The 72,089-nt window shown below is 39.9% G+C and overlaps 1 long non-coding RNA gene and 1 pseudogene across 1 annotated transcript; one reads left to right on the top strand and one right to left on the bottom strand.

Annotated features, from left to right (window-relative positions):
• The first annotated feature begins 46,042 nt into the window (after window positions 1-46,042).
• On the top strand, window positions 46,043-49,983 carry LOC120291473. The gene is made up of 3 exons (XR_005549511.1): window positions 46,043-46,383; window positions 48,248-49,165; window positions 49,266-49,983. It is a non-coding gene; the product is annotated as an uncharacterized LOC120291473 (long non-coding RNA).
• Window positions 49,984-54,266: 4,283 nt separating this feature from the next.
• Window positions 54,267-56,102, bottom strand: LOC120286047 (annotated as a pseudogene).
• Window positions 56,103-72,089: the final 15,987 nt, after the last annotated feature.

Raw genomic sequence — 72,089 nt, 5'->3', positions numbered from 1 at the left:
AAGTGAAAGTAAGAAAATTTCCTTTCACTTTCCTCATCTCATGATGCCATCTTACCTCCAATTTGCCCCGATGTGGGATGGTTCTTGACAGGGGTAATTTGAAAAGAATCTTCATAAGTGTATGGGACTCACATGGGTTAAGCAATGGATCACCTGTAGTATTTGTGATAGAGAAATGAATTGCCCCTCATCATTTCGGTCATCGTACCTTTTTGCGAGAGAACTTTTTACCTTGCGGATATGGAACTTTTTACACTCATCTCACAAGTGTATAGATAGGGGACTGTGTATAGGATAAGGCTTGCCTTTCATTATCCTGGCACATCTCATTTCACATTTCTTAAGCATTGATGTCACTCCAATGAATTGTCCATCTTGACAAGTCTCCACATGAAATTGGTGAGTTGAATAGGTAAAACCACTATGGAAATTCTCTTTTCAAAAGAGTCTAGCAACTTTAAGCATGAAAAGCTTTTGTGACTTCAAACAAACGATTTACTACACTAGAAAATGCTCTCATAAGTATGAAAAAGCATGATTTCAAGTGTTCATTCAAGGAATTGTCCCACAAAGGGACTGTCTCAGTAATGGGTGCCATTGGATTGCCCCTATCGAAAGGGAACAAACACACAAATTGATCAATCGAGGTTGAAAATCCGATCTTTGATTTAATGAATTTTTGCTTTTACCCCTGCACAAAACAACGTGCATAAATATGATACTATGCAACATCAAAGTAAATGCACATGGAATATCCATTTTGGTTTGGGTGGAGATTTTGTCTCAATCGGGTCACTACCAAAATCTATCATGCCCCTAATTTGTCATCTGCAAGGAAAAGAACAGAGTGTCATTTTCCAAAATTAGTTATGTTCAAGGAAGAGATGTACCTCTTCCACCAGAGAATGATGGTCCTCTTTTACTTGCCCCTCATTTTCTTATTAATGTGCTAGAATGAAAATTCTGTCAAGCATGGAAATGTAAAACACTTTGCTTGGCTCTTCAAGATGGATATTTCAAATGGTATCGAGATGTGACCCATATTAATTCTTTAGAACTGTGTTCTCAATCTTGTTGAGCAACAGTTTAGCCAATTGATCTATCATTGCAACCTGATGTGCCCTTTTCAGATGCTATCTCATCAGGCTAAGAAAATAATGCTCATGAATCATGTGTGCTTGAGTTCTTCACCCTCCTTGGTCTTGTGATGCGAACCCTCCAGGTCAGATATTCTTCATTCTAGATATGTCACTAGTCTTTTCATGGTGGCATCAAATTCCACTACCTTAGGAAAATGAGATGGTTCAAAAGTCTCTTGGCTTTCTTCTTTAGGTCGCAATTTCTCACTCATTTTGATCCGCTCTTTTAACTCTCGACCATATACGATGGGTGAGCGGGATCGCTCCATAATCACCTAATTCAAATGAACGGGAACATGTAAGCATGAGGTGTAAATAGAGAGTCAATCCATGACAATGATCTAATCGATTTTTTTTTTTCATTTTTTTCCCTCTATTCATGAAAAGTTCATACAAGAAGGGAATAAAAATAGACACCCTAGCAAGGACCAAATTTCTTAAAGATGAATTAGGAAAGGCCAAAATTTGAAACTTTTTAATAAGAATAATAAAGACATGAATTGAAAATAAATTCTCCAAAGTTTTTTCAAATGATTCATTGCATGGCAAATTTCTCATTTCATTTCGATTGACAAAAAATTAGATCAAAGATTGACCTAGATTGTCATGGACTGACCAAAAGTATGACAAAGTAAGTAAATTGCATAGTTTAGGGGTAGAAGACTTACTTCACCAAGGAAAATCAATGGCAATCACATAGACATGCACATGAGACGTGAGGCTCGATTTCTACTCTAGATAGGCTTAGCAAAGTGAAGCCACAAGGATGATCGGACTAGTCACGGGTGTGCGGACTAAGTCGGGTCCTCATGACTCCGACTTGGTCAAAGAGCCGACTTGGGTTGCGGGCATGCGAACCGAGGTGGGTACTCTTGACACCAAAAAAGAAACTTTGGGATTGAGATGAGCGACTTGTACCGCAAGTATGCGGTCGGAGTGATATCTATCTCTATCCTAGAGAATGAAATTAATTTATTCTAAGACAAATTTTTTTGTATTTTCCATGAAATTCAAAATAAAGAAAAATGTAAAAATTATCTAACTAGATTAAGATTCTATCAAACTTATATTAAGAATTGGGTTAGGCCAAATCTTTAATTTAAATTAAGATATTATCTTAACTTGGTAATCTCTAACCTAAAATGCAATCTATCTAAAAGATTTATCTAAACTTAAAATTAAATGTGCAATCTTATTTAATATGCAATGCCATGCAAAAAATGCCCTAATTTTAGTTTTTTTTTTCCTTTTTCTTTTTATATTAAATTCGAAATTAAAATTTCCAAATAATTGAACGTGCAATCTAAATTTAAAAAAAAAACTAATATCCTAAATGAATGCATTTTTTTTGGATTTTTATTTTTTTCAAAAATTCGAAATTAATAAATTTCCTATCCTAAATATTAAAGATTACCCTAAAACAAGCAAAGAACCTAATCTAACTCCGTTTATTTATTTATTTATTTATTTTTTACGAAAACAAAATCGACTAAAACGACACGATAGCACATCCAACAAGATAAGATCGATATCCATAAATTGATGAATCATATCCTGCACATGGGATCGGATTGGTCCATTTTAAATAAAATCGCGAATCGAATCTCGAGCGTGAGATCGGATTGGCGATTTTCCATGCGATTGCGAGTCGGATTTTGGGCGTGAAAATTGGACTGTTAATCCCTAATTTAAAAGGCTACTTCATGTCGGGATTTCAATCTTACATCAATGAATATTTCAAGTAAAGAAACAAAAAATAAAATAAAGTAATAAAAATAAAAATAAAAAAACTACCTAATTTGAATTTTCTCCAAATATGAGTTTATCAAACGGGCTCGTGAATCGCGATGGACTTGGCGTGGCTCAACAAAGGGGCTGTTGTTCGGCTTTCAAGGGGCTAATTGCAGTTGGTTCGGAGCTTTGGTGAGGGGATCAACGATGGGCGGAGGGCTTAAGCAACAGGGGACGTTGGGGTAAGAGCAGCGACGTTGAGCTAGCGTTGCAGTAGGAGCGGGTGAGGCGAAGCTTCTGGTTGTAAGGTCGATGGTAGCAACGGTGGCGAGCAGAGGTGGCAAACAACAGCAGCTCGTCGAGGCTGGTGAACAACGCTGGTGGTCATCGTAGGTCGGTTGGCGGGCACAAAGCGATGGTAGCCGGGAGCAGCAACGGCGGGCGTTACAAATCTCGCGATGGAAGGTGGGTGGTGCTCGGCGCGGGGTTGGCAGAGGCGAGTCGCGGTAGAAGCAGCGTCTAGAGTTATAATCGGGGCTAGTCGCAGGAGCTGCGGTGGCCGACGCAGGGGGACAGTCAGTGGCGGAGACGTGGTGGAGGCTCGGTGAGAGGGCTCGCAGGTTGCTGTAGGTTCTTTGTGGCGGCATTGGGTTGCGAGGTGGAGCGACAAGTGACCGGCAGAAGGAGACATTGGCGTTCAAAGGCGAGGGAGTTTAGCCAAGAAGAAGAACAGTGGTCCTCCTATTTTTCCTCTTTTTTTTTTTTCTCTTTTTCCCCTCTCTCTCTCCTCGTCTCCCTCACTTCTCTCTCTCTCTCTCTCTCTCTCTCTCTCTCTCTCTCTCTGCTTCTTTGCTTCGCTGTCCCTTTTGCAAAAGCCAAATCTCCTTTGTTAACTTTTGCTTCCCCTCAAAAGCTTTTCCCTTTTCCTTTTGCATTTCTTTTCCCAAACAAAGCCCCAAAAACCGAAGGAAAAAGAAAAGAACCCCTCAAGAAAAGCTTTTTCCTTTTGTTCTAATTTTTTTAAGCTCACAACCAAGAGAAAAGCCCCAAAAACCTTACGCGAACAACCCTTTTATAGGCCAAAGATTAGGGTTTTATTTTCTTCTTCAAATCAATATCCACGAAGATTTCTTTTTGGCACACAATGTTACTTTTTATTTTCCACATCTCTTCTAGATTTCCTTTACAAAAATGAATATTCTTCACCGATTTTTTCAAAATTGCAATAGGATTTTTCTCAAATTTGAAATCTCGCAAAGATGAATCCTTAAAAATCTCCTCGAGGATACAGGCTTGGGACAATTTGCTTCCTTTGTGGGCTTAGTCCGACTTGCCAAATTAAGGTTCAGAACCATCAAATCAAACCCATCTGTCACCAGCCCAATGCAAATGCAATAATAATAAATAAATGCACCTAAAATTATATGCTATGCAATTAATTAATTTTTTTTAGGAGTTAAAAATTAATCCCTAATTTTTATGCAATAACTAAATGACTAGATCGCCAAAATTTAGGTGTCAACAATAGGTAAGAACTTTCTCAAGATAAGATCATTGATCTTGAAATGTCTTGGCTTAACCTTACATTGAATGACCTAGCTACTCTTTTCTGATAGCTTTGTCCATGGCATAAGGCTTTTATCCTCTTTTCATCAATCATATTAAGTTGTTCAAATCTTTGTTAAACCTATTCAGCTTCAGAGAGCTTGACTTGAGAAAGTACCCTCAGTGAAGGGATTTCCACTTCCACAGGTAATATAGCATCCATCCCACAAACCAATGAGAATGGCGTTTCCCTAGTTGAAGTGCGAATTGAAGTTTGGTAGGCAAGCAAAGCATATGGTAACTGATCATGCCAATCACGATAATTTTCTACTGCTTTGGCTAAAATCTTCTTGATGTTTTTATTTGCCGCTTCCACAGCTCCATTCATTTGTGGCTGGTAAGGAGAAGAATTCAAATGGCGAATGTAGAATTCTCCATTTAATTCATCCACCACCTTGTTGTTCAAGTTTGATCCATTATTTGTGATGATCTCTTCAGGAACTTCATATCGAGCGATGATATCATGACGGATGAACTTTGCCACGCTCTTTGTAGTAACATGGACATAAGAACTAGCTTCAATCCATTTGGTGAAGTAATCAATGGCTACTAAGATAAAACGTTGTTCATTTAATGCTTTAAGATTAATTGATCCGATGATGTCGATGCCCCACATTGAAAAAGGCCAGGATTCAGACATTTGATGTTGTTCGTTAGGAGGAGTGTTGATTTTGTCTCCATAGACTTGGTATTTGTGACAACGCCTCACATATTGAATACAATCGGCTTCCATGGTCAACCAATAGTAACCGAGCCTCATGATTTTTCTAGCCAGGAGATGACCATTCATATGAGGGCCACACTCTTATTCATGTATTTCTTTCATCAGAAGTTTAGCTTCGTGTGCATCCACACACTTCAGTAAAACTGAATCGAAAGACCTTTTATAAAGGGCTTCTCCACTGAGGAAGAATTTGGATGCCAACTTCATCAAGTATTTTCGATCATTGGCTTGACTCCCTTGGGGAAATTTGCCTTCTCGAAGGTAATTCATGATGTCATAATATCAGGGTTGACCATCAGGTTCTTCTTCAATCATCAGGCAATAAACAGGCCTTTTCAAGACGTCAATTTGCAAAGGATCAACGCTTAAACCATCAGTTACTTGTAACATTGAAGATAAAGTTGCCAAGGCATCAGCAAACTGATTTTGTGATCTCGGAAGATAATCAAAAGAGATTTTGTCAATTTCCTTGACCAAGTCTTCAAGATATTCGTGGTAAGGAATCAATTTTACGTCCCGCGTTTGCCATTCACCTCCCGTCTAGAGGATGATGAGTGCATAATCACCATAAACTTGAAGTTTTTTTACTTTCATATCGATGGCTAATTGCAAACCAAGGGTGCAAGCTTCATATTCAGAAATATTGTTGGTATAAGGGAATACCAACTTTGCAGCTACTGGATAATGTTGACCCTCTGAGGATATTAAAACTGCCCCAGTGCTAGAACCAGAAAGGTTAACTACACCATCAAAATACATGGTCCACTTGTCAGGTGAGACCAAAATGAATCCGTTCATCAATTTCATCCTAGTCATCAAACTTCCCAGGATTTTCAGCTAACATATTGGCTATGGCTTGCCCTTTAACGGACTTTTGTGCCATGCTTTGAATATCAAACTTAGAGAGATATTTGCCATTTAGCGAGCCTTCCAACCAATGCAGGCTTCTCCAAAAGATATTTGATTGGGTCATTCTCAATCACTAGAAGGATGTGGTGGTGAAGAGTATATTGCCTCAATTGGTGTAAAACCCAAATCAAGGCTACACAGGTCTTTTCCACTTTAGGATATCATATCTCGAAGGTAGTAAACTTCTTACTGAGGTAGTTTATGGCATGTTCTATTCCATCCTTAGGTTCTTTTTATGCTAACATGGCTCCTAAAGACTCTTCATGAATAGTGAGATACAAGATCAAAGGCGCGCCTTGGATAGGCGGTACGAGTATAGGAGATTGCGAAAGATATCGCTTAAGTTCATCAAATGATTTTTGACATTCTTCATCCCAATTGACCTTGGCATTCTTTAACAACTTGAAGAACGGTTTAGCGGGATCTGACAATTGAGAGATAAATCTCACAACATAATTCAATCTTCATAGTAAGCTTCGAACTTCCTTAACAGTGAAAGGAGGTTTTAGATCACATATGACTTTCACCTTAGGGGGATCTATCTCGATACCCTTGTTACTAACCATAAATTCAAGAAGTTTCCTAGACTTTGCCCCAACTATGCATTTTGTGGGGTTAAGCCTCAGTTTGAATTTCCTCAATCGGTCAAATAGTTTTCTTAATATTTCAACATGATCTTCACATTGTCTTGACTTTGCAATCATGTTATCAACATAAACTTCAATCTCCTTATGCATCATGTCATGGAATAGTGTTACCATAGCTTTTTGATATGTTGCCCCTGCGTTCTTCAAGCCAAAGAGCATAACCTTGTAGCAAAATGTTCCCCATGGGGTGATGAAGGAAGTTTTAGTCTTGTCTTCCTCTTTCATCCAGATTTGGTTATAATCGAAAAATCCGTCCATGAATGAGAACAGTTCGAATCCAGCAATACTGTCAACTAATAATTCAATGTATGGCAAAGGAAAATCATCATTGGGGCTTGCCTTATTAAGGTCACGGTAATCAACATAGTCTCGTACTCGTCCATCCTTCTTCATAATTGGGACTATATTAGCAATCCAATCAGCATAATGGGTGATTTCAATGAAACCAACATTTAAGAGCTTCATGATTTCTTTTTCAATCTTTTTCAACAACTCAGGTTTCGTCCTTCTGAGCTTTTGCTTCTTTGGTGGAATACTAAGATCAAGTGGTAACGCATGTTCCACTATCTCAGGGTCTAAACCCGGCATATCGGCATACAACCAAGCAAAAACATCTTGGTACTCTTTCAAAAGTCCAATTAATCTATTGGCATCCGCTTGAGAGAGACCTGCCCAAATCTTGATTGTTTTAGGGTTATCTGAATCTCCTAAATTCACAATGATTGGTTGTTCAATGGTAGGAGGTTCGGACTCTTCATGTATAAGCCATTCTTTTTCAATAACTGGAGGATCATTCTCATTCTCTGAGTCGGAATAATTGGGTTTGTCAAAATCTTTTGAATGTGAATCCGAGCCATACAAATGACTATCATGATGTGAAATGTCATGCCTGAGATGCAATCAAAAAATGGTTAGTATATATACATATAAATGAATTCAATGTATGTAAATGTCATGAAAAATTTGTTTTCAAATTCGAGTTTTCAAAAGAATTTATTGGGAACTAGCCCTCATATCATTGAATGTCCTCGTTCCACTAAAACATTTTGAAACTATAGATCGTGTGGAGGCTCAGACCTCAAAGCATCATCATAGGACTGATTTGGGAAACCTCACACGTTTATTAACAAAATGTGAATTTTATTGATATACGAACATTACATTACAACGTATACCATCTTTGATCCATAGAGTTTATGATCCGGATGATTACAAGTGCAAATGAATGAAATGAATGGAATTCCCTCATAGGGGAGAAATGAATGGAATTCCCTCACAGAGGATAAATGAATGGAATACGACTAAAAATGAAATGCAAGAACTAGAAACATCCCTTACACAGCGGGAACTATAGGCTCTTCATCTTCACCAATAGTGCCAACCAAACCATCTTTAAACAATTGAGCAAAGTGGTAGACATTGGTCTCTTCTTCTTGCAAGAACCTTGGTGGACCAGGAAAGAAATCCTTCAAAGGTGGAGGCAAGAGACGTTGGTAGCTCTTACCTTTAATGTTTAGGCCTTTATGATTACCTTGACCCTTACGGTCGCCTTGATAACCAAAGCCTTGACGCTTGTTGATCTTGGCCACCTTAATGGGATTTGGCATGCCTTGGGCAAGCTTACCCAAACCTTTCCCAATAGCAAAACCGTTCTTAAGCAGTTCTTTACTTGACATTAAGAATTCCTTTGAGAATTGAGGCTTCCTAATGGTTGACCCAACAGGCACATGAGTGACAAACACCATCTCAAACGAGTGGTAGCTCAACTCTCCCTTGACCTCAGGCTCGATGAGAGGTATGTCAGTGCTATGGAAAGTCTCCACATTTCTTTCACATCGGATAGTCACAATCTTTCCATCAATAGGAAGTTTCATCATCTAATGAAGATTGGAAGGAATGATCCCTGCAGCTTGGATCCAAGGTCGTCCCGTGATAATCTGATTTTCCACTTCTATTCTCAATTGAATAAATCGAACTTTTCATCGACGTGCCTATAGTGCTATTCTCTGAGCCGATCACTCATGAGATAACTCAACTAGTTGGGGAAATCATTAAGAGATTTTAATGCAACAGACTTGAGGATTCAACCAAGAATTGACTGCTTGACCGTGTTAGTCTGCAAGGGTCATTACGGCGCAGTTGAAAATCTACCAGAGACCGGAGATAGGTCAATTCGATTGAGGTATGTAATTAGGCAGGGGTGATTCCACCTAATTACAAAATTCTCGTCGATCGGCACTAAACCGATTTTTCTATCATTTTGGTATCCTGTGCTCATAATTGAAATCTCAAGATTTTCACGATAATCGAGAGTCGCCAATGAGTCGAAGATGTACATTATGGCTCGAAAACAATCGACCATAGGTTAATTGCAAAAAAAAAGAAGAAAAATTACCAAAAACTACCCGATAGTTTAAGTCATGCTAAAATCACGTCAGATTGAAATTAGCCGCGAAATTTAATCCGATTTTAGAAATTGAGAATTCTACTATGTCACAATTAATTTTAGGAACGTTGAGACATGCTCTCAAGACCTTTTGACGACTTTGAAATTTTGGTGGAAAATTCAAATTGCAACAAGTTAAGTGAATGTGGTAAAGGCCATAATTTAAATGGATTTTTGGTCTTTATTGTAGAACCTTTGGAGATGGAAATAATAAGGATTTAAATGAGGCTTTATCATTATTAACTAAGGTTATGAAGTGGTAAAATAAAAGGGAAAAGCTAATGGAAAGGATGCAAAATTCAGATGTATGCACACCAAAAGGAAATCCACCACCATTCAAATTTCGTTTGAAGAGGATAGGTTTGCTTTGGAATGGTGGGCCATATGAAAGTGAAATGGCTTAAATTCCATGGAATAAGGACCCAAGGGTTGTGGAAATTGGGGAGGGGGACCCTCCATGGTCCTCTTTTCTCTCTTTTCTCTCCCCATCCTTGCGCATCCCTCCCTCTTTGTGTTGTGCGACCATTCCTCTCTCTCTCTCCCTTTCTCTTTCTTTCATTTTCCTTTCCTCAGTCGTAAATTCCTTTGTCTTCTTCCTTAAGCTGTTTGGCCTCTTCTGTTTCTCCTTTGCTGACAACATAGCAGCCAAAAACAGAGGAGAGCTCTGTTTTGGCGCTGCCGGTTCCTGGATCAGCAAAAGCATCGATCCAGCTGCCCTCATGTTCCATTTCTCTTTTATGTGGCTGTTAATCATCTCTCAACCACCCTCACCAGTAGTCCGGCAGTCCACAAAAATCGGCGGGATTTCTGCATCCCTCCGTCGGAAGCCTAGCACGGGTGCTGCAAAGTTTCCACCGCCTTTCCCTCTTCAATTTCAGCTCACTACCTTTACCGGAAATAGCCATCCCTTCGCCGTTGTTGCTGCCCTATCGCCAGGACCCCTGCTGCATCGATGCAGCCCATCAATCGACCAAACCACTCCACGGTGCCATTGCCTCACCTCCAAGGAGCTCGTGCCATCGCTGCTTGGCCTGGTACGGCCGAGAAGACTACTTCTCAATAGTAGGCCGAGGGCCTTGCTGGCCTGAGTAAGGTCACTCGGAGTTACTCCGGCGTTCCTCAAAGGTCGAAGCTTAATTGCCGTCGCTCCGCCTCTGCCGAAAGCCTTTAATCTTTAGTTTAGGTGAGTCCTATTTTTAATTGTTGATTAGGGATTCATTAGGTGTAGGATTAAATTAAATAGGATTAGCAATTAGTTTAGTTAGGGTAGAGACTAGTTATATAAGTTAGTTGGTATGGGACTAAGTAGTTAGACTAGTTAGTTAGGTTGGTTAGATTATTTAGTTAGGAATTTGAGTATTTAATTAAATGATTAGTCTAGAAGATTATGGCAAAGCATTAGTCTAGTTAGGCATTTTAATAATGGGTTCAAGTTATGATCAATTTTAATTGATAGTGAAAAGTTATAAATAGTAGTTATTTAAATAATTAATTTAAATGATTTAATTATAATTTAATTAATTATTTAATATTTTCTTAAAATTATACCGGGATAGCCAGTGACCGGAATTTCGTGCTAATTGCAGTAATATATTCCATTTATGCCATGGATTGTTGTGCAATTGAGTTATGATTTTTAATTGTGAATATTTAATTCAAAATGACAGAATTTTGGTATTTAATTAGAAAATATCCAGTGTCAAGTTTTGGACACTGAAATTATTTTTTAAGTACTATATCAAAGCGTGGGATTTTAAAAAAGATGATACAAATTTTCTAGTTCGATCCGACCGTGTTCCCACACATGATTATTTTACCATGCATTTCTAATATGAAGAAAAGAGGGCAGGATCACTATTTTAGTTGAGGCATTTGAGTGCAATACACGGTATCCTGAGCCAAAATTGAATGAATGCATGAATGATATGAGATGCCATCATGAGCCTTTGGGGCCGAACGATGGTCCTTCGGGAATGTCCCAAGTCAACGGATGCCGATCGCAGTGGAGGCTAGACTGATGCTCCCTTGAGAAATACCGTCTAGATGTAGACGTTACCATGCTCGATGGTGCGAGACGAAGCCCGGTTAAGCCGGAAGATTGCTGACTGTTGAGTCGACTGTGACCGATGTGTCATAACTAATTGGAACACATGAATGATTGAGATTGAGGGGCTTGATTAGGAGACGGAATTGTGTGGTGTGGTATGGGACGTACCATAACGGTTTGGTCTGTTAATCGGGGCTCGTGAATCGGTGATGATATATATTTGTATGTGTATACATGTCGAGATGTTCTAATGATGCCTGATTTCAATATAATTACATGTAAATTGAATAGTACTGACATATAGGACAGACACTGGTGTTAAATGAGTTTTGAGGAGACTGCATGTGGGTGTACTTTTCTCCTAATCAGGATTTAGGGAGTGGACTCACTGAGACATTGTCTCACTAGTTATTGTATAACCATTTTAAGTCCCTAAATGGAGGATTGTCAAGCAAGGTGCAGGGGTTCGCAAGAAGTGAAGTCTAGGTTTTTCTTTAGTCTCTGCCAGATTTCGATGGGTCTTCTGTCTAATTGGGATAGTGGGTGACAGTTCACCCTTTTTGTTATCAAGAAGTCTGACAAGATCAGAAATGACTCTGGTCCAATGGACGAGGAGCTCAGAGCATAGATAGCCTAGTAGCTCTTCTTTTTGAAATAGATCCATGTGGTGTTAGACTTTTCTGTACATATATGTTGTTGTATTATTAGTGTGTTTTATGAAAATATCATCCTACGTTTCCATCCCACTTTTATGTTGTTTGGAGATTGTGATTACGTTTCCTCATGTGCCATAAACTGAATGGGTTGGCGACACTTCCTGGGATGTCGCAAAATTTGTTGACCACTGAGAGATGTGCATACGCTCGAGGTTCGGGTCGTGACATCCCCGTTTAAATGGTATCAGAGTAAGTTAGAGTTTGGAGTGATAAGGTGCGATGAGTCATGGGATAGTTAGTATAAAAGGTTTTTAATATGCTGATGCATGTGACTGATACCTGATTGATAGCTGATTAGCTTGTTTGTGAAATCACTCAAATTCTAATATGGTGTTGGAATGGGAAGTAGGTGTCTATAAAGAATATGTACTATAAGTGAGCAAGATTAGAGAACACCTAGGAAAAAGGCGATTAGACTCGTTACTCAGGCTAGGACGCCAACCAAAGTTGGGGCCCTAGGCAATAAAGGTAAAGCGCCGGCTCAAGCTGGCGCTAGTGGAGTAGCACCGCAGTCGGTTCCGTCGGTACAGCAGCACTTGATGATCCGGAAACTGTTGGGATCATGTAGGCGCTAGAAGCAATGAGAGACTTGATGGGACAGCAAGTCCAGAATCAAGCTGTCGCCATTACCGCCGCCGCTACAGCTGCCACTACTGCTGCTGCCAATGTTGTTATTGCTACTACACCTGTTGCCGCACCTATTGAGATTCCACCAGGGAACGTGGTTGTGGAGAGACCTATACATAAGCTGGTGGAACAATTTTTGAAGTTGAGTCCGCTAAGATTCACTGGCACCAGAGATCCAAAGGCTGCCTCTTGTTGGATTCAAGATTTAGAGAAGGCGTTTGCACTTTTGAGATGCAGTGAGGAGGAGAAAGTAACCCTGGCAGTCTATCAACTGTAGGGTAATGCCAATACCTGGTGGAGAGCCGTCCGAGAGACCGTGTTTCCGGGAGGAGTAGTCCCATTATGGGACGCCTTCCTATCGGCATTCAACGAGCAGTATTTCTCGAAGAGCACCGGAGAGCAGAAAATGGAAGAGTTCCAGCATCTCCACCAGGGATCAATGACTGTTGACCAGTATGAGGTCAAGTTTGCGAAGCGTTCACAATATGCCCTAAGGTTGGTAGAGGACCCTCAAGAAAAGGCTCAAAGGTTCAAGAATGGCCTTCGATTAGAGCTGAAGCAACCACTGGTGCCTTTTGACCTGAATGACTATCGGGAAATTTATCGTCGAGCTCAACTGATAGAAAGGGATATGAACAAGCAAGCTGCTGTGTCAGGGTCGAGGTTTAACACGAACAGGAACAGTATCAGGTTCGGGAAGAAACCCATGGTCGGAAGAAGATATTTTGTCCCACCTAATAGAAAAGGTGGGGTGGGTAAGGCAAAGCCAAGCAATAATGGAGTATGTTGCTTCTGTGGGAGGCGACATGGATCTGCACCGTGCCATGCTAGAACAGGAGCCTGTTATGGATGTGGCCAACAGGGCCACTAGGTCAGAGATTGTCCCAGTCAACCAATGGGATCACAATTACTGCCTCCACCACCAATGGGTCAGAACCAGGGGTACGCACCCCCGAATGCATAGCAGGGCGAACCAGTTAGGCCTCTAGCACGAGAAAAGACATATGCTATCACCAGAGGTCAGGTAGAAAATGCACCAAATGTGATCATAGGTACTGTTTCCCTGAATGATCATTCAGCATACGCTTTATTTGACCATGGTACAACTCATTCATTTATAGCTGAGCAATTTATTAAGTTAATAGGATTGAGTCCTGAGTTGTTGGAGTTAGTGTTAGTATATCGACGCCATTAAAGGACAAGGTATTGTCTACGATGGGCTGTCCTAGTTGCAAGTTGGTGATTGGTGAGCAAGAGGGGAGAATAGACCTGATAGTTCTAGCCATGTATGATTTCGATGTAATAATTGGCATTGACTGGCTTACCAAGCAACGAGCTATGATGAATTGCTATCGTAAAGCGATTCAGTTCAACCCAGTAGAGAGTGAAAGTTTCGAGTTTAGTGGAAGTCGAGGAGGACCCTCGATTACCCTAATCTCATCACTTGAGGCAACCCAGTTGTTAGACGAGGATTGTCAAGGTTACTTGGCGACTGTCGTGGACACGACAGTTGAAGAGCTGAAGATTGAAGATATTGCAGTGGCACAAGAATTCCGAATGTGTTTCCAAAAGAATTGCTAGGTCTACCGCCAGAAAAGGAGATAGAATTGTGATTGAGTTAGCCTCCGAGACGGAACCAATCTCTAAGGCTCCTTACTAGATGGCGTTATCAGAATTAAAATAACTGAAGGTACAGATGCATGAATTGTTAGATAAGGGATTTATACGTCCCAGTGCATCGCCTTGGGGAGCACCAATTTTGTTTGTGAAAAAGAAAGACGGTTCGTTGCGTCTGTGCATCGACTATCAACAACTCAATCAGGTGACTACTAAGAATGCATACCCGTTGCCAATGATAAACGACCTATTTGACTAGTTACAAGGAGCGTCGATATTCTCTAAAATCGACCTGAGGATGAGATATCATCAGCTAAGGATCATAAACGAGGACATTCCAAAGTCAGCATTTCGTACCCGATACGACCATTATGAATTCACGGTAATGCTGTTCGGATTGACGAACGCCCCAGCTGCTTTTATAGATCTAATGAACCGAGTGTTCAAGGAATACCTGGATCAGTACGTGATCGTGTTCATCGATGATATCTTGGTGTACTCTAGGAGTCCAAGGGAGCATGAAGGACATTTGAGAACGGTACTCCAGACTCTGAGGATTCATGAGTTGTATGCTAAGTTTAGCAAATACGAGTTCTGGTTGACTAGTGTTGCTTTCTTAGGTCATGTGATTTTAGGAGAAGGAATCTATGTGGATCCATCTAAGATTGAAGCAATAATCAACTGGCCAAGGCCGACATCAGTGACGGAGATCAGAAGTTTTCTGGGGTTGGGAGGATACTACAGACGGTTTGTGGAAGGATTTTTAGCATTAGCTTCGCCATTGACTCGCCTACTGAAGAAGGAAGAGAAGTTCGTGTGCACAGACAAGTGCGAAAGTAGTTTCCAGGAACTTAAGCAGAAGCTGACTACTGTACTTGTGCTGACCATTCCTTCTGGTCCTAGAGGATACAAGATCTACAGTGATGCGTCGTTTAGAGGATTGGGTTACGTGTTAATGCAACATGGCAAAGTTGTTGCATACGCGTCCCGTCGATTAAGACCTCATGAGCTGAATTATCTGACGCATGACTTGGAATTCACAGCGATTATCTTTGCTCTGAAGATTGTTGGAGAAAGCTTCCTTATTGTTTTAAAGTTGACAAAACGTTTCCATCAATTTAGTCGAAAACTTGCGAGACTCTTTCGTTAAAGTCCGAAGACCTCTAGACTCAAGATTTAAAGTCTACCCTCACTGATAGTTTCCAGACCGACGAAAAGAAGACTTATCCAAATGCAAGTTTATCTTTAAGGATTTGGTTCGTACGGTTGAAGATCTCACGGCTGGAGATAGCATCCCATGATCAATTATTCTTATTGAAATCAATTCAAATAATTAGATCTGTTGATTGGCGAAGTATACTTGCAAGGTTCTACTTATGGAAACCTAGATACTGATTGTATGGGTGAGCAGGATTGGTGGGCTATCATCACATTCCTTAAATAACTCGAAGATCTCCTTAATTGATTCTGTCCAACAAGTAGATTGGAAGAACTCCTTTGGAAAGCGCTAACGGTTATAAAGGCATGGAGGAGTATATAAGGAAGACGATTAAGTTATTCGAGTGTGTGCGTGAAAGAAAAATTCCAAAGTCTAAAGCTCCCAGTTCTTTGTTATTTCAATCGTTGAGCTTAAGTTGTACTCAAAAGAGAGATTAAATACTTGTGAAACCTTGAGGAAGTGTGGTAGAGTTTTTACACTGTGGAATCAAAGACGTGAGACTGTAAAATCTCTTTTGATCCTTAGTGAAATCCAGCTAGTGGGCTATCAGTGCGGAAGAGTAGACGTAGGCTTGGTCTAAGCCGAACCACTATAAACCTTGTGTTTCAATTCTCTTTCCCTAAACTCTTTACTTTAATTCGTAGCCTTATATAACTATTTATAGTCTTTTACATCTTCAGTCTGTTATCTTCAAAAGACGAGTTAATCTGTTAAATTTTGCAAAACTTCTTTGAACACCTATTCACCCCCCTCTAGGTGCTCTTACTAGCCCTATCAATTGGTATCAGAGCATGTGTGCTCATTTAATTGAAGTGTTTTTACTTCAAAGTTAAAGATCTATGGCTAGTATGTTGGCTCCAGGTTTGGTTGAAGGCTAGAGCAACACCAGACCTCCTTACTTTGATGGAAATGAATACAACGTATGGAAAAGCAAGATGAAGACATTCCTAAGATCGAAAGATCCTTTGGAATGGGATGTGGTAGAAAAAGGAATCATTCCTAAAGCTGCATTAGTTTCAGAAAGAGGAAAAGAAGTTGCAAACGTTAGCGAAATGACACAAGAAGAAATAACCAAGAGACAAGCTCTTGATGCTAAAGCAATTTACTCTTTATATTGTGCTTTATCTCCTACTGAGTATAACCGAATTTCTTCTTGTGAAACAGCCAAAGAAGTCTGGGATAGACTGCATATTACTTATGAAGGAACTGATCGAGTGAAAAAAAAACAAAGATCAATATTCTACTCGGACAGTATGAAGCCTTCAAGATGAAGTCGTGAGAATCTATCACTGATATGTTTAGTCATTTTACAAAAATTGTCAACGGTCTAGAGTATCAGGGACAGCCAATCTCAAGACCAATGAAGGTCAACAAATTGCTGCGTGGACTCTCCAAAGGCTAGAATCATGTGAAGAATTCAATAAGGGAAACTCAAAGGATTATGCCGCTTTCTGTAGACGAACTGGTTGGCACACTTCAGTCTTATAAAGTGGAGCAAATTAACGAGGAAGAAGATCCCAAAGGTAAGAAGTCAATTGCTTTAAAATCTAACGATGATTCTGATGTTACAAACTCTGAAGACGATATGGACGATGAAGAGCTAGCACTTATGATAAGGAGGTTTAGGAAACTGAACAAAAAGGGAAGAAGATTCAATTGGAAGAAACAAAGCACTCAAAAGTTTTAAAACAAATCAACTGAAGATGATGAAGCCAACAAAGACGCGATCTATTTTGAATGCAAGAAAAAAGGGACACATCAGACCCAACTGTCCTCTATTGAAGAAAAAGAAGGGAAAAGCTGAGAAATACAGAAAGGCTGTCAAAGTAGAGACATGGAGTGATACCGAATGCAAAGAAAGTGATGAAGATTATACCAATATATGTCTAATGGCAAATTCAAAATCAGGTTTAGACTCTAAGATAGATTCGGACTTAGACTCAGACAATGAGATCGAGGTAAGCAATTTAAAAATTCTTACTAAAGTCTCGAAATACATTGATGAACTTTGTCTTAGTCTCAAAACCTCAGTTAAAAGGATTTCTAAGCTAAAAATGGAGAATTCTACACTTAAGCAACAAGAAAATTCTTGGAAAGAAAAGTTTGAAAATCTAGACAAAAGTTTTGTTGTTTTAAAAGAAAATGCAGACTCTCTTTCAAAAGAAAATACATTCTTGAAAAATGACATTTCAAATATCTAAAAAAAAAAAAAAAAAATTCAATAGGATCCGATAAGTTGGAAAAGATTCTTTCGGTACAAAGACCTTATTTCAACAAATCAGGCTTGGAAATGACTTCATAAATTATTCCTCTAATTGATTTTCCAAAAGTAAAGGAAAGAATCAAACAAAGACCTACAAAAACTTTTTACATAAATCATTTTCAAAAAGTCTTTGTAAAACCTATTGGCTGAAGTGCTCTCAAATGTTCAAAGTGCAACAGCTCAGAACATTTTGAGAAAGAATGTCTTATGGTTTGGAGACCATTAAGAAGGATTAGGCAAAGACTGTATATTGCACTAACTCCTCTGGACCCAAGAAAATGTGAGTACCAAAGAAAGCTTGAGTTCCTTTTTTAATTGTAGGTCACTATCAAGAAAAATGTTAAATGGTATTTGGATAGTGGCTGTTCGAGACACATGACTGGATATTCAAGTTGTTTTATAAAACTTGTTCAAATAAGTGGTGGAAAAGTCTCTTTTGGTGGAAACGCAAAGGAAGAATTGTTGGGTGTGGAACTATAAAGATTGGAAGTCTCACAATCAACAATGTCTCATTGGCGGGCGAGCTTGGCCTCGCCCAGATCCGGCGAGGCCGAGCGTCGCCAACCACCGGTGAGGCTCGGCCTCGCCGGGCTGGTGAGCTTGGCCTCACCGGGGCCGGCAACGCTCCGACGAGGTCGCTGACCCTCGACGGCCGGTCGCCGGCCATGGCCGAGGCCGGCGATCGGCCAAAGAAAAAGAAGAAAAAAAGAAGAAGGAAAGAGAAGAAGAAGAAAAGTGTTTCTTCAAAATCGTTTCGGAACAAGAAACAAATTTTTTTGTTTCTCATTTCATTCTTTTTGTGTTCCGGGAACAAAAATCTGATTTTGAACAAAAACACAAACAAACGCGTTTCTGTTCTTTTTTGTTCCCGGGAACAAAAAAACAAAATTTCTGTTCATAAACAAAAAAAAAAAGAAGAAGAATGAAAACATACGGACCCTTTGCGGAATCAGGCGATTCGGACTCAACTTGAAGAATCAGAACCTACTCCAAACTTTACAAAGTTTACCTCCCCTGAAGTGACTCAAACTTCTGAAGATCAACAACGAACGGAAGTTGAAAAATCTATTGAAGTAGAAGATCAGCAAACTGTTAGACTGACCAGTAACTGGAAGCACAAGTCTAGTCATCTTAAAGAACTCATCATCGGTGACATTGATGAAGGGATTCGCACCATATCCAAAAAGCAAGAAAAGTCTAGCGCCGTGACACTTATTTCTAAAATAGAACCCAAAAGTATAGAAGAAACTTTAGCTGACGAAAGCTGGATTGAAGCTATGCAAGAAGAACTCAGACAGTTCAATATTAACGATGTCTGGGAATTAACTCCTAAACCAAAAGGTAAATCCATTATTGGAGCTAAATGGGTTCTCAGGAACAAGATGGACAAAAAAAAAAGAAAAGTGGTCAAAAACAAAGCAAGACTCATGGCCAAAGGATATACACAAGAAAAAGGGATAGACTATGATGAGACCTACACACTAGTAGCAAAGTTAGAAGCAATTAGATTATTACTTGCTTTTGCTTGCCATAAAAATTCCAGGTTTTTCCAAATGGACATCAAAAGCATATTTCTAAATGGATTTATCCAAGAAGAAGTCCACGTGGAACAACCACCGGATTTGAAGATCCAAAAAGACCAGACTCAATTTTCGAGACCGAAAAGACTCTATATGGATTGAAGCAAGCGTCTCGAGCATGGTACGATAGGTTAAGTAAGTTTCTAATTCAAAATGGTTTTGTCAAAGGAAAAGTGGATACTACCTTGTTTATTAAAAGAAAAGGTAAAAATTTTCTACTTGTTCAAATCTATGTTGATGATATTATATTTGGATCACCTAATGAAAATTTGTGCAAGAAATTTTCTAAGTCTATGCAGGATGAATTTGAGATAAGCATGATGGGTGAATTATCTTTCTTTCTCGGATTACAAGTGAAACAATTGAAGGAAGTAATTTTCATTCACAAAAAAAATAAAAATATGCAAAAGATCTCATTAAAAAGTTCAGATTGGAGAATTGCAAAAATATGAGATACCAATGTCAAGTTCTTCGAAGCTGGACAAAGATGAAAGAGGAAAGAAAGTTGACCAGAAGCTCTCCAGGAGTATTATTGGTTCACTTCTTTATCTTACTGCTTCTAGACCTGACATTTTGTTTAATGTTTACATTTGTGCTAGATTTCAATCTGATCCCAAAGAATCTCATCTAAGTGCTGTAAAATGCATCATCAAATACGTTGCAACTATCTCAAAGTTAGGTCTGTGGTATCCCAAGGAATGAGACTTTACTCTCCTTGGATATTCAGACACAGATTTAGCAGGATGCAGAGTTAATAGAAAGAGTACTTCCGGTACTTGTCAATTGCTGGGAAACAGGACAATATCATGGTTCTCAAGGAAGCAAAGCACTGTAGCTCTTTCAACATTAGAAGCAAAGTATGTGGATCTTAGAAGTTGTTGTTCTCAAATCTTGTGAATAAAGCAACAACTGAGAGACTTTGGAATCGAAGACTCATGTACCGAGATCAAATGCGATAACACCAACGCAATCAATCTTACAAAGAATCCAATTCTTCATTCAAGAGCAAAACACATAGAGATTTGACATCATTTCATTAGAGATCATGTTCAGAATGGAGAAGTTATGATACAATTCATTGACTTAAAAAATCAGTTGGCAGATATATTTACAAAGCCATTGGAGAAAAGTCTATTTGAGTCTATTCGCACCAGACTAAACATCACATCTTTTATCAAGTAAAGTCTGGAAGTGCTCAAAATTCAAAGGTAAAGTCGAAGTTGTTCAAACTCGAGAATAACTAAAAGTTGCAACTGTAAATTATTTCGATTCTAGCATTTTAAATTTTTAATTTGAAAAGGTACAGTTACTTTTTAATTGCTAATTGATTGTTATATTATTAGAAATTATCTTTTTCGAGTTTTTGAATTTATGGCAGTTTTCATTTTAAAAATGCAGTTATTCATTTTCAAAAAGGCAGTTTTATTTATTCCTTTATGACGATTCGTATACTTCGTTTTGTTTGCTTTATGTACTATTGTTTTTCTTATTCGTTTTCACTCACAAACCCTAGATCACAGAACTTCACTTTCTTACTTTTTCTCTTTAGTTTAATCCATAAAGTTCTCATCTTTTTCGCGAATTGAGTTCGTGAAATCTCTCAAAGATTGTGACAATGTCTTCCCAAAGAAAGTCCTCTAGGATTGCAAGCAGGGGACCATAGCATATGCGTGAGGGTCCTACGCACCTTGATCTAATCGAGGAAGAAGACTCTCCAAGGCAGCAGCAAAGTCAACAACAACATTCTCAACCGCGCCATTCTTCTCGGGCCAGAACTCAAGTGCCTTCGTAACAACAAGCAAGGGAAGAAATCATTGAGAATGTAGAACCTGTAAGGACTTTTAAGCTCGCATTTCTTTTCACACTCTACATCGCTTTGAAGGAAGGTGGCTCTGCAATGAGCTTTATTGATTAGTTTTTTAGTGAAAAAGGGTACATAAATGAAACTCATTTTTTAAAGACGATGGAGAGTTTGGGCATTGCTACTAGTGGTACGGCAGAAAGGGCTTTTGCAAATTTCCTAAGTGATCCACGGTTTAGATCATTTAATCAACCTGAAGGAAAAGATGACGATGAGAGGATGTTCACACATTTTATGCCCAGGATGGGTGTTGCTACGAACATTCGTGGTAAAAGAACGGATCTTTTTCGTTCTAAGGAGCACAAGTGCGCTTATTCTAAATTGCTGAAGCGAGGGGTGATGAACCCTAGGAGTGTAGATTTTGATTTTCTTGATTCATTGAACGTGAAGTTGCGGGAGAAGTTTACATTGCTTCAACTCGAACGCTTTTGCTTTGAAACTGTTGCTCATCTGAAACTTACAGCTTATTTCTATTCCAATCTATCCTTTTTAGATGCGAATAGATTTTCCTTTAGTGTTAGAGACCAGGATTTTGTGGTCGATGTGAACACTCTGGCTGATGTGATTGGGGGTGGAAAAAGGGCGTTTCCAACCAATCAGTGTGTTTATTGCTCATGCTACATTGGAGCTTGTTCGAGATAGGATTGCTGAAGGGCGGATTTCTTACTCCAGGATGAATGCCTTCAATATCTTGCTCCACAAGATTATCATTAACTGTCTCAGACCCAAATCCACATCAAAGACTGATGTCTTAAACTCTGAAGCAAAGATGATGTATGCCATTAACATTGGTTATAAGTTCTCTCTACTTCACACTATCCTTATGCACATGTATAGGACAGTGGTAAAGGACAAGGAACAACTCCCTTATTCTGCTCTTGTCACTCGTTTGTTTAGACATCTTAACATTCAGCCTCCCAAAATTCTGTGTGTTCAAACCATTGATCCAATGGTAGTGGGACTGAAGATGGTTTCTAAGATTTGTTTGAAGGAGTTAAACAAGGCTTTAGAGAGCTTTAAGGTGAAGACCCCTGTCAAGCCACGGCAAGACTCTACGACTGGAAAAAGGAAATGCAAAGAGCCCATGACAGCACCATCTAAGAAGAGGAAAGCACTCATCTTGCAAGATGAAGAAGATGAGGATGACGTCACTATCTCTGCTCTAGCCTTGAAGAACTTACAGGGTTTTGTTCTAGAGACAGAGGATCGAGAGAATTGAGACAGAGAAGAGACAGAGCAGAGAGATGAAGAGAGAGAAGCGATGAGGAAAGAAGAAGAAGGAAGAGCAGAAGAAGAGGGTCATGGTGATTCTCATGAAGAGGAAGAAGGGCAAGATCATCGTGAGACTGAAGAGCAAGAGCAAGAAGAGTACTTCTCTCCACTTGGCACTGAAACATGGGGAGCTATTGATAAAAGAAGTACTTCTTTATTTGCTTTTACTAGTGATGATGTTAGTTGTTCTCTTGCCGATCCAGAGGATGTGTATGCCTCTCAATTTCCTGAAGATGGTAATGAGGCTTCATCTCCAAGTCTAGATGTTCGTGCTGAAGTTCCATCATCCATCAACACTCCACAAACTGATCATGTTGAAGCAAGTACTCAACCGACAACTCAAAGATACTTTAAAAGACTGCTCGAACTTCTTATGGAGATCAAAGCTTAGGTTTATGGGTTGGGATGTGAATTTCAGACCATGCAGAATGCTCATAAAGCCACTTCAGTTTCTTTGCACGACCAAGTACAAACCCTTAATCTTCAAGTTCAAGCTAATGCAAAAGGTGATGATATAGAACAACTGAAGGAGGATCTGAGGAAGCTAGAGGAGACTGTCAAGTCTATGGGGGATTTCCAGCCCGTTCGCATCCCCAAGCAACCTTAATTTTATCCAATTCTCTTTATGTTCTCCACTTTTTGCTGTTGACAAAAAGGGGGAGAAAGTTTGTGTAGATTTGACTTGATTTGACTTTGGTTTGGACTTTTGGACTTATCTTTTGTTTGGTTGTGGATTGGACATTTTGACTTTGGACTGTTTGATTTGATCTTTTGATGCTTGCAATAACTTAGGCCATGATAATGATTATGGAAAGGATAGTTATTTTGCAGGACTAACCTGTTTTCTATGGTTGCAAAATTGTCACTATTCATATCCTAATCTACTTATCTTTTATGAAATATTTTGTTTTGCTTAAGTTTATTTTGCAAGACAAAAGTGTTCAAATTTGCGGAAAAGTTTTGTCACCATCAAAAAGGGGGAGATTGTTGGAGAAAACTTCCTTATTATTTTGAAGTTAACAAAATGTGTTCATCAGTCTAGTCTGAAAACTTGCAGACTCTTTTGTCAAAGTCTGAAGACCTTCAAACTCAAGATTTAAAGTCTACCCTCATTGATAGTTTCCAGACCGACGAAGAGAAGACTTATCTAGATGCAAGTTTATCTTTAAGGATTCGGTTCGTACAGTTGAAGAAGATCTCACAGCTGGAGATAGCATCCCGTGATCAATTATTCTTATTGAAATTAATTCGGATAATTAGATCTGTTGATTGGCGAAGTATACTTGCAAGGTTCTACTTATGGAAACTTAGATCCTAATTGTATAGGCGAGCAGGATTGGTGGGCTATCATCACATTCTTTAAATAACTCAAAGATCTCCTTAATTGATTCTGTCCAACGGATAGATTGGAAGAACTCCTTTGGAAAGTGCCAACGGTTATAAAGGCATAGAGGAGTATATAAGGAAGACAATTAAGTTATTCAAGTGTGTGCGTGAAAGAAAAATTTCAAAATTTGAAGCTCCCAGTTCTTTGCTATTTCAATCGCTGAGCTTAAGTTGTACTCAAAAGAGAGATTAAATACTTGTGAGACATTGAGGAAGTGTGGTAGAGTTTCTACATTGTGGAATCAATTACGTGAGACTGTAAAATCTCTTTTGGTTCTTAGTGAAATCCAGCCAATGGGCTGTCAGTGTGGGAGAGTGGACGTAGGCTTGATCTAAGCCGAACCACTATAAATCTTATGTTTCAATTCTCTTTTCCTAAACTCTTTACTTTAATTCGTAACCTTATATAACTGTTTATAGTCTTTTACATCTTCAGTCTATTATTTTCAAAAGACAAGTTAATCTGTTAAATTTTGAAAAACTTCTTTGAACACCTATTTACCCGCCCCTAGGTGCTCTTACTAGCCCTATCAAAGATTTGGAGACATTATCTGTGTGGAAAAAGATTCCAGATCTTCACGAACCATCAAAATCTCAAGTATTTATTTTCTCAGAAAGAGTTGAACATGAGACAGCGTCGCTGGATGTAACTCCTGAAAGATTATGATTGTAATATTTGTATCACCTAGGAAAAGCGAATAAAGTCGCAGATGCACTGAGTCGGAAGTCTTCAATTGCCCAGATGGTGCTCAAGGAATGCGCTTTGATCGAGAAAGTTAGAGATTCAGATTTCAAGTTTGAGGTAAGGTCACCTTTCAAATCTTATGGCCACCCTCAAAATTGAACCGGAACTATAAATGAGGATCAAGACATTTCAGTGGACAGACCCAGAGATCCAGCAAATTGTACAAGAGGAGGTAGGAAAGAGAAAACCAAACTTCCACATTTCAGAAGACGGAACGTTGAGGTTCAAAGGACGATTGTGTATACCCGATGATGCATAGCTTAAAGAGAAAATCTTATCAGAAGTACATTGTAGCAGTTACAGCATACATCCTGACAGTACGAAGATGTATTAGAATTTGCGTCAACACTATTGGTGGTCCGATATGAAGGCGGACATAGCCAAGCATATCGCCAAGTGTTTGACGTGTCAACAAGTAAAGGCTCAGCACTGTAAACCATCTCAGTACGAAAGACCTCTCGAGATTCCCGAGTAGAAATGGGAGCACATCACGATGGATTTTGTGACAGGCTTACCGAGGAGTTAGAGGGGTAAGGATTCCATATGGGTAGTAGTAGATAGACTGATAAAGTCGGCTCACTTCATCTCAGTACGAAAAGACCTTGAATTAGATAGGCATGCAGAGCTGTATGTCCATCAGATTGTTTGTCTGCGTGGAGTGCCAGTGACGATTACTTCCGACCGAGACCCGAGGTTTACGGTTGCATTTTGGAAAAGTTTGCAAGTTGCCTTGGAAACGAATCTGTAGTAAAGTACGGCTTATCATCCTCGAGATGGATGGTCAGTTTGAGATGACGATTCAAACCCTTAAAGACATGCTATGAGCTTGTGTGTTGGACTTCAAAGGAAGTTGGGAGGAACAACTTCACCTCATCGAGTTCGCCTACAATAACAGCTACCAGCAGAGCATTCAGATGGCTCTTTTTGAAGCGTTATATGGCAGAGCGTGTAGAACACCGGTGTGTTGTGATGAAGTTAGGGAACGGAAGATCACAGGCCCAGAGTTAGTCCAGCAGTTAGTAGATGCCGTTACAGTTATCAGAAACAGATTAAAGACTGTTTAGAGTCACCAGAAAAGCTACGCGACAAGCATCGAAAACCGCTGGAATTCTAAGTTGGTGAGCACATTTTTCTAAAAGTGTCACCAATGAGGGATACTTCGTGCTTCAGCAGAAAAGGAAAATTAAGCCCAAGATACATAGGTCCCTTCGATATTCTGGAGAGAATAGGGACCCTAGCATATCGTTTTGCGTTACCACCGAGATTGGCACAAGTACATGACGTCTTCCACGTGTTGATGTTGACAAAGTACGAGCCTGACCCAACCCACGTGCTAAACTTTGAAGAATTAGATGTGGACGACAGGGTTGTCGTTCATGGAGAGACCAATTCAAATTGTGGATCGAAAGGAACAAGTTCTGCATACCAAGACGTTTCTGTATATATATGTTGTTGTATTATTAGTATGTTTTGTAAAAATATCATCCTATGTTTCTATCCCACTTTTATGTTGTTTAGAGATTGTGATTACGTTTTCGCATGTGCCATAAACTGAATGGGTCGGCAATACTTCCTAGATGTCGCAAAATTTGTTGACCACTGAGGGATGTGCATGCGCTCATGGTTCGGGTCGTGACACGTCCCACTAGCATGTTAAAGTTACTTGGAATATCCAGTACTTGAAATTTTTTAGTAATGGTAGTAGGGCCAATCGTGAGTGGTAAGTCGATTTCCCATATTATTTCTTCTCTCATCTTGTCGAAAGCTCAGATGGGAATCTTTGGAGGGGAGACAATTCTCATTCCTATCCCCAATTGATGAAGGGTGGATAAAAGGCAAATGTTCAAGGCAGAACCATTATCGACCATGAACCTTGAAATCCTAGTCCCAAAATGTTGAGTGGTCACATATAACGCCTTAATGTAAGCTTGGCCCTCAAGAGGGAGATATTTCTCAGAGAAGGTAATTTGATCTCTAAGAAGTATAGCATCCACAAACTCCTCCAACTGTACTTCTCCAATGGTCTCAGGCATGTGGATTTCATTCAAAATTTTGAAGAGAGCATTTCTATGCTTTTCAGAGGTCTTGAAAAGCTCCAATAGGGAAATCTACGCAGGCATCTTACGCAATTGGTCTATCACTTCTGCCTCACTTGTCTTGAGTGTTTTGAGGAGTAGTTCAGCTTCCTCATCAGTTACGGCCTTCTTTTCCACACCTTCACATGGTGGGTAGATTCAACCTGATCGAGTGACGGCGTCAATTTCATTTGTATTATAGTTCCAAGGGACCGTCTTAGTGTCGTAAGTAGGAGTCACCTTAGTATTGGAACATTCACCAACTTCTTGTGGCAATTCAATCACAACGGGTTCAAAACTCGCGTTTGAGATCTTCATGGCTCCAAAATTGTCAATCCATGAGCCGACTTCAATTACACCATTGTCAATTGCATTAACTCCACGGGGGATTTTCTCTTTAGTCAAATCAATCACAACAGGCTCAATCATAGCCACGAAGTCGTCCCCAAACTCATCTCCCCATCCACTAGGGACGATATCTTTGGGGTTTTGAAAATAACTTGGAGGAGTATACTTGACCATAAAGTCATACTTTCCACTTGGTTGTCCCAAAGTGTCCACCACTTCACCTCTTTCATAGGCTTCCCTTACGAACTCATGATCCGAAAGAGAAATTTTGTAATCATCCTCATCCCCGTCATTGAAGTGGACCTCTTTATCTTTTGGCAAAGTTAAAGTAAGGTCTTCTTCATCATCTCATCCACTTGGGACAATATCCTTCACGTCAATGAAGAAACTTGGTGGTGGTGTGAACTTCACCTTAGAGTCATATTTACCACTTGGTTAGCCAAGGATACCAACAACTTCACCATTTTTGCGAGCTTTTCGAACAAACTCACGGTCCATGTGAGAAGCTTTATATTCATCCCTGCTTCCAGTGTCAGTCTTGGTACATAGGGGTTTTGCTTTTCGAGGCTCGAAGATCCTCCTTTCGAGTGTCATCCTAACTTGGATTCCCAACCTTCTTGATGACTTTTGAGATTATATCTTGGCCAGACAAATCGACTTCAATCAGAGACATCCGTCTCAGAGCGGGCTCACCATCTTCATATTGGATAATTCCCAGCTTCGCTAAGCGAGCTAGCTTCTCATCACGAGTGATGTCACCTTTCAGTTGGCGATTAGTAAATGGCGTGATCTGTTTCAACTTTTGGATATCTATCAGGAGTATATGCTTGTCATCATCCCCAAAAATCATGTTGACATCTTCAAAATGTTTCGGAATGGGATTTTGTTGGACATTCGACATTGAGTCCTTAAAAATGAGTAGCTTTTTATCCAACAAATTCTGGATCTTAGAACGGAGCACCTGCAGTTGTCCACATGATGACATTTTTCTCCCATATGATACTCACGCGTCTTATTAAGGTTGAACCCGTCAAACTTTGGTGGATTATCCCTTTGGATCTCTCTCGCCATGAGATGACTTTCAATTAGCATTGGAAGTAATTGAGAATGGGTCTAGGCAATGAAGTAAATTTCCTTTAAGGGACTTTTCCTTTACATTCAAAATTTCAGGAAAAGCTCCCTACCTCCACGGCAAGTTTATGAGCTTGAGGATTATACGATTTTTGAGAAGAGGAGTTTTGTATATAAGCAATCTCCACAGTTGATTCCTTATCTCTCTTCGAGGCATATCGACGGTTTGTGGTCTCAGTCAACCTTCCTTCACGCATGATCCCCTCAATGCATTCACCTAACTTCACCAAAGCGACAAAGTTGATATAGGTGTGGTTGTACATTTTCTCGAAAAAATCTCAAGGCATAGCTTGAAGCAGTAATTTCATAGCCTCCTTCTCAAACAAGGGTGGCTTTACTTGAGATGCAGTAGGTCTCCATCTTTGAGCATAAGCTTTAAACGTTTTAGTTCTCCTCTTCTCGACTCGAACTAATTCCTCTTGGGTCGGAGCGATTTCAGTGTTGAACTTATATTGTTGGTGGAATTCATCGACGAGATCCTCCCAAGTATGGATCTTCTCCAATTCCAACTCTATAAACCATGTCAACGCAAGACCAACCAAGCTATCCTGAAAGGAATTAATCAAGAGTGGAGGATTGTCTGAGTAACGAGCCATCTTGCCTAGATAGTACTTTAAGTGGGTCTCGGGGCATCCAATGCCGTCATACTTCCTCGTAAACCGAGCTCCTTGTAGATTCAGGGACTTTAACCTTGGCGAAGGGCAATAGCTTATCGAACCCCTATAGTTGATAGCCTTGTGGCATGCAAAGGCGTTTCTCAATCTTTACGAGGCATCATGAACTTTCCTCATCAAAGTACGGAGTTGGAGTCTCTTTAGATGGAGGCTCTAAATCAATAACTATCGGGGTTGCAGTAGGAACCTCTTCAGCAGGCCATTTTCCTACGGGATTTGCTACCGGCACTTCAGAGGACTCAGTAAGAAGATTCATGGTAGGAGAAGCAAGAACTACAGAAGTTAAGTTCTTGACTTGGTTGGAGAGATCAGCTAACAGCACCATCATCTACGCCATTTGGTTCGCATGCTAGTAACACGAGCACGAGTATCTTTGTTCTCCATTCTTGCTTGGTGGTGAGTACGTACGATAGACTGTTTTTCAACCGTCTTTCAGTACCTTCATAAAAGAAGATGACTCGAATTAGTATAAGTTAAATGAAATCACGAAAATACAAAACCCGATCAATTTTATATTTTCTTGAGATAAATAATAATAAGAAGTGTATATGATCCTATTATCATATAACACCGTCTTATGAAAATTTCTTCAAAAGAAATTATACAATTGAAAATGAACGACGACAAATATTTAATTAGAATGCCCATTTTCTAAAAAATTACATGAAAATGTTCATGAATTTTATTCATTTCATCGAACAATTACAAGAGAAACAGAACCTTACATTCTTGAAGCTTATAAAGTGGTTCAATTTTACATGTGATATGAAAATGAATACAGGGAAACCTTGATAGAAAGGAGAGAAACACAAAGGAAGTCCCTTTACAAGAAAATAATATGAGATGGGAACCTAAAGACTAGGTGAGATCGTGCGGAGACGCTTGTGATCGTGGGCCAAGCGTTCCTCATCGATCATGGCATTGTCTTCTTACTCCTTAATATGAGCTCGCCGAAACCTTGAGGCTTGGGAATATCAAGCAACTGAACCTTGAGTTCAGGTTCTACTTGACGGTATATGTAATCAATGGTAACTTGATGAGTCCTCATCTCTCCTTCCAAGTCAGCTTCATCAACGACAACCACGTAATGCAAGGAAGGGGAGTACCAAATTCCAATAGAGGCTTGAATCGCGGCCTTGATATGGTCAATTTGGTTTTCCTCGATGACTTTATCATGATAATCAATATGATATAACCCCAGCTTGAGGATTGGCGGGATTGTTTGAAGCGCGCAATATTGGTGGAGCACCCTTAAAGAGTAATATGACGTTAAACCCGTCAATCCCATGAGGGGGAGTGGGTCATCAACTCCACTAAAAAGGCGCACCTCGGGATCCCAAGCCACCAAACATGCCATTGAATTACGCTAAGGTTGAGGCTTTTGAGGAAATGAAACCATGTAGAGAAAGACCATGATAGAAAGAATTCATTTCTTTGGCAAAATCAAAGAATGGGATGGTGATATTTTGTGATATCGACAATCTTCATGTGAGGGGAAAATTCTTTGATATGTGAAAATAGCCAAATTTGGAGAAGTCCTAATGGGGCTCTAAGAGTTCCTCGGCCATTTACTTTGAAACGATTAAGAAACACAAAAGTTTCGGCAAGGATCATGTTTGTAAAACAATTAAAGGCGCATACTTGATTGACATTGTGAGTGATTAAAGGATCCATTGTTTTTCGAGTATGTGGGAATACCACAAAACCAAAGAACATGAGTAGGAAGACACAAGGAATTTGATTCCCAGATTTTGGCTTAAGGCTAAGGAAATATTGTTCAAGGAAATTATAAGGCATGGAATGAGAATTTCCTTTAAGAATAGCCTCAATTTTGTCAGTAGGGATATTGAGGAATTGACTTAGAAGAGATATTGGATTTTGACCAATAGGAGGAGTGACGAAACCTAAAGAAGATTTACCTAACCCGATGGCTTTTTGGAACTTCTCAATTGTAAGGGTCAATTCATATTGATTAAACACGAAAGTGGAAGTCATGAGATTCCAAAAATGAGCCATTGCCTTTACCATTGAATACGTGGTTCGACTTTTAATAAAGTCGGGAGGAAGCCTATGCGTTTTTCCAAGTAGTCTTGATGTCTTGAGTCGAGATTCTCCCATAGAGTCTTGAGATTCCCCAGCACAGGGACCACGTCCACTTCAGGTTTACCCATCTAAACCCAAACCTAAAGGGGCATCCAGTGATTAAAACATATCGTCATTAAAATATAAAACGCATAATTGAAATATGGAGAGTAAGAAGATAAGAACGATAAGAAAGGAACGATATCTTACCCACCAAACATATGGCAAGCACAAATCACATGTCGCATGAAATTGTGAGGTTTCAACGCCTAAGGTGAGGGTGCTAAAGGCTCAAGGTCCCCATCCTAAATGATAAAAATAGTTTACCCACCGCTACTATCGTCGGTTAGTGCTAGTTTATTGGTTGGGATGAACAGGTTTATGAAAGTAATGAATTACCACGAGTATTCACTCGCAGATTCCACCCATAAACCCTCCTAAGGTCCTAGATTGGGCGATTAGGGTTTTAGACCGTGGTTGTGTGTGTGATGTCATGCTAAAGCTTGTAAACATGCTTACATCTCCCCTGCAAAACCCTCATATATTCATACATCCTTACATCACCTGCAAAACAAAGGGTTTACAAGCACGTCTCCCCTTATAACTCCCACCTATAAGACCATTTAACATGAGGTTAGCGACTAACCTGATTTTCCACACGACTTTGACATGAAGGCAATCGTATACGAGACATGTTAGTTAAAACATAACAACAATTTTTAAACGGCTTCAAGTCCTCTTAATCAGGTAACCAATCTCTAGTGGAGTCACCAAGCCTGTCGCAACCTGATCTCGTTGCCCTCAAATCCCTCATCATCACAAGGAGAGAAAAAAGGGGGTAAGGTCGGGTTTAAAGGTACTTGATCACAAGAGTTCCCTCATGGATCATATTCCAAAAGACGTCATCACCTCGTCTTTTGGATCAAGCCTCTCGTGAGTTCTCTCCACGAGATCGCGAGTTGTCCCAAGCTCATACCCCTCGTGACAGCGGAGTATTGCGATTCATACCCACACAAGCAACACACCTTAGAATAAGGGGTCGGGTGTGGATATCGGATTTAAGGGTACCTTTACCATGGTAACCCTCTCGATAGTACGCGTCACCCATAAGGATGACATCACTTTATCCTTTGGGTTACTCTCATATTGAGTATGCTAAACCATGGTGATTCATTGAAACTCATACCTCGTGCGACGGGTTTATTTATATGGTCTAGTTGTTTATGACAACCTAGAAATAGACGAGAATTGTCACTAGTCTCATTTTGGGGGTCGGCTAGAAAACCCAATCAAGGGTCGGGAGTGTTCCCTCAAGTTCTACGCAACCAAATATCTAGATTCGAGGACTTGGGTTACGTTAATATTTCTATTAGCACTCTTTTCGGTGCCTAAACAGTATGTTGTCTTTTCCTAACATATCCATGCATTTCTTTTTAAATTTTCGGGATCATTTGTCCTAAACTAAGCGATCATGCGTGCTTGGTTATTTTCATTTTATTCTATTTCTAGAAAAAAAAAAACAAGAAAAGAAAGCAATCAATGTTATTGAAATTACAAGACAGTAAGTAAACAATTAAGGAAAGCAATAAATCTACCATGCAATCCTAGAAAATATAAAGAGAAATACAATTGAAAAAAAGATGAAAGAAAGAGAGAAAACCCGCAACTCATCGGGTTTTATACAATAAATGGAACTCGAGACATAGTCGGGGAAATGAATAGTATATGATAATGGTCGAAAGGGACATCGACCTCCACTGTCTTTGCGCTTTCTCCGTCTTCGAGGTCATAATCTAAACCTAATCTAAGAAACTTATAACTAGGTGCATACAATGGAAAGAAACAAGCATACACATCAAAACAATAAAAAATAAAAAAAAATCATGTTGAGATCAATCATTTAAAGGAAGTGCAATACGAAAGTCAAATTTTGGGGCCTTGGGGGTTGGCCTTTGTTTTTCATGCGAGGGTCCCATTAAGACATCTACCCAATCCATTTGTTGACCAATTGTATTCTTGCATGGCCAATAACGCTTATAAGTCTTATAATCAAGCGATCTATGTAATCTCAAGGTTTTCCCTCGATATCATGCATCGACCCTAGCATTCATCTAAAAGTCACATGCATTGCAAAAATTTAAACATGCATGCAGGTCTTTTGAAACTTATTTCTCAACTAATCAAGCAGGAAAGTGAACTATCGGTGGGTCACTTATTACCAAAGGCATGCGCCAATCACAAATACATACAATTTTTATTATATGATGGGATTATATGTATGAGGGGTACATGTGATATTTCAAAAAATATTTCGAAATCATTCATAAAATGTTTCGAGACAAAGTGATGTCTCAGTTATGAAAGGCATTCAATTGCCGAGGCTAACCCGGGACTCGCATAAATGCACTCACAAGCATCGCAGGCATTTTGAATACAATTCAAACTGTGACTTTCACGATGTCAAATTAGGATTTTAAAAAGATTTAAAAATATTTAGGACTAAGGAATATCTAGGCTATGGAACACATTCAATTGCCAATGTTAGTCCAGGGCTCGCATAAATGCACTCACAACCGTTGCAGGCATTTTGAATATGGTCCAAACCGGGATTTTTCCTTAAGCCAAATCAAGCTTTGGAGAAGAACTTTTAAGAAATCATTTTTGAGAAACACCACGTATACCAAAATATTTTTTGAAATATGCAATTTGAAAAGGCCGATTGTTTAACAACAAAGATCAAAGCATTTAGAACAAATTTTATGAAGATGGCATGTCCTAATTTCATGCACAAACTAATCTAAAAGGTATAGCTAAACAATCATAATCATGTTTATATCAGGAAATTTCATAACAAACGTGCAAGGACAGTAAAATTGGGCAATACCTAATGATAATTTGGCGATGAAAAAATTCTCTAACATGCATGACATAATGATGAACAACTTTCGTGAAGAAAGTTTTCTTAAACAATCTATACATGATTTTACAAAAATCAAACAACAAGCAACAACACATCAGAAATTTGTCAAAACAACAGGACATTCAGCTAATGTCACTAGAATTTGTCCTATCAAAATATGTCTAAAAATCATCAAATTTATACACAACATAGCCAACATGATGACAATCGAGTTTCATTAAGAGGCCAAGTTCAGATTCCAAATAGAAAGAAAATATCAAAGGTCTGTCCAAACAGAGGTTAAAACAGGGGTCCAAATTTGATCCCTTGTCCAGATTGTGATATGGCTTTGAGAAAATGGAAAATATTCCAAACGATGAGGGATTAGCATGAAATCAACGGCATTAGAAACTTTTAAGTGTGTCCTACATCTTCTTAGAAGAGCTCGAGTCCAAACTAGGTCAATTTAGTATCTTAAAATCGAAATCTCTAAAAGTATGCGCATCAGTAATTAAGAAAACAGAACATAAGTATTCATTAGAAAATCTTAAAATCATTCAAAGAACATCCAAACGACATGAAGAAATCATACAGGACTTAGGATTGGATGCAACAGAAAGTTTGGGCAGTCATCTAATTCTAAGTCAGCATGCAAAACCGTCATACAATTTAAATGACATTATGAGATGATTCATGATTCTTAATGATATGCTTGAGAATTCTAAGTGTGATGAACACTTTTTGTGAGACAATTTAATGTGCAAGATGAACTCAAATGACATGACCTAAACATGTATGCAATCCTTGCAATACATGGTTCAATCATCAAGAAGGCATGATCGTAAGATTTGATCCCTAGATGACTCAAACAGGCATGAAAATGTGTACATATGACAAGGTTTCATTTCAGCATTAAGTTTATAGAACAAGCATAATTTTAGCCATCCTCAAGACATGCATAAATCCTACCAAAAATCTCACATACAGAGCATACGATGATGAAGATTTCTCATTAAGAGGTCTAAACTCAATTAAGATCATATGAATCGTGGCAAAAATGGCAAAACAGACCACACCATATGTTTAGCACATGTTGCTGCAATACCTTTTACTATAATGCATGCAATTAATTCACATTGCTAATGTAAAACCTTGCAAAGCATGCATTCATTGAACATATATATCATGTATTTCAACTTTCATGGAGGATTTGAGTCCAAATAGTTGCATTTATGGACTCGATTTCACCAAAATAAATCTTGGACTAATGCAGGACGGACTGGTCTATGTCCAGATTCAAGCGATTTTGACCTAGCTAAAGATGTCTAAAAATTTTGAAAAAAAAAAACAGGACATACAAAACACTTGTACAAGAAACTTTCATCAAGGAAATTTTTTCCAGAAATCAACACAAAAATCAGCACAAAAATAGCAAAATCAGAGATCGATATGGAACAAATTTACCTAAGTCTAGGTCTAAGTAGATTTGACCTAGTTGAACACATTCAAAAATCATGAAAAAATTATAGAAGGTGCAAGAGATGATTTAGAACAAAACTAATGAAGAAATTTTTGTCAAAAAATGATCATGAAAGTCGGCACAAAAATAACAATGTCAGAAGGTAGAACAGGATCATAACAAAAATAAATAAATAAATAAACTACTGCAGAATCTTTAATCTTCAGAGGTGTTTTTGGAGGGCCAAAAGACGTTCTTTTTGGGTGTGCGACCTATCGTTTCGAAGCTCGGGATGTCTATTATCTAATCCTACGAGGACTCAAGCTGAAACGAGATTGTTTTGGACCTTGTTTTGGCCAAAACAGTAACCTATGTACATGCCTACGAAAATCACAGATTATGCTCAAAATCAAAATCATCATTCAAATCATCAATAAATCATTGCAGCATTCATAATCATCAATCTTAAGCATGTAAAAGCTCTTAATCTTGAATCCTAGCCCCAATCAACTAACTCGATCTTGCTTCATCGGATTCGAGTTTCGAATCGTTACCTTCGTCTCGATTTTCGTCGGTTTCTATCGTGATTGATCGGATTAAGTCACCAGATCATGATTGGGACTCCAAGAACCTAGATCAGGTCACTACGGCTCGAATCGAGACCAATCAAACCACTGGCTCAAGGAAAAAAAGAAGAACTGGTGCAAAATGGACCGGCCTTGACTCGCCAGCAAAGATCGGGCCGCCGGTGAAGATCCGGTCACCGATCTAACCTCCTCTATCCACAGCAAGGTCAATGACCCCTGCTACAGCACATCATCAGCAACTCAAAAGCTTGGGAGCTCTCGTGACCGCCGATTCGAGCCTAGAACGAGACCAGTCAAAGAGGCAAACCAAAACTTAGAGAGAGAGAGAGAGAGAGAGAGAGAGAGAGAGAGGCTAAGGAGAGAGAAAAAAATTAGTGCAAATGAACCCCTATACTGAAAATAGATGAGATTTCACTTATATACTCCCATATTAAGCGATTTTGGCCGTCGGTTTGACCCGATGGCCAAAATCTCGATCCATTTCGAATGCTCCATTATGATCTCAAGGTAATTGATCTAGTGGGTTTGATTTGCAAAAAACCAAGCTAAAATCGAGAATTGCGTCAAAATGTCTAAAAACCTAAATCGAGGACCAATTTGTAAAATTTTGGGAAATTGAAGGTGTAGAAGTGAAATTGGGATTGAGAGGGTTCCAGAACCGGCCGACAAGGGCCTGAACTAGCTAGTCTTGCCGACGACCAATTAGACTGGCTAGATCGGTTTGGTCCGGTTCGGCTGGATTTTGACCAATTCTTGACCGATTTGGTCCGGTTCCTACTATTTTGTCCACTTAAGACTCCTGTGGGTCAAAAATTTATGCAATTTGCCTCCTAAAGGACCTAATTGAAAAAGAATTTTATCTTTTTTATGAAGAAATTGACCAATTAAGATACAATTAAGCTAATCAAACCTTATGAACGTGATCTAAGGGTCTTTTATTGACTTAATTGAATGATTATCATGGAAAAAAATGAGTCGAAACCATGGGTGCTTTGAATTAGGCCTAAAGGACTAAAATGGTAAAATTTGCAATTCAATGGGCAAAATTGCAAATTAACTAAAATTGAACTCAATTAGTGTCACAATTGCCCTATCTAATGAGCTACCCACATGTAAGATCACTTACCATATTCAAATTGACCTTGAATTGAATCGCTCAAGCTTAGGTCAAAAATGAATCTAAGCATAATATTAAAATTGGACCTAGATTCATGAAATTAAATCATAGCCATAAATGGGTCAATTCAAATTTTATCGATTGAAGCTTAATTGTTTGATTTTCTAATGCCAGGAGGATAAAATTCTTCAAATGATGAGTTCTTGTGTGAATTTTGCAAAATCGATATTGAATTTGGACTTATCTTAAGAAAACGAGTGAGAAACAATTGTCCGTTTGCAAGTTATAAAAAGATCAATTTTGGTCCCCTAATTATGGCTCAAAATGGCAATTCGTATTTTGACTCGATAAATTATGAAATTAAATGCTCAAACAGATTTCAAATAGTCTCTAAACCGAATGTCAAAGAAGGAACTATACTTGATTATAACTAGAATAAAAGTAATTTTATTTTTAGTTGATTTAGAACCTAAAACTGAAAAAATTTAGAAATCAAGGTTCTTAATCGAATTTTGTGAAATTTTTGACACAAAAGTTAAATTGGCATTAAAAGAAATGTATTTGTGCATTTTTTGTCAAATATTTGATTAAAAGCCAACCATTTAGTTGACTTTTTCTAAAAGGTTGATTTTTTTGTCAAATCTTTGAATTTTCAAGAAATTGATTTGAAAAAGTGAAATTAAAACTAAGTGGAACTTTTTGGGTAAAAAGTCAATTTTTGACCTAGGGTTGACTTTTGGTCAAAGGATTGACCAAAAGTCAACCCAAAAATCAACCGTTTGACTTTTCGAGTTTTTCTTGAAAATATGCTAAAAACTACTTAAAAATGACAATGCAAAAGAAAGAAATGAAAAACGACATTTTTTTATCGAGAGATAGGGCTCCATCGCGATCGAAACCTAAATCTCGATTTTTTACCTTTTAATGATGTATCGATTAAAAATCGTGTCAACAGGCTTATCTCACCAATATGCCACAAACGCATATGTCACACTTCAAACTTTCGAACAGATACACCCGGCATCTCTGGGACAAAATCTATCACCATCTCATCTTAAAATTCATATAGGCCATGTGTTTGATTCTTTTCATTATCATCAAAGCACCTCAAATAATTTTCAAAATTTCACATTTTGAAATATACCAACTAAATCAGTGCTCTTACTGCACAAAATCCCCCGACGAGGTAGATCCCTTTGAAAGACCCCCACCTCAACGGAAAAGGCCAAAAGATAAAATTTTCCAAAGGTACTTGGACGGAGATTCCTCCGTCGATACTCTTGGTGAATGTGGTAAATACCAATTCATGGTTTCTTATGCACCACCTCCATCACCAGAGCCCAGTACTATACCTCAAGCCTTACCAGATCCGCCAAAAACACCACCTCCATCTCCTCATCGGAAAAAGCAAGTTCTCTCTCCATTCTATAAGCCAATCCTTAAGTGGGCTAAGAAACATTCTTACCCGCTTGAAGTTCCATCGAAGCACCATCCACTTCTTCAATAGCCATGTTCCAAGAAACCGATTTTCCTCCCCTTGTCAAGGAAGGATCAAAACTCTCGTTCCTCGCTACGGAAGAGTTTATTGACCCTCATGGCGATACCGCCATGTTCCTAAGGTCCCTACTCCCACCGATGTGGATGAACATGGAGAGAAAAAAAACCTCGGGCCGAGGCCGTCTTAAATTGGCAATCGAGACTCGGTAGCACAGAACAATGCCTTCAAGGCTATTGATTCCAAAATCGGAAACGTGCAACAAGACCTCCAACGATATGATGAGAGTACCAAGAAGATACTTTCGAGTTCCGAAAAGGCTTCATGCTTTGAAATCAGGACAACATCTTGGGTACCACTATCTTGAAAGTCCAAAACCGAGAGATAGAGAAGCTCAAGAAGCTGATTGATTCTTGAAGAAGGAAGGTTTAGACCTTTTGATCCACTAGCACCTCCTGTTCGAACCGGGTACGTACCCCAAAGACCGCAAATATCTGTTTTTGCTAATATTCCGGAAGATACCTCCGTAAGAGAACCAGATATGGCGAAATACGAAATCGTCTCAAAGCCCCGAAGGAAAAAGGAAACTAAAGACAGAATCAAGCTCAATTGTCATAAGAAACAAACCAGACCGGATGATGTTATCAAATCCATTAGAATCCTTTTGAAGGATTTGGGTAAGCAAGAAGCTGATCCTAATACCCAACAACGAGCCCGATCCCGTTATCCCGAAAAACAAAGTTATGCTAGCCAAACAAACTTCTTCTACCGCATCGACTCATCATCCCTTTCCTCTTTCCATCCTTCTCGAGATCATACCACCGACTCTCCCCTATTGTTCCACCAACCTCACAAATATTTATGGCGACACTCCTCCGGACTATGACTATGAAATGGAATCAAACTATGCCGATCCGAATTTGGACGGACAAGTAATCCCACCGTAAACGATTCCACCGGACATGTGTCTATGGCATCAAAACAATTCTTCTCCATTGATGATATTCCTTACCCAAAATGGCCAGAAAGACTTGAAGAGTTTCATACTTGGTTGAGTACACAATCCATTACCAACCATGATATGAATGATGTCCTTTACAACTTTGTTACAAGATTCACGGGAGCCTTAAATTCTGGTGGCGAGTCACTCACGGAACAAGACCAAATCACGTTCCTAATGTCACCAAATTTCAGCCATGCCCTTACTTATTTATATCATGTCTTTGTGGGAACCCCAGGAGATCTCAAAGAGCTGAAAAGAAGAGAATTTTTCGAAAGAAGATGCTGCTCCCTTCAGAAAAAGCATCTTGATAAGCATTATCGACTAATGCTTCAGCTCTTTTACCAAATAGGAGCAGATCCAAATTTAAAGCATGTTTTCCTTACTTCTATCCCCAAAGAACTATCACAGATGGTTGAAAGATCTTTCTTCGGAAAGCAAAGAAGAATACAAGACGTTCCTCTGGGAGAAATTCAGCAAGAAGTCCATCTATGTCTTGAAGAATTATGCTTAAAGCGTCGGATGGTCCGAACATACATCACAGATGACAAACGTCTTGAAGGAGCTTGTTCCTCTCAGAAGTTAAAGATCAAATGCACCAAACAAGATTGTGATGGTACTTGTGGCGATATTCCCGAGAAGAAAAAGCACTACAAGAAATATTCAATTAAAAAATCCAAGCATGGCTCCAAGCATTTCCGGAAAAAGAAGAAATGGAGATACCTACGCAAAAGGAAGGAGCGCACAGGCCATAAGAAGTCAAGTCGTTGCTACATCGCAACAAAAAAGGACATTTTGCCAAAAATTGTCCTCGGGCGAAAAAAAGGTCGATTCATCTAATAGAGAATGAAACAGGTGTTTCACTTGAAAATGATGATATTGAATCCTTATTCTCTCGCCGATGATGAACCAACCGAACAAACTCTTTGTGCCATTCCTTTTTACCAAACTTCTAGTGACACCGAGTCGACTCGGGATCCGAAGACATTTTCACATATCTCCCACATCTTGAGCCAAATCCCGACATATTCTCAAGCCATACTCACTGTCCCCATTTCCCTGTTAAAATCCTCACCTCATAGTTTGCCAAACCTATCAATGTCATTGCTCTTATTGATACAGGAGCAAGTTGTTCCATTCTAGACACGAAAGTTCTACCTGAAGAATTCTGGACTCCTTACATACGATACTTCAACTCTGCGTCGGGAGATACCTTCTCCACAAATGTCGAACCACTCCCTGTCCTTGATACAGAGTTCTTCCCTTGAGTGTTCCATAACCGCAAAAATTTTTGGATCCAATCTTCCCAATAAAGATCGATAATTGGGTGGGACATCATGACTCAAATCTCTCAACTTCGCATCATTCCCGGAAAATGTCTTAGATATAAAGATCAATTCTACGAGTTTGCTAATATTCGTAGACTGTTTTCCATTGAAATGAGTCTCGCTGGATCCGATTATGCAAAAGTTGTTAGAATCTTGTTCGTAATCCCATGCAGAATTTGCCCAAAAGTGCTCTCATCCTTTATGGAAAAACCCCGAGTTCTTTGTTCGTCTTCCTTTCAAAAAAAATGAAGACATAAATCCAACCAAGGCGAGCCACCTGGGAATGAAACCATAACATTTGATTTTAGCTCAAAAGGAATGCTCGGAACTTTTGCAACAAGGCCTTATTGAAGTCTCCGACTCACAATGGGCTTGCGAAGCCTTTTATGTCAATAAGCGAGCCGAGCAAAACAGAGGGAAAATGAGATTAGTGATCAACTATCAACCTCTCAATCTTTTCCTCCAAGATGATAAGTTCCCCTTACCATCCGAGACTCACTCTTTAGTGGGTTAACCAAGGCCCACATCTATTCCAAATTCGATCTCAAAGCCGGATTTTGGCAATTGGGAATCCATCCCGAAGACAGATCCAAAACAGGATTCTGTATTCCAAACCAGCACTTCCAATGGAAAGTTCTTCCTTTCGGTCTAAAGGTAGCACCATCCCTTTTCCAAAAGGCCATGTGCCGCATTTTCCAACCAATTCTAGCAAGTGCAGCCGTATACATTGACGATATTCTGCTCTACGCCCCGATGAAGCAGTCCCACACTTTGCCAACTCCTTGAGCAGTTTGCGAAATCGTAAGAAAGCATGGCATTATGCTTTCACAAAGGAAGATGAATATTGCCCGGACGGAAATTGAATTTCTCGGTAAGCACCTTAACAAAGGAACATACTACCCAGGGTCACATATCGCCCAAGAATTACTGAAGTTTCCTCAGGATAACTTCACAACAAAGCAAGTCCAGCAGTTCCTTGGGATAATTAACTATCTCGGGGTGTTTGTCCCAAATATTGCAAAACTTCGATTCCTTTGCAATCCATGCTAAAGAAAAATTCCCCACCACGGGGAAAAGCTCGAGACTAAAGCGATTCTTTGAACTCAAGGAGATTATGCGAATCTCCCACCATTACAAATACCATCAACGGGAAGGAGAATTCTCCAAGCGCGCCGGTGATGAATATGCGGGCGGCTGTTCTTTTTGAAGAAATTGATGGTAAGAGACTCCTATGTGCCCATAAAAGTGGGAAGTTTTCTCGAGGCTGAAATGCATTACCACTCCACTTTCAAAGAAATCCTAGCAGTCAAAAATGGAATCAAAAAATTTGAATTTCATCTCATCGGCCATCACTTTCGGGTAGAATTAGACATGCCATCTTTCCCTCGATGACCAAGTTTAAACAAAAAAAGATTCCAAATTCCCAACTGCTTAGATGGGCTGAATGGTTTTCAAAATACTCCTTTGAAACAAAGCATATTCTGGAAAGAAGAATGTACTTGCCGACTTCTTATCAAGGCCAAAGGTACCGGCCGAGATCAACATGTACATCAAACGGCCTGCTTTCCATATGCTCAACCATGGAGTAAAATACAAGATTGAGAACATCAAAGATTCGCAAAGCTGGAAATATCCCCAGGAGATTATTCAGCAGATCCAGAACGACAGCCTTGCTGAGAACCTGGAGAACCTCATGTGGCGATGCCATACAGACCTATTCAGATTCAATGGAGGTTCGATTCTTTATCCTTTCGGGTTAAATATTAATTATCCATTCATTCATCCTCTTATCTCGGAAGGAAGATGATTTCCCGAACAGCTCAAAATGTTATTATGGTACTTAGCCAATAAGTATCTGATAGCTTTTGAAATCCCAACCCGAAGATTCGTTGCTAACCTCACAAGGATATTCCTGCTCGGAAGAAACGTCGAAAAGGAATGTGATAGAAATCTTTTAGAATTTCTAAATTGGTTCTATCCTCCTACATGTTGGAAACAAGACTTAGAAAGAGAACCGAGATCGACAACGCCAAACCCCGAAGTCCACACCATCCTTTTTTCGACGCCCTTGGAATTTCGTAGAAATAATGGCGGTATTCTCGATGCACCACTAGAAATAGGAACCACATCCTATAAACCTAGCTTGAACAATCGAGAAGCTCGGATTCACAGATCTTATCCTAGATCTGTTCGACTCTGCGAAAATGAATATCGAGAACTCCAACGAATCTTGTGCCAAGAAAACAAGACCATTCCCGAAGAAATATAGAATAATGCACCTGCACCTACCACGTGGAATCATTATGACCTAGCACCAGAAGCTAAGGAAGCACTCGAAGAATACAGACAAGCCTCATCGTCCCAAGAGCCCGAAATGACAAACGAAGATGACATCGTCCAGTCCACTCAGGACCCCTATGCACGCTTTGGAGGACCTCTGTCCCAGGATCCCTATGAACAATTCCAAAGCATGGACACATCTTTCTATGCAAATCCATCCAACTGGCCCCAGCCGAGAATTCCTAACCTTCAGGAAGATGAAAATACAAACTGGGCTAAAGAAGAAGCATCACATTGGGCTCATGAACAAGCATCCTCATCACGAAGATTGAACCAGATCCTCTCACCAGAAGACCTTGAAGCCCTTGAACAGAAGTATGAAGCACATCTCCTAGGAGGCAGCTCGGACGACTCAGTGTGTAGCTACAATGCTCGTGATGGACGAGACCGTTAAGTCCGTACATTTCACCGTAGCAAACCACTTTGTTCACTTTTCTTGTAGCACTAGGCTGGGAAAATGTTCCTGCTCACGCGGTTTTACATTCATAGTGTGCGAATAATTCCCTTTCGGTGCCCCTGTTGTTCCCGGACCCGTGAGCTAGGTCCCTGTGTGTCCTTGTGACCTCTTATTGCCTATATAAGGTAAGGAGGGTGTAATGTTTTGGGCAGAGTCCCCTGAAGTAAAGTGTGTGCTTTGTAAAGATCTCTCCATGGTTTTCTAAACTCTCTCTTCTTCTCTAGCCTGGTAGGATCCTTCAAGAAATGCAGCTTGGGTAGGTTAGAAATGTTTCCATCCTGGCATCTCTGGGTGTCTCTAGGCTCGAACTAAAGGGTCGAGTGGTTTCTTTGCTAAAAGGCTGTCCCTAAGGCTTGAACGGGGTCGTTCGCCCACCGTGGGATGCATACTGCAGTAAATTTACTCCTCCTCCCCGGTTCTAAGTCTAGGTCCATTCATGGTATCAGAGCATTCTGATTCTAATATTATCAACACCCACAATATCGCATTAAGTGTTGTTCCCCAACTGCACTTACTATTATTTGTGCATTGATAAGTAGTAAACCTGTTATTATTTCGTGTAGCATGAAAAAAACAATTAAAATCCATAATCCATCCATCAAACGACGAATTATTAGTGACTAACAAGACAAAATTAGTATTATTCAGATTACTAGTAGCTATAGCTGCAATATCATATGCAAAATCAACTATAATTCCCTTACCATTCTCGTTCTTTGGCTTAAAGCAATTCTTTTTAAGATGTCTCTTTTGCCACAGTTCTAACAAACAGCACCACTAATAGTAGACTAACTACGTCCAGTCATGTTTATTCTTCTCTTGTTAACATGAGTACTAATTCTTCCTCTATTTTCTCCTACTAAAACAACGGATATAGGTTCGCCAAATTTTCTTCTACGAATGTCTTCACTTAGAATTAAATCTCAAACCTTATTAAACGTCAAGCTTATTAACCCAAGGAAATTACTAATAGCAATAACAATAATATTTCAACTATCGGGTAATGAGGGTAATAAAATCAAAGCATATATCTCATCTTCAAAATCAATCTCAATTGAACTCAATTGACTAACAAATAGACCTTGTTGATCGCAGATGGCTTCTTGTACATATCCGATAGGGCTTTTATCAAATTAGTAGTGATTTTCTCCTTCATGATATTAAATGCGACGTTATGAGCCGACATCAGCCGAACAACACCCATAGCTCGTCTTTTAAGCAATTCTCGTTCCACTTGCTTCATCGACTCTGGCTTCTCTCCAGATAGGGACAAGTGTAATTTCATATGGTAGAGATAATCTTCAATTTGTATCTTCTAGAAATCAAAATGTTTCCCATCAAATATGTCAATTCTCACTTTTTCTTCTTCTATCATCATCAATTTGCTTCAACTTAAGACTTTGTTACAGAAAAACGAGCGATTGAATAATAAAATAGATGAGATAAAGAAAATAGATCATACACCATATTTATGTAGTTCGATTGTAATGACCTATGTCCATGGGAAGAGCATCGATGAATTTCACTATAGATCACGTGACACGATGAAGATTACATACTCAAGTCACTTAAATACCCTTAGTGTTTCCCAAGCTCTAATTATACTCAATAACTCAGGTAGTGTTTAGTTCCACAGTTCCTTGCGAAATAATCCCTTAATCTTATGAAAGAATTATACACAAATCTTAACATAAGATTTAATCGGCTTGAACACTAATTATTCTTAGATATAATTGCACGAATAAATTTCACCGCACGAACGACACGAAGATAGCCCACACTTCTCAAGCACTCTTTCGGCGCTTCCAGACTTCATATCAACAATGGCGCGTGAGAGCTTCCTCAATCAGATTATACGTACTGCCAAGATAAGCCCAAGGAGGCCTACTGCAACATGGACACGTAAATTCCATTCAGGATTCCAAATTTGGTCAAAGGTCAGCACTTTATGTTTTAGATTTTCCTTGGACCGACTTATTTGGATTTCCTTTGTCTGAACAAAATTCGGACTTCTTTAAGTCAACAACGATCCAAGTCAAAATATGGACTTTCCCCATTGAGGCACGTTCGTTTTCCGAAACTAATATAAGCTAAATGTTATCTCTCTCAAACTGCTCAAAAGCTCAAAAACTACATCGCCACACCGCGCTGCTCAGCACCTGGTACACCGCTATGGCCAGGCTCATGTCCCAGGCCTGCAGCCTTTGAGGAATATCTCGGACGAGTGGACTCAAGTGATAGCCCGAGCCCTATTGAAAAGACCAAGGGGCCAATTCCATTAAAAAAAAAAAAACCCAAACTTTAGCATTAGTCCTAAATCTGCCCAATTTTTTTTGTCTCGAAAAAAAAAAAATTCAACTTTATTTTAGTCCCAAATCTATCCTCCATCAAAAATTACCGTTAAGTCCTCTGATGTGGCAAATCCACGTCAGCACAAAATCTGATGTGAAAAAACTCCACAAAACGTCGTCGTTCGTTTTTATGGACATTGATAGAAGCCACGGTGTTGCTACTTCTTCTTCCTCCCTTCGAGCGACGCTCTATGTTTCGAAGACTGGGGAAATTAGGGTTTGGCTTTTGCTTCTTCAATTTGCGCTCAAAAAGAGATTCGCTCTCAATGACACAAAGCCAAAGCCGGCGAGCTTCCCCATCCTCAGAGCGCGAACGCCTCTCTGTGCGTTAGCCTCTCGAGTCGTTTCACTCGAAGGAATTAATTGCTGATAGGAGGAATTCCTCCATGAAACAACTTGAGTGGTGCATTTCATAGCGCTTGGTCTCTTCCTATACAGGCTCGCGCTTGGTCGCTCGCTCCGAGGAGAGGGTGGCAAAAACTACAAATAACTCACATGAAAACCAGGTATTTGTTCTTCTATTTCGTTTGTTCTTCTTTTCCCCCAAATCTGGTCAATGAAACAAAAATCATTGTACATATATGTACATGTTGAGATGTCTTCTTCTAAATTTAGATTAATTTTCATAATGATTCAAGTTGATTTTTGTTGATTACGATCGTCTAGAATGGGATTAGTGCAAGATTAGTATCGAATCCAAGTTTGTTAATATGCCGTTTCTCCTTTTGTCGAGCGTATACAACTTGTTTGATGATATGTCCATGAGATACTGTCATGAATTAATTTCTAGAATTGCTCAATCTAAAGATGGTTTGATACAGTCCACATGTTATTAATCGATTTGTTAATTATTGGACAGTATTCACAAGAATGTTGGTTGATTATTCGCGAGAATTAATTTCTACCTGACTTTGGCTCACAACCTGTTTGAAATTACGTCAAGAATATTTGTATGAACTAATTTCTAGAGTTATTGGACAATATTCACAGTTGAGCCAAAATCAGAGTCAAAGGCCTACCCTATCATGATTGAATTATTGTGCAATAGAATTCAATCACATGAGAATGTTGGTTGATTATTTAGGTTGACCATTGTTGTGCTCGCAAGTTTTACTTGTCAATAATTGGAGTATTACTAGGTTGAATCAGAAGCGATGATGAGTTCATTCAATTATTGAATCTTTATGTTCGAATATTATTTTTAGTTATCAATTTATGACTTTGTTTATTTTCTAATAGAATGAAAGTAAGAGTGATGACAGTGATAAAGAATCAAATATATCTGATGATGAAGAGTCACTGACAAGGGAGTTGATGAGAGAATTTGAAGAGGAGGAAGGGAAGGAGGCGGATGATAATCGAAATTTAGTTGTAGGTTCCATTAATATTATTTTAAATGAAAATGAGGTAGCTGATGAAGAGGCAAATCCTGATAATGAATCTCTAAGTGGACCTAATGTTAATGATTTTGAAGAAACCATTGGCACATCAGGCTTGATGGTTAATAGGTATGATCCTATGTTAACGAGGAAGTGTTTAGTGTAGGCTAACATTTTTTTTTTGGCAAAAGAGTGAAAATAAAAGAATGGAAGCAAGATGTGTAAGAGGATGTGACTGGAGCTTGTATGGCAATTGGATTCAAAATGAGAAAACTTTTGTCATAAAGAGAGTTGGATATCCCCATACATGTAATAGAAGTCTAAAAAATAGGCAAGCCATTGCTACATGGCTTGCTCAAGAGTACATGTCCAAGATTAGAGCCAAACCTACTTACTTAGTTGCAGAAATGCAAACAGATACAAGAGTAAGATTTGCCCTGACACTTAACAAGAAAAATGTTATAAGGCTATAGGAAAGCTCTTAGTGATATAAGGGGTTCGATAGTAAAGCAATATGGTATGCTAAGATCTTATTTGGCGGAGCTCAAGAGAGTTCATAAGGATGGAACATTTAACATAAAAGTCGACCTAACAACCAAAATATCTGAGAGATTTTATGTGGGTTTTGATGAGTTGAAAATGGGGTTTTTAGTAGGATGTAGGCGTGTCATAAGCTTAGATGGGTGCCTTTTTAAGACCGGATTGAAGGGTATGTTGCTGTGTGCTATAGGAAGAAATGGAAACAATCAAATGTTTCCAATAGCTTGGCAGTTGTGAAAGTTGAGTTCGAGGCATCTTGGACTTGATTTCTCACCCCGTTATTCGCCGACCCGAGCATGGATACGGGCAAGGATTGGACTTTTATCAGTGATCAGTAAAATGTGATATCTCATCTTATGTCTTTTTTGGCTACTACACTACAATAGTGCAATTATTGATGTAATTTGTTTGTTTTTATCGGTTTTTTTTATTATTATTATTATTGTTGCAGGGACTAATGAATACAATTTCATGCCTATCTCCACAAGCAAAGCATTGGAATTGTCCAAGACACATATATGCTAATTGAAAAAAATTGCACAAAGGGGATGCTCTTAAGAATCTCTTATGAAGGGATGAGGTTTGACCTAGCAATGACAGATTTGAAGGAGGAGTGCCCTATAGATTATGAAAAATTTATGAGACAAGGCCCTAAGCACTTATTGTGGGGCTTTCATCAAGACAAGTACCAAGTGTGAAACGGTTGATAATAATTTAAGTGAGACCTTCAACCTATATATTTGCACATCAAGAGCAAAACCTATTCTTGAGATGCTTGAAGGAATAAGAACTATGTTGATGGAGAGGACGGCCGAGAGAAGTCATTTAATCGTGGATCAAATAAATCCAATTTGCCTGAGGATTAGAATAAAGTTGGAGAAGGCTAAGCTAGAGTCTAGGTGTTGTAATTCTAGAATGACAAAGGGAAATAACTTCGAGGTGCAAGTATTTGACAAAAGATTTGTGATTGACTTGGCTGGGAAGACTTAGACTTGAAAGGAATGAGATATATCCGGAGTACCATGTAAACATGCCATATGTTGCATTAATTTCATGAAGTTAGATATCAATGATTATATTGATGACTGCTTCAAGAGAGATGCTTATGAGAGATGTTATCAATTTCCCCTCCCAGCCATGAATGGACAATAAATGTGGCCTAAAGTCAGTGGTGAGCCAATCAAACCCCCACCTTATAGAAGGAAAAGGGGGAGAGAGAAGAAAAACATAATCAAAGACAAGGATGAACGAAGTAGTGATGATAAAAAAATTGATGAAAGTTGAAGTCCAAATGCGATGTTCAAATTGTCTTTAGTATGGGCATAACAAGAAAACATGCAAGAATCCTACAACACCTAGGCCATCCAAAGTAAGCTTTATTTGAAAACTTTATAACTTTTCATAATAATTTTTTTGAGGGGCTATCATGATTGTTAACATTGGTGTTCTTATGTTTTTTTCACATGTAGGCAAAAAGAGGAAGACGAAAGAAGGCCACTAGTGTGCAGGATAGTGTGTAGGCTAGTAGACCATCTAATACGGACTTTGCTATCATCAAGAAGGAGAGAGCACAAGTTATTTGTTTTTTAGCCACATTTTATTTTCATAATAGTTGTGTATTGTCATTAATTTTGTTATGTTGATTATGTACCTTTAGGCGCGACAAGGATATGGAATTTTTATGTCTGAAATTGGGAATTCATATTTAAGGGTAATATTTTTGTCTAATATTTTATATGTACATTGAAAAGAAAAACAAGTTCGCATGTCAGATTTTTTTTTTTTTTTTTAAATTGTAGATGCTTGGTAGTGAAAGATTTATTGATATCGAAGGTCCATCCTTCTCCAACGAACAAACAAGAGCAAGGAATGTTCAAGTTTTACCTAGCCAATCTTCAGTTGATATCTTAGAACTTCCATGCACTCAACAGTTTGGAATCGATGGTGGATTATGAAATTGTGGATCAAGAAATGTTAATGGATGTTCAGTGCTTGCTGTTGGATGAAGATATTTTGTTGCAAATTGAAAAGTGCTAGTTTTTATGTTTTTTGTTAGTTGATTTGGCTATGTACTATATCTGGTCTGGTGATTTGGTAATGTAGCTTTTTATTTGGGATGTTTTGGCTATGTAAAACGTGTTGAGTTATGCTTACTGTATTGGGACATCTCTCTTTTCTAGCATTATGTTTTGGTTATGTACAATGGTTTGGGACCAAGAAATGCTAGTGAATGTTTAGTGCCTATGGTACCGGAATTGGTTGAAGGTTTTGAGTTGGATCATTATTTGTGGTTTTAGTTGTATAAAATAGGTCTTGTCATGGAAGGTGATGGAAATGTAGCAATGTGGTTTTGTATTGTACAATCTGGTGTGCCAAATTGCATATCTGCAAATGTTTCTGCGGTTTAACTTGGCTGCTCAAGTTTACATGAGAAAAGAAATTGGTAAGATATTCAAATAATTCAAATAATTTAGATAAATTCCGCATCAATTATGAAAATTCAAAGACTATGTTCCATGCATTGAAACTAATGCGATTCCAAGTATGTGATTTTAGTAAGCAAATGCCAAAAAAGAAGAAACTAATATGAAAACAAATGTATTTAAGATCAACAAGGATTAAAACTCAATGGGTCTTTTGCCAATATTAGAAACAAATAAATCGGAAAAAAAAAAATTGGAGATCTAAAAAAATAGCTACAAGATGCTCTGTAGCATCTAAAACACAACTTCACATCAGCAAACCCCTATTAAAAGATGCCACGGACATGAGAATGCCTTCTCAAAACACAAAACGTCAATGAAGGTTTTTCCGCATCCTTTTATATCACAGCTGTAGTCGACTCTGACTTCGGCTCAAGCACCTTTGAACAAGGTAGGCCTTTGATATCTTCTTCGATCACAAAGAGCCATCTGCATACACAAAAAGTTACGATGCTGTGCATAACTAGGAGAGGAATATTAATTCAATGCACAGGTTTGAGATCTCACTTTTGATTGTTCTCGTCTTCCCCCAAGCCCTCAACTTTTCATGCATTTCTTTGCAAGAGTGACAAACATTACTGGCCTAATCGAGCACTATGGATAAAATCCCAGTAGTCTAGCTCAACACCTCATCTTATTTGGTCATCTAATCTCCGTTCTTCGAGAGAAAGTTTCTCAACTTCTGCCTGCAAAGGCAATTTAAATCCTGTCACTAGAAAAGAGGATTTGCCCCTTTTTCCCCATTTAATCATCTACTCATATGTCACCTTGTTAAAACAATGGATTGTTGGTGTAAGAATTCATATTGCAGACTGCCTATCCACAATATCAATATAGAATGACACTAATAGCGTTTTGCAAATCTGCAACCGGGAAATCCCTTGCCAACCATTATGACATTTGCCTTCAACTTCTAGCCACCATTCATCTTATCAATGATGAATTCAACTGAAGCCTCAACATATGCTATTCTAGAATTTCACCCTCTACCGCTCATCGGCGACCATCACCGGTCGCCATAAAAACACATGAAACACAAAGGCATGGTGAACAGAGATACAAAAGAAACCAAAGTTCAGTAGTGTACTCAGCAACTATGAAACGTCAAGAATACAATCCAATAATAAGCAAATTGATTAATAACATGTGGACTCTATCAAAACATCTTTAGATTGAGCAATTCTAGAAATTAATTCATGACAATATCTCATGAACATATATATCATCAAACAGGTTGTTTATGCTTGACAAAAGGGGAAACGACACATTAACAAACTCGGATTTGATACTAATCTTGCACTAATCCCATTCTGGACGATCGTAGGAAGACATCTCCACATGTACATATATGTACAATGATTTTCATTTCATTGAGAAAAGAAGAACAAATGAAATAGAAGAACAAATACCTAGTTTTCACACGAGCTGTTCGTAGTTTCTGCCACTCTCTCCTCAGAGCGAACAACCAAGCGCGAGCTTGATAGGAAGAGACCGAGCGCTATGAAGTGCACCACTCAAGTTGTTTCATGCAGGAATTCCTTCTGTCTGCAATTAATTCCTTCGAGTGAAACGACTCGAGAGGTTAACGCACGGAGAGGCGTTCGTGCACCGAGGATGGGGAAGCTCGCCGGCTCTAGCTTCATGTCGTTGAGAGCGAATCTCTCTTTGAGCGCGAATTGAAGAAGCAAAAGCCAAACCCTTGTTGATACCTATTTTCAAACAAAAACAACAAATAAAAAAAAAAAAAAAAAAAGCTTAGGGGTCGGGTCGGGCCATATTCAACTTTGGCCCGAACGGCCCGACCCGCCCCTCTTTCTTTTTTTCTTTCCCCCCACGCCAGGCCCAGCCAAGCCTTCCTCGCGCGGCCCACTACAGCTGGTCGTCCTCCTCTTGCAATCCTTCACACACAGAGCTAGAAAAGCAAAAAGCATAAGCGCAACTGCAAGCGACAGGGGGAACAGGGGAGGCAGGGGCGATGTTTGACTAGGGCTGGCGGTCGAGGGGCAGCCGATGCTGCAGCGGTCTTTGCACGCCGATTTGCAGAAGAAAAAGAAGAAAAACGAAAGGGAATCAAGGAGAGAATAGCAACCAGAGAGAGAACCGCGAGGGACTAAACAGAAACCGAGAGGGAACATAGCAGAGAAAACGAGAGGGAGCGAGGAGAAAACAGGACAAGAAAGCCGGTGAAGAGGAAGCCGAGGAGAAGGAGACCCTCCGGGACGCCCTACCGCCGCCGATGAGCCACCTGACTGACGCCGACCGCCCCCATCTCCCCATAACTCAGGTTGGTATTTTAACAAACACCTGGTGTGCGTTCCTCGAAACCAAGCCGACCGGAGCTCATTGCGACCAGTTCAGGCGAGCTCCGGCCACCACCCATCCTCCATTCCTTTCCTTGACATTCTAGCATTTTTTTTTTTTGGAGTTTAGGACCTGCACTAGGGCCTCGGCCAAGCCAAAACCCCTTAGAATCTGTAGCGCCCACCACCCGTTCGAGGAAACGCCCAAACAAATCCTCCTTTCCGACTCCTCCGCATAGAGCCCCAACTAGGATGTTTGGCCATAAGAGAGGCACCGTCGTCTAACCAGAGGCCACCCGCATCGCTTGCCGTCGCCGTCTTCCCTGTCACAACAGGGCGGATTGAGGAGCAGGGGCCACGGGCCGGCAGAATGCCGTCCTCAACTGACGCCTTGCCACCACCGCCAAGACCCTTGACCTCAGGGGTCGAGCCGCCCTTCCCCGCCTAATCGAAGCGGAGCGGCCGCACCTTGGCCAGAGCTGCCCGAGCCACTTGCCGCCGTGGCTTCCACGGTCACGACCGAGTGGTCGCGAACTAGGAGTCGCAGCTAAGCTGGCCGAATTACAAATCTAGCTTGCTCAGCCTGTTTTGCTGGGGTTGGGCTTATTGGATGGAGCCCGACTCCAAACCAAGTAAAGGCTCGACTAGCTCTGGTCGGGCCTGGCCCTTTTCTAGCAGATTGACTGACCCGCCCCCAGCCAAGTTGGACCCAGGCGGTTTTGACCGACCCGCCCTGATCAGGTCAAGCGGGACCCGACCCAACCCGGCCAAAAAAGATAAAAATAAAATAAAATAAAATAATATCTTTTTAAAAAAAAATCAAAATTCTAAAAAATGTAAGGTTTGGTTGGGAATTGTCATGTCTTGCCTTGTTAGTGTAATTATGTCTTTATTTGCTTGTATATTAATTATATCGCATGTTTAATTTGTATATTTAATTACGTTTGTGAATGTTTAATTGCATGTGCTCAATTTTACTATGATTAGGATCTTGGTAGCTATAATTATTAGTTTAATAATTGCACACCCGCATGATCACCTCACATATTAATGGATAGGTGTAAAATCAATCTAAATTGCCTGACAAAAATATTTTCTTTTAAAATAAACAAGATTGGGTACCAAAATGGTACTAATTGGTCAATTAGTATAATCAAGTCCCTGATCTTAGATTCTCTAGTTGCGTAAGAAGTAAGGTACACTTCCATACCTCACTTGATTTCTAGCCGACCCCAATAGACTAGTGGCGACTTCGATTGCAAAATTCTCAAGAATACCCTAATGTCGCACGAGGTATGGGTTTGGGAGAGCCCGTGTCTAATCCGATATTTAAGCAATACCCCCTAAATCTATTCCCCTCCCTTGAGGGGTAGGTTGCGACAACCCTAATTTCCCCAATCTTCAGAGCATAGAGCATTGCTCAAAGGGAGGAAGAAGAAGCAGCAATGCTATGGCTTCTCTCAATGTCCATAAAAATGAACGACGACGTTTTGTGGAGTTTTTTCCACATTAGATTTTGTGCTGACGCGGATTTTCCATGTCAGAGGACTTAACGATGATTTTTTTACGAATGGTAGATTTGGGACTAAAGTAAAAGTTGAAGGTTTTTTTCGAGACAAAAAAAAGTTTTGGGCAAATTTGGGACTAATGTTAAAGTTTGGGGTTTTTTATGGAATTGGCCCAAAGATCAAGACGTCCGCACAAACAGCCTCCATGCACAGCATGATGGCCTACATCGGCTTGGTCCCGAATCACTTGAGGAACTTTGAGCCCAGGCCTGCCCCAGGCCCAGGCCTGCCAAGAAGACCGCCATTCCAGCCAAGCCCAGCTTCAAGAGAGGCCTCCTCCCAAAATGGTCCAAGAAAAGAACCGACGCAAAGGCGAGGAATGTCTTGGCAAGTCCCATTATGATAGTCACCCCTAATAGCTGTTGGTTATTGCTAATCCCAGCATCTTGGAAGACATCTGGACTAAAGTACACGGCAGTGGCAGCATTCCCTAACGCCTGCATAAAGAAGTTAAGTCCAATGGCTGCCATGAGAGTCCGTCTGATGCGTCTCCAGAGGACCTCCTTCCTAAGGCCTGCCCGTGCCATCAGGCCAAAGCGGGCCCGTGGATCGATCAACCCTACGTTGGTCTTCATCTGATTTGGCCTCAAATCAGCTTTTACCTCATCTTCTGATGTCTTGATCAGCACCCTCTTTGCTTCTTCGAATCTGCCCTCCATCACCAGCCAGCTCGGTGACTCTGGTATCGTCATCACGCCTGCCCTGATCGCGATTGCTGGCACTCCGGCTAGCCCAAGCATGAGCCTCCAACTTATATTAACTGGTAGGCCTTATAAGGCATAGTTGGATACATACCCAAGTAAAATCCCAACATTGATAAAGACTTCAGGCAACGAAGACAGGAATCCCCGGGTTGTTGCTGGAGAGATCTCCGCAGCATAGACTGGGGTGATCATGAGGGCATACCCAACACCGATCCTCGTGACCACCCTCCCAGCCATTAGGAACATGAAGGATGGAGCAAGGCCCATCAGAAGTGCACCGATTAAGAACGTGGAGGCTACAAGGACTATCGTGTATCGCCGGCCGATCCAATCGGAGGTCCAGCCAGAGACGAGAGATCCAATCAGCCAGACCACATTGGGCGAACCCACCATCTCAACCTGGGATGGTGTGATCATGAGGCTCTCTCTGATGTATAGCACCGCCCCACTCATCATCCCAATGTCTCTACACATTCATATACACATAAATTCAACGTCAAGTTCAACTATGGCTTTGCTTTCCATCAAACGGTCGGTAGACCAATCTAAATACACCACTTAATCCTACCATGGACCTTTTCTCTCTTTTTAGGGCAGGATCAAAACATTATGTACATACAGAAAGTAGTATAATGGAAATAGTTTGTGCTAAGAACTCATCATGGCCCAGCAAAATAGAGTTGGTGGAGGCCAAGATGGCACCACCCAGAGCATATCGGTTCAGGCGAGGCTTCCGGCAACCACTGCCTTCCACTGCCGCTCTACATTCTTGGAGCCGGACTGTTTTCTTGGGGCTCGCGAGATCCTCTTCAGAAAAAACAGGGTCTGACTCGGGAACAAGAGGATCATACAGGTGTTTTGAGTGAATCCTGCATGAGTGAAGGTTGAAATGGGGAAGGGTTAAGCTTTGGTTGGTTCTGGGAATACTGCGAGTTTTCAACAAGAGGGCATGTGGGGAAAATGTTCATATGAGAGAGAATAGGTCTTAGCTTTTTATACATTAATTATTTTGTCTTGGTCCTCCTTAAGGACTAGGAAATGCAAGGGGTCAAGACAGGTACGCAAGAAGACAAACCACAGAAGATTAGTAAGTGTCTATGTCTTCCATCGCTTCCATCGCTCAAGCAGTGTGTACAAAGAATCAAATCTGTATATTTTTTCATTTGACAATTCGAGTGTACAATTGTAGAGGTCTGGCTACTGGAAATTCAAGGAACACCTTCCACGAAATCACAGATCGGTCGAATCCATGCCTGGTGACATTTGAACGAGTGATTTGTAGTTATTAAGCCAGAAATCATTAGACGCCTCAGAATCCTAGACGTTATGTATGTTCAGTCCTCTAAAAGTACCGGAGGATGAACGCTCCTCATATGCAAGGGGCAAGAGAATTGTCACAATCGCACATTTGTCGATGAAGATTAATGAATTGCTCAAAAGGTTTTAAGAGTATACAAGAAATGATTCAACATCCATCAATCACAAAAAGGTATTTCATCTTACGGTTATTGTACGCGACAACTAACCCAATTCAAAGCAAGTGATGTCTAAATTAAAATGCTATGCAGAAAGACAAGCATATTGCATGAACAATGTGATTGATCAATTACACCACGTCGGCTCATAACCGACGGATAAATCACTTTTCCATCCATCATGCATAAGAGAAGATTAGTCAAGATTGAAATATGTTGGATGTTAAATTGACTATAAAGTGATCGGTAATACATATTCATTAGCTCCACCATGTATACAATCATGGAGTGAACAGTTAGGCATATTTATAAAATGTAATAATCTAAATTCCATGTCATTGCTCAATTTATGGAGATCCAATCGCTTTGTAATTGGAATATGCTCTCTCGCAAAGACACCATGCACACGGAAGTTCCAAAGTCAAATGCAAAGCTTCCACCAATCAAAGAGCCATGGGTCCTGTCTATAAGATGCAATGCATTCAGGATAAGAGAAAATAGGCCCTTGAAATTAGGGGTGTGCAAAGAAATCGGGAACCGCCCGGACAGCTCAGAACCGGACTTAACTGCCCAAGAACCAATGGTTCCTAAGGGAATCGGTCCGGTTCTCAGTTACAATTTATTGGAACCGGTGGGTATCGGTCTAGTTCTCAATTTCAAGTGTGGAACCGTCCACCGGGACTGGTCCGATAATATATATAATATATATTTAATTTTAATATAAAAAATGAAAAATCCTAAATCCGTAGGCTACTTATTAGTGTTTATGTTAGATAATTATCTGCTTTTGCCTACTTATAATAAGAGCGGTGAGTGTATTCTCTTGCTTACCATTTCCTAACATACTAATATTGTTAGTTCATTGGCTCTAACTAGGAGCGTCTTTGATGATGTGATTTTGTTGTATAATTCTTTGCTGCATATTACAATGTTAACATGTGAAGCTTGGTGGGACCGGTTCTATGGACTCACTCAAAAATCGGACTGGACCGGTGGTCCAATTCTCGAGTGGATCCATGGAATTAATAAGCGGTTCTCAATTCTAATTTTTCAGAGCCGGTCCTTAGTGGGCAGCTCTCGGATTTAGGGTAGGAACCTTCTACCGAAACCATACTTACCCCTATTTACATGGTGAGTAGATATCTATGTGCTTTGCTTAGTGTTGGGAAAAACTGATCCCCGAAAAACCGAATTCGACACCGAATCGAACCCCTAAATCAATGCGGAAGACGAAGCCCGGGAAAACACGCATCACCGATCGTAAAGCACACCACGGATTCTAGCGTACCTTGTTAGCCACAGATTAAGCACCAACGCCGACAAGAGGAAGAGAAACGGTCCTGTTCGATCCGATGAAGCCTTGAAGGGAAGGAAAGCGCGCCGTATGCTTACTATTCTTCCTTTCTTGGGAGAGAGAGCGTGAGGAGAGAAAAGACGTACGTTGAATTGCAAAACGTTGTCTTCTCTCTCTCTCTCCTCCCTTTTATACCTTCCCCTTCCACGGGCCCTATTCCGTGGGCCGGGCCTTTGGGCCCGGATGGCGGACGGGCCTTAAGCCCATCCCCAATTAAAACCATCATCTCCCACTCGCACATGGTGGGCCGAACAAGTATTCTCTTTACCTCTCTTCAACATTCATACGGTGAATAATCCGTGCGACCAGCATACTTTGAGAGCTCGTTACTATACATCCGTAGGAATATATAGCAGCTCATAATGGGCGTCACACTCCGAGTAGATTTAGTATGCAGTACCCTAGATCGATCGATCACAAGTTATATCTCTCTTGATCTCTTTTAAACATGATATATATTGTATTCACAATTATAATTATCACAAAGACAATCATAATTGGTCGACCAGTAAATACAAAAACTACAATGTGATTCTCCAAAATCAATATTCCTCTTTCCTTCAAACTCTCAATTTCAGTCCAGCTTGCTTTTCTAGAAATGCCCCATTAGATCGAATCATCTCATGACCATTGGCAACACCCTAAGATAGCAAACACTAAATAGAAATCTTGAGAATAAGTAAGAGTCCTGAGGGGACTAAAAATTGAGGAACTCTTTTCCTCAAGAGTCTCACACGTCATAAAAGTTGAGATCAAACTTTTTGCCACTCTTATTGGTCGTCTCATGCATACGTAGTATGAAATACGTATTACGGTATTAACTCCTTTCCCATGGAGCGTATGTCTGCACTTTTCAATACCGTACAGATGATAGTTCAGACATACCCAATGTCTAACTTGAGTTCACGTACCTACTCTTTTACAAAATTCATCAGAACTCACATCTGGCATCTTAGACAGATAAAGTAAAATATGTGGGGTATTTTACTTTCGGACATAGTAAGTATTATGTCCTCATCTTAACACTCAGTTAAGGCGACATACGTATTTTAAGCTCGAGCTCTCGATTATCACCTAGATAATAAGCTTAAAAACAGTCTCATCTCTATTCATCACACAGTAAATAGAGGCGATTACCCGTGTGAGTGGGCTAATCTTTTATCTGTCCGACATACTTACTCAACTTAAAATAATACACTGAGTATTGAGATGCATAAAGATCAAACAAAGATTCATAGGCATTAATGATGAAAACACAAATTCATCAAATTGTGAACACTTAGGGAAATTACAATATTCAGTACATCAACCTCTACGCAATCCTAGAGATTTCATATGGCCACAAAACACATCTCTAGGTATTGGCTTTTCCATAGGATCTGCTACCATTCTATGCGTAGTATGTACTCTAAGTTCACATCTTTTCGTGCAATCATATCCATGACAAAATTATACTTTGTATCTATATGTTTGGTCTTGCCATGATATTTTGGATCTTTGGTGTACGCTTTTGCTGCTTGGCTATCATAATTAACCAACAATTAATCTGCAGCACTTCCAATAACACCTAAATTGTCCAATAATCTCTTAAGCCAAACATCTTCTTTTATTACTGCTGATAATGCCACGAACTCAGTTTTCATCGTAGACAAGGCTATATACTTTTGTTTCTTACTGCTCCAACATATGGTGCCATTATTCGGTAAGAAAACAAACTCAGAGGTAGATTTTCTTTCATCTAAATCTCCTCCCAATCAGTATCACAATAGCCTTTGAGTTGCAGATCATTTCCTTAATAACTCAACGTATAATCAGCAGTCCCCTTTAGATACCTTAGTATTCTCTTAACGGCTTTCCAATGTGCTTGACCTGGATTGGATTGGTATCTACTCACCATTCCAACTGCATAACATATGTCAGGTCTTGTACACATCATAGCGTACATCAAGCTCCCAACAGCACTAGCATGAGGAACATATTTCGTTTATTCCTTCTCTTGTGGAGTCCTTGGACACAGTCTATGGCTCAATCCTTCACATTTTGCAATAGGAGTGTCTTTGGGTTTACTATCCCATATTCTTCAATTCAAAGTTGGAAGACAACCGACTTTTGACAAGTATTGACAAGCTCCATATTGCTTCCGAACAGCAATTGGCATATCATCAACATATAATGATATGATCACAAATTGATCCTTGGATCTTTTGATATATATATACAATGATCCTCATCTATCATTGTAAAATCATATGCCATTATGGCATTATGAAATCATATATACCATTGTCTTGACGACTGTTTAAGGCCATATATCGACTTCAAAAGTCGACATATTTTTTTCTTCTTGGCCTTTCACTATGAAACCAACAGGTTGTTCCATATATGTTCCTTCCTCTAATTCTCCATTGAGGAAAGCAGTCTTTACATCCATTTGATGTAACTCAAGATCCATACTAAACACTATTGCCAGAATTATGCGAATCAAGGTAAATCTCACTACAGGAGAAAATGTATCTTCATAATCAATATCTTCCTGTTGATTATACCCCTTCACCATAAGGCGAGCCTTATGCCTTTCTATCGAGCCATCAGCCTTTCGCTTTATTTTGAGAACCCACTTGTTCACAATAGCTCTGCGTCCCTTTTGGAAGATTAACCAGTTCCTAGACTTGGTTTGATTTCATTGACTCCATTTCCTCTTTCATTGCATAAATCCATTTTTCCTTACTAGGGCAATTAAGAGCCTCATTAATATTTCTTGGCTCATCCTTATCTCGTGGAGCAATTATAAAAGTTCCCCCCTTCAATGTCAAAACGTTGACGGGGGATACTTTGGCGACTTGTTCGCTATATGGGAGAATGTACACTTAGCACATCATTCCTCATTATGCTCCCACTCATATTAGATAATGACGATATCATCTCATCATGTGGTTGTAATTGAGAATGAGTTGAATTCAATTCATCACTTCTCATATTACTCCCACTTGGACGAACTCCACTAATATCATTATCTTGATCCAAGGTTTTAAATAGGAAATAATCTTCTCCTATTTCGCCCCTCTTAGGAAATTCATCCACTAAGGATGTGACATCCCGTGATTCAAAATTCAGTTATTCTCCCACTTTCCTGCTCACCTATGAACACATACCATTTCGAGTGTTCGCAGTATCTCATTAAAATACTCTTCTTTCATTTGGGACCATATTTCCCAAATTGTGAGAGGATTCATTATAGGCAGCACAACCCCATGGCTTAAGAAAACCTAAGTCCGGTTTTCTACCTGTCCATAACTCATATGGAGTGGAACTAACTGATTTGGAAGGCACTCGGTTAAGTATATAGGCAGCAGTTAATAACGCATCACTCCAAAAAGTGATATGTAAGTTAGCATGCGCCATCATAAACCTAACCATTTCCAGTAGGGTTCTGTTTCTTCTCTCTGCAACACCATTTTGTTGAGGAGTATATGGAATAGACAACTGTATTTCTATTCCTTTTCATCACATTATTTTCTGAACTCATCAGATAAATATTCTCGACCCCGATCGGATCTCAATACTTTTATTTTCTTGTCTAATTGATTTTCTTCCAAGTTCATAAACCTTTTGAAACAACTAATGCTTCAAATTTATGAGAAATCAAATAGACATATCCGAATCGAGTATAATCATTTATAAAAGTGATGAAATAAACAGCTCCATGCCTTCCTCTCACATTCATTGAACCACAGACGTCAGAATGAATTAAATGCAGAGGAAATTCAACTCTTTTATCTTTTCCAAATGGTTTTCTTGTCGTTTTCCCTACTAGGCAATGCTCACATATGGACAAATCGACTTTTTCAATATTGCCCAACAAGCCCTCTTTGGCTAGTCTATTCATATGTTGTTGGCCAATATGACTAAGTCTAGCATGCCACATATTCACATCATCATCACATGAAGTAAAAGACGTGAAACGAGGGAATAACATATTGACATCACCACAGTCAACATTCAGTACAATAAAACCATCTAGAAAGTGACCACAACCATAATAGTTTGTATCTAAACACAAATCCACACCTCTATTATGGAAGTTCATATAAAAATAAGTTTAACCAACACATATAAAAAATAAGCAAAACAGACGTTAAATTTCGACGAATCTCTAGAGCATATGGAACGTCATGTAGGAACAAGATGCGTCCACCACGCATGTTCAATTGGCAGGTGCCAATCCCTTTAACTTCTTTTCGGGAGTTATATCCCACATAGATCCACTTAGTTCCGTCGGTATCGTCGGAATTCCACGAAGGATTCTCTATCCTTCGCTACATGGTCTGTCTTTCCTGAATCTACAGTCCACAAAGGATTGGATTCAGCCAATAATTCAGAACTTGACACATAATCAAAGTTCTCAAATGTACAAGAGGTGTTTACCTTCTTTGGCTTACAACAGTCGCGAGCATAGTGACCCTTCTTGTCACAATTGTAACACTTCACCCTTGACATTTTCTTCACTTGAGGACGTTTTCCTCTCTTGTGTTGGTTAACTTTTGATCTCTTGCAATAAGGACTTGATCCTTTGCATTCCCACATATTGAACGAATCAATACGCTTGCGCTTAGAGCTCAAGGCCCTTTCTGAGCTAGGACCAGCATAGCCAATGTCTATTTTCGACTCAAATGCCGATAGGCAGTCCTCTACTAGCTCAAGGTGGCGCACAGCATCCTCTAGATCTTCCATAATATGGTCAAGAGCTTCTAGTGCTTCTAGTTTTTCCAGCACATATTGAATCTTCATATTCAATATTCCACAATCGTTGCCGTTCATATCAGCAATTACATTCTTAGTTGCTGAAACCATCGATCTGAACACATCGACTTATATGCACGAATAATTAATGCCTATCATTTATGCATCCCTTTTGCACAGACCCATCATATTAATGAACAATTTCAAGTAAGGTTTTAGAATCAAAAGGTCACTACGTTTCCAATCATCCTCCAAAAATCCTAACTTAAAACTATCATTAATATGATTGTCATATGCAAAATCAATTCTATGAAGCTACAAAAACTTCTAAACTACCCTGACTAATTACCCACAAAGAACCAGCAATAACAGAAAGCAATATATAATAGAACATCCAATAAAAACAATAATGCTTTCAATTAACACAATTAGGTAGTAATCATTACATAATATGTCAAAGAAATAAATAGGGAATGTCCCTTCTAATCTATCAGTCAAAACATCTCAGAAAACTGAAGGCACATTTGCCAACTATGGAAAAAACTTTTGGAGAGCATTCATGTCACCACCAAGGCGCATTCACTTTGCGCCATGTGGCGCTCAACCTAAGGATTGAAGTTTTGATTAACTCAATCATATAGTGCTCTCTTACAAAAGCTTCCACCAGCCTCCTATAACCCGGGACCACGTTGACCTCACCTAGCCAATCTAACACTGCTTACCATTCAGGTGGAAGAGTGTTCATCAAAGTCGGCACCTTCTCAAAATCCGGCATAAGATAACCATTACTGATGATTTCTTGTATCATCTGATTGACCTTGACCATATGTGATACTAAATCACCGTTATGCCACAGATAATTAGCTAAATCTTACATTAGCTTTTTAAGTCTTGCATTTCCCTCGTCCGTTCTCGGGATTGCAGCTATCCGTGCATAACGCATCATAGTTCTTGCAACAAATGCAGAACTAAAAATGGATTACTCATAATCCATAATTTACATAAGGGAAAATACATAATTTTCCAAAATTCATGCAACAAATGCAGAATAAATTATTTTGATTACATATAAACCACATAGGCATACATGAAAAGAAAAAAATTCCTTTTTTTTTTTTTTTTTTTTTTTTTTCGGGTCAACGGTCAAAGTCAACGGTCGTCGGTCAACGGGTCAATGGTCGCCCGGACGGACCGGGCGGACCGGTCAGGCCGGTTGGACGGTCGGGCGGTTCGGGCGGGAACCGTCCGCACGTGCAGCGCGCGTGCGCGCGGGATGACGTCACGCAGACGTCACCGGCACGTGCGCGCGCATGCCGGCGTCACGGTTCGGGTCGGGTCGTCGTCGGGTCGGGTCGCCAGCCGGTTACCGCCGGCAAACGTCGTCGGCGATGACGTCATCGGTGACGTCATCCGCGGTTACCGACCGTTGGATGACGTCACGGGCGTGCCGTTCGCCCGATCGCCGGCGCACACGTGCCGGTTCGTCACCGGCGCGTGTGTCGCACGCGCGCTGGCCATTGCCGCGGGCGCGTCGCGCCCACGCGCCGGCTTCGGCCGTGCGTGGCGCGTGCGGCGTCTCCGGCGGCGTGCGACATGTCGCCGGACTCGTCTCGACGTCGCCTTTCTCCCCATGTGTTCAGAAAATGATTTCGACTTATGAAAACTTAGAAAAATAGCCGAACAACGCTCAGGTGTCGGGATTTTTCGCCCCGATCCGTACGGCCGAAGTTCTTTCGCGAAAAATCAATCAAAAACATCAAATTGATCGGGAAAAACGTGAACTAGGGCTCTGATACCAATGTTGGGAATAACTGATCCCCGAAAAACCGAATTCGACACCGAATCGAACCCCTAAATCAATGCGGAAGACGAAGCCCGAGAAAACACGCATCACCGATCGTAAAGCACACCACGGATTCTAGCGTACCTTGTTAGCCACAGATTAAGCACCAACGCCGACAAGAGGAAGAGAAACGGTCTGTTCGATCCGATAAAGCCTTGAAGGGAAGGAAAGCGCGCCATATGCTTCTTGTTCTTCCTTTTTGGGAGAGAGAGCGTGAGGAGAGAAAAGACGTACGTTGAATTGCAAAACGTTGTCTTCTCTCTCTCTCTCCTCCCTTTTATACCTTCCCCTTCCACGGGCCCTATTCCCGTGGGCCGGGCCTTTGGGCCCAAAGCATGGGCGGACGGGCCTTAAGCCCATCCCCAATTAAAACCATCACTTAGTCTATAAATTGGCAGATTATACAAGTCCAAAAAATTTTCTATTCCAACTTTTAAATTCTAAGCAGGTGTTTCTTTTAACTTTTACCCAGTTAGTGTTCACTTTTAACATTATAAGCGTGGCATTTTTTCATACGAAGTACCTTACGTCTTTAACATGGTGTAACAAGTTGATCATATTACTGATTTAATATTTAGTTCTAATATTTTAACATTTTAATTTTGAGAGGTGCTTTTTTATTTATATTGATTTGCTTTATGAAAGTATTTTTTTGGACACGCGACGCATGACGGGGAGGGTTCTAGGGATTAAAATACCTTCTCCAATGATCAGATGGATGAAATGGTCCTTGAATCAAGGTGCATGATTCTTCTCACCTAGAAAGAGGTGATCATCCTTCCGCTTTTGGAGGAGAAAAGCCACTTTGCCTCGGAAAAAAGCAGGGAAGGTGGGCGGGTGGGCAACACACGCCTCTGGAACAGCACCAACTGGTTGACGGCGATCAGCATGCATTGCGATCCGGACCCGACGCAAAAGAGTCACTCGAACACGACGCCAAACTCCTCATTTTGTCGATTTTTCAAATATTCTTTCATCTCTGGAAACATCAAGATGGACAAGGCAACCTGCATGAGTCGCCATGGATGGCGACACCTGCATGCAAATAGGGTTCCTCAAGAGCTGCACAAGAGGCCGTCCAGATTCTTCGTAGAGCTATTGTCTTATGATTACTTGGGGGAGGAATCTTGGCGTGTTCACACTTGTGTGAAGTAAAGAAAGGAAGTTTGTCAAAGTTTCAAGATTTGTTTGATGGCAGAGTAGCCATCGACAAAGAATTGTCTTTGTATTCCGGATAGAAAGAATGGGGGCAGAGGGATAATTCTTGGGAGGGAAAAGTTTAGGTATAGATCAGATTTAAGTTCTGTTATTAAACATCAGAAACTTTTACCACCTCCTTCCAAGTACAAATTACATACATGAAAGAACAGCAAGACGAGACTATTATGGAATGAGATTGATTGATAGTTACATGAAAGAAAAATGCAAATCTATAAATGTTGTATACAGATTAGACCGAGTTTGATAAAAAGCAAGAGGATAAGCGAGTAATCCTCACAAAATTAGGTGCCACGTGCCAAGTGACACGTGTAGAGGATCACTAGATTGCATTTGATTGAGTTTTGGGGAAATGATTTTTTTTCTCAAGATCTTTGGTTCAACGTGTATTTTGCTTTGACTTCTTGTGTGAATTTTTGCAAAGTGGTCAAAAAAGTTTTAAAAAAAAAAAAATTGAAAAACAAGGGGAGCTACTCTTCATTGTCTCCAAGGGCTTTGGCAAGGCTCGTGGGTTCCAGGTCATGCTGCGCCTAGGTAGGCGCAGCAACGCCAGGGTCACACGACTCCAAGTGGTTGCCTGATGCGATGACGCTTGACAAAAGTCAATCATTGGGCGATCCCAGGAGTCGCCTTGACGCTCGACCGTTGACTCTTGTTGACCCTTGACCATCGACAACGCTTGACCATCATCGATGCTCTACCTTCAGGTCTCATCTAACGGTCGTGAGCGAGGGTGACATCGGAGATGATGAACTGAGCAAAAACCCGGGCGTCACGACCTTTGGCAGAAACCCAAGAACAAAAAGCTCAGAACTTCAACGGGTGGAGAAGAACAACAACCATGAGCAAAGGCAAGCCAATAATATGAAAATAATAGTTGAGGCAACTTGGGAAGAAAAAAAATATATCAACCTTGGAAGCTGCCTTCCAAAAATGTTGCAAGCCCAAAGCAGGTGACCACTTATCTTGAGTTTTTAGCTTTGCCAATGTTGGCATTTCTTCAAAGTGGTACAAAAAAATATTACTCAAACGTCCTAGCTTTTTTTCAAGAGACTTTAGAGGGCTCAAAATCCATTGGAAGGATAAACCAAACGCATCCCCAATGAGTTCGTATGTAATTCTCACATCGAGGGAAGGTTATTAGTGTTGCACATGAGTAACAAGAATAAGCTAAATGAAGTGGAGAAGCTATGATTGTAGGGATGAGCATGGTTCCATTGTAGCGCCTAGAACCAGAGAACCAGACCAGTGCGGGTTTGTTCTAGATTCCAAGATATGCAAAATAGGTTCCAACTTTCAATAAATGGGGAACTTGTTCCGATAGGTGGGATCTAGGTTTTAAGTGGAATCTGAACAAAATCTGAAACCGCTTACCTCCTATTTACAAGTACCATTTTGATACTTAAACCTGAATTGTTTTGCTAAAGCCAAAGCAAAGCTATGGACTATCAACAACTGGATATAGCCATTGAGTCCTCATTTGGTTGTGGCGCACTTGAAAGGGTATAGAAAACTAGGTTACTTCAATCCTTTTCTCTTGTCAAAATTAAAAAATAAGAATAAATGACAAATTAGGCTTAACTAAAAATGAAACAAAAAAAAAAACAAAAGCAAATTATTCGGTTCCCATGTACACCCTAGAATTTGGATAGAATGTGCGGAGTAGGTTTCGGGTTCCAAAAAATGAAAAACCTATTTCTTTTTTTTTATTTTTGGTCATAATAAGGAATCTATTTCAATAAGTAAGCTTCAAGTGGAACTTGGATAAAATCTAGAGATGCTCACTCCTATATGATAGGACGAGCAATCGTCTTTAGCATACTCGATGCCAAATCACAGGTGAGCGGTCTTCTGCTATTGGAAGCAATTTGAGGGATGAGATGTACTTGTAAACAATATGCAAGCTTAGAGAAGCTCTCAATGGCAAAATTGCTCCCAAAAGTCCTTAAATGAATTGAGGAGGACATACAATGAGAGAGTTACGATGGGAGATGAACATGGTCTTTTTACATGGAATTCATAATCAACGTATTGTGGGGCACTTCAATCAATAATAGATTGCAACATATCATGACAACATGAACTCGGTATAAGTTATTGTGCCGCAAGGATACTAAATGACATGAAACCCGAAGGGTTAGGGGATTGGTCGGACCTTGTTTAACAAGCCTCGTTCCAAACAAAGCCAAAACTCTCCGCGACATCCTGATAAGACTTGTCTTTGGTTAGTTACTACCTGGCTATAGCGAGTTATATGGGCCACCGTTCTTGTCCTTTTTCTAGCCCATATTATCGTAAAACCACCCTAATGTGGACCTTAAATCACGAAATTGGGCTTGTGCACATCTTCTGGTCGATTTTGCTTGATTCATGTTGTCAATGAACCCAACATGGCCCGAAATGCTCTCTTTTGCTCAGTATCCCGTGTGACTTGATTACCCACATTGGTCTATGTGACTGGCGAAGAACAGATCGGGGATTTGGTTCATGAAAATGGAGTCATGTCATTGGAGGACAATAAAAATATGTTTGGATTTCATAAAGCAATTGGGTAGCTCCTTTGAGTTTTAGGATTTGAAATGGCAGGATTTGAGCTCAGAGAGCAATGGAGGTAGTAACTTTTTAATCTTTGAAACAATAGATTAATTCCGAGCTACTAAGTAGCAGGTATTGAGGAAATGCTTATGAGATTATGAATTCAAAAGGTTCAAATCATAAGGAGAATAGGAGGACCACATGCACATAATATTTTGGCAAAAATTACAAAAGCGGTATTGATACATTCTCATGCACAAACAGTATAGTAAGAAGAGAATTGGTTCAACATTGGGAAATAAGAACCATAAAAGTTCGACGGATTAAAAGCATATTTTTAGCGACGCTAACCAATAACTCATGAAACAGTATCCGTGTACATGCACCGAGCATGCAAAGAGGTGAAACACTATAGTGACAAAACCTTAATTTTATTTTCTTATGCCTTTCAGGGGTCATTTCGATATAGTGTTGACACCTAAATTTTGACAATCATGTTAGTTATTTTTAACACATAAAAATTATGGATCGACCCTAACCCCTAAACAAAAAAAAATTAATTAAAATTGTATACCATATAGATATTAGGAGCATTTCCATTTGTAGTTAATAGGCCCATATATTTGCATATTTATTGGACCAGCGATGAATGGATTTAGGTGAATGACCTTGAATAATGAGCCCATAAGAGCATTAAACTGTGGATAAGTCGATAATTCCTCTATGGTGACCAAAATTACATGTACATGGGTGTCCTAAATTGTTAAAGTCGATTAGGAAATTTTGATCACATGGCAAAGAAGCGATTGGCCTTGATTCTCAATGTATTCGTGCATTCTCAGCTACTTAAGGGAACATATGCAAAGAAAGGACACCGTGTAAGCAGCCACCGATTTGCATTTGGAGAAGCCCGTCTACGTGAAGGAAAATCATGCACTTGGCCATAGCATTGAGCATAATTCGGTCAACATGGGGGCAAGGAAATTGACCAACATTATTTCTAGGGGAAAGAATTGATGCACGATTCTCCGGCCATATTCACGCGCTATATTTCATTTTCTTGTCTAAAGTTTGATATCCTGACCTACGTAAGGAAGAGTGAGGCCGTGCAAGAAGGGGGCAACATATTGATTACAAGGCCACAATATAGAGAGCCACAATAAAGGAATACTGTAACAGAGAAATGAAGGGAAGAAGTATTCTTTGGACTTTTGCATGCGAAAAGGGGAGGCGACACAATTGAGAAGACGGCCGCAATTCACGAGGATAGGACACCGTTGCCGCAGCTCTTACAGGGAGAGAGAGAGCAATAGAGAGAGAAGGTCCAACGCCAATTCTTCCTCCACACCTCATCTTCACGCATGCACAAATCTGAATTCAAGTGAGGTTTCGTCCTCCCTCCACCTCACGTTGCTGCACCCTTCGCAAGCTGTGACACACGGTCTTCTCGATCCCCATGACGCCTCAACATCCCAGCGAGCTCCGGAGCCCTTCTCGACGCCAATCACTGCAGATTTAGCGAACAAGCCCGCAAGCTCCTCAGCGAAAGACAGCAAATTGGTCTTTCTTTGTTTCTCAGCGCACCTCAAGCAAGTCTCATCAAGTTTCTGGTCATCCTGACGAGTCTCCACGCGTGTCCAGTCTTCTCGGTGTATGAACAGTAATCACCAGCCAACCCCCCAGTTTATTTCATCGATTCTTTAGATTCTCAGTGGTTGTCTAGCAAATTTCCATGGCCACGGCTATCTGGTTCGTGGAGCTAGCTGTGCTCCTCTTTGCAGGTTTTCCGGTGATTGTCCACGCACCACGGAGCCCCAATAAACCCACAGGCGTTATGTTTTCGTTGCCGTTGCTGCCCAAGTTTGCCCATCGTCGCCTGTGCTTGCCGGCCTCACCCTTGACAGTTGCATCGTGGGTTTTGCCGGCCATTGATTGGCTCGAGCCGAGAAGTCCACATCATCACATCGGCACCACTCCGACATCATCACATCGGCACCACTCCGACATCAACACCAGCTGGTCCTTCCTTGACCAAGAGGCTGTCACCAACAGTGGTCGCTCGTCACCACCCGTGATCTATCTTTCGTCCGAATTAGGCAATAACTAATTTGATCTTCATATATTTTGTTGCCTAATTTCTGAAATTGCAATCTTGTACGAATGTTTGAATGATATTATCTTATCCACAAAATTCCCAAGTAGCCTTTCAATTAGAAATTATTTCCTAATTTCATAATGTGGTATAATCATCAATCCAATCTCCCTCTTGAGATATGATTGGCAATTGCATTAAAAATCATCAATCATATATCATGCCCGAGATACAATTTGTGGTTACACGAGAAATTGGTCAATCCAATCTCATGTCCGAGATACGATTAGTCTTTTCTGAAATTAGAGAGATATCAATAATATCCCGTGTGATTTGATACCATGCTTGACGTGTAGTTGATTTCTTTCTATCTTTGTTTGATTTGAGTTGATTTTGTTTCTGAAAGAAAATCCAAAAAAGATTAGATGCAATTAAATTAGATTATTTTCAAGTATAGATTGCATGTTTATTTTGGTTATTTTATATTTTCAAATTTTCATGAAAAAGCACAAAGTCACATGCATGTTATGTAGTTTAGGTCATGTCATGTTGCTATGTTATGTTGCATGTCATGTTAGGATAGTAGCTTCCTTGATTTTCATTAAACAAGAGAAAACTAAAAGAAGACAAGAAGCTAAGGGAAGAGAGAAGGAACGTAATAGGAAGAGAAGCTTTTGGGAGAATTTTTTTGTGTATTCTATTCCACTCTTTACTAATGTAAAAAGCCATGTAAATATAGTACAAGATGTATACAAAAGAAAGGAAAATATATTCAATGAATCCAATCTAATATTTAATTGATTCAACCCAATCATTGATTGATTTAATGAATCAATCTCAATCCGAATGGATTTTGTCCAGCTCGAGCATATCTTCCAACACTCCCCCTCAAGTTGGTGGCTTGTAGATGTTCAAGACACCTAACTTGCTCAATAGATATGCATGTTATCTTTGACAAAGAGGTTTGGTGAAAACATCTGCAGGTTGTTCTGTAGTCCCAATTCCTCTTGTTTCGATCACTCCTTCTTGAATCTTGTCTCGAGTGAAGTGGCAATCCACTTATATATGTATTGTTCGATCATGTACTATGGGATGCTGCAAGTTTGAGGGCCGCATCATTGCCGCAAAATAACTTTGTTGGTCCCTTCACTTGTATCCCAAGGTCCTGAAGTAAGCCTTGTATTCAGACTATCTCGTAAGTCGTCTTGGCCATGACTTGGTATTCTGCTGTGGCTGAGGTTAGTGAGATAGTTGTTTGCTTCTTTGTCTTCCATGAAAGCAGAGACTTCCCAAGCCTAATGCAGAAACCAGTGATGGATCTTCAACTCATGGGACAACTTGCATAGTCCGCATCGCAATAAGCCATCATCTCCATGTTATATTTCTTAAAGAGAAATATCCCAAGTCCTGGGCATTTTTTCAAATATTTTACGACCTTAAGAGCAGCATCCATACGAGACTATTGGAGACTATGCATAAACCGGCTCAGAGTCTATACTGCATAATATATAGTGGGCCTAGTTATAGTCAAGTATATAAGTTTTCCAATCTAATTACTTGACAGATCTCTAAGTATAGGATCTTCATTTTGAGATGATCCCATATCATGTTTTGCCATTGTTAATTTGATGGTCTACTTAATGGGAACAACAACCATTTTACATCTTGACAGCCCGGCTTCTGACATGATTTCAAGTACAAATTTCCATTGGCTGAGAAAGATTCCTTGGTCAGATTGAGCAATCTCAATCCCAAAAAAATATTTCGGTGATCCCAAATCCTTTATATGGAAAGTGGAATTCAAATATTTCTTAAGGTTCTCTATGGCAATTTTGTCATTCCCCATAATGAGAATGTCATCAATATATATAATCAAGTAAATAGATGATGTACCTTCCGTCCATGTGAATAGGATATAATCATATCTAGATTGCATGAATTCTGCTATCATGATAGCATGGGCAAACTTGGCGTACCACTG

Source organism: Eucalyptus grandis, chromosome 3, assembly GCF_016545825.1.
Source record: "Eucalyptus grandis isolate ANBG69807.140 chromosome 3, ASM1654582v1, whole genome shotgun sequence".
Classification (NCBI taxonomy): domain Eukaryota; kingdom Viridiplantae; phylum Streptophyta; class Magnoliopsida; order Myrtales; family Myrtaceae; genus Eucalyptus; species Eucalyptus grandis.
This window is presented reverse-complemented; position numbering and strand designations above follow the sequence as displayed.